We start from the raw sequence: 60,948 nt of genomic DNA on the forward strand, positions 1-60,948 counted from the left end.
AGGAATAAATAAAGTGAGGGTTTATTTAAGTGTTGGGAAGAATGAAAATACTAAATCAAACAGAACATTTTAAAAAATATTAAAATTACCTAAAGTGTATTACCTAAATCTTGTCACAAAAAGCAAAACAACCCTACTAAAGCACTTCTCTGTGTCGGTACTTCCACTGAAGTCTGTACTTTTGCAAGGCTGAAACTGAAATACAAGGATAGCTTTAAAAACAAAAACAGACAGGCATGTATACCAGAGATAAACTATCAAAGAGAGATCTCTGGCACTAAAACAGCACTGTCTATGCTATTTAATCACTAATATTTTGATAAGATTTTTCTCTTTTCTTTTTAAATATGTGCAGTAGTTTTGATGTTACAGGATATATATATCACAATAGGTTATAAATCATTAAACCCGATGATATTGTTTCACTTATCATTTATGTTTCATTTGTGTGATGGAATTTTTTGCAGTCTGTCTCTAATTATAGAGGAAGATTTTTTTTCCTGTCGTTTATTTGACTTCATTCACCACTTCTCAACATATGCCATATTTAGGATGTGATATAACTAAAATTTTGTGTGAAACCATTCTAGTTCTTCCATTTTAGGACCAACTAAGGAATGTATCCCCTTTAAGTTAGTGTTTAAATCTCCTTTGGTTAAATATCATAATTAAAATAAGCCCAAGAAGACCACCTCTGTGGAGGTAAAAGTGATGCTGCTTGTAGGATAGAGCTTGGGCAGGTTTCAAGAGACAGCTCGAGTGATGGAATTCCTTCAGGGTGGGCATCATCACTGGGCTTTGCAGAAGAAACTCAGGAATCTTGCACATCAATTATCTGTGAGTCCAAACTGATTCTGCACCCCTTGTTCTAGGTTGGCTCACTGTAGACATTATTAGTTATACATTTGGCTATTGTTAGTATTCATTTCTAACCAGTGATCAGAAAAGCACAAAAAAACCCCACTTTAGTGTTTAAAAAAAATTATGTTAGCTCTAGCAAATCCTTGGGGGGAAAATCCATATTTCATTTTGGGTGTTTCCTTCTCTCTCTCTTTCTGGCTGATAAATTTACAAAATATATAAAAATTCTGCATCCAACCTGTACTTTACAAGCACAAAAGAGATCCACCCTCCAGATGCAGACAAGCCAAACCCTATCACATCACTTCCCTACCAAAAACATATGCACTTTCTGGGAATCAGAAGTAGAGCTGAGAAAAAATCTAAACCATTCACTTGAATGATATTAATAATGAATATATGCAGAGTTTGTAACTTCTCTTGTTCTATAGAAAAGGTCAGATTACCTAGTCTGTACTCTGACACATTACAGGTCATTACATTTCATCAACTTACGCTTCTCAAGTGTTTAAATATCTAAATTTAGAACACTAAAAGAAATGCCCAAAGGCCCTGAGTTGAGCTAAGCTGCTTACCACACAAAGTCTTTTACTCTCTCCTTATCCCAAAGGTTCCTGATTCTGTAGCCAGGCAAAGGGGTAATGGTTACAGCCTTGTGCCCTGTTGCTTCACCTTTAAACAAGGAGGAGAAGGAGGTGGGAACACACAGCTGGATGTACTCTCACCTCCAATCACAGAAGCTAGATCCAAATCTGAGCTCATCTTTTCAGTGCTTGGGTCAAAATACTCTGAAGCTCCTCAGTAATCCTGTTTACAGTAGGGGAAATCAAAGTTTTACCAGTGTCGAAGGCCCTTTATATGATACAATACTGAAATTATTTTTATTGCTAAACTTGCTGTTATTCTCTGCATTTCCTGTGTATACAATAGTGACTTCAAATACAAGTTCAAATGTAAATAGCAGAGTCTTTTATCCCTGGAGTCAGGCTATTCTCCCAGAATACCACAGATGTCAGTAGAAGAATTTGCACCACGAATAGTTTTTTGTCTTTCCATTGTTTTTGACACCTCAAACACATGCAATTTTTTTCATTTGGGGCACGTGAGCCATCTTCAAGAGGAAGTGGTCATAAAATGCCACTGCAGAAAGTCCTCCACTGGTGTGTGCCTTCCCATGACTGGATTAGTGCTGTCTCTGCTGCCAGTCTTCCTTCAGCTGCCTGACCTTTGACAGGTGATGTTTGGGAGGTAGGATCTGAAAGGTGTCAAATGGGAGGTAACATACCTCAGTAGATCTGTTTTCTCTCATGATACATGGAAACTTTTCTTCAACAGGTACCGATTAAAGAATCCTGTTTTAACTTACACTGGGATCAGGCATCCTGAAATCAGTGACCTGTCAACCCCCTTCAGCACAAGAGACTGTTTGTGTAAAGCCATGAGGTACAGCACACATCAGCTTGGGTAATCTAATACTGAGTTCCCATGCATGAATCAGGGACCCAGATACCTTGAGGTTTGCCCATGGCTAGGTGTCAAATCTTCTCTTTGCCTCATCTTAGACAGGTTCTTGAAGAAAGCCCTCTATGAAAAGCCACCAAGAAGACTGTTATTCCTGTGAGAAGGCTGGGTGCTGTAACCTTCTGATGTCATGGCAGCAGGCTAGTGAAGTTTTATGCAATTTTTGCTTTATTTCAGGACACATGCTCATGCAAATGAGGATTTGCTCCCACTGATTAACACTGTCTGATTTTTGTTAAGTCGCCTCAAAATGAAGCTACTGATTTCTGCTGGCTTAGTAGAAAAATAAAAGATAAAGAAAAGTTCCCATTAAAGTCATCTAGATTAACCCTGTGAATGAGGGTGGTGCATAGAGATTACAGTAATTTAACTAAAATGTTTTGAATCTACTTAGTTGAAATCCATGAAATTTCCATATCCTTAGAGAAATGTATTTGACTGGATGTATATTAGTTTTAGGCACTGGGACAGATTGATAAATTTTTACAAGAGAGAGTGAGTCCCAGATTATCTAAATGAATTTACAAATTGAAAAACTCTATTTTCACACTGAGACTGAGACTGACAAATGTCTTTTTCTCTTATATTAACTGAAATGATTGCACGAAAATTACTGAAATGAAAGTCATGTATCTCTGATTACTGCAGAGAAAACAAACAGCTTTTGTATTCACAGTGCCAAAGAGCAGAAGTATGGTGAGGCCTTTTCTAAAAGATTTCTCATAAATTACTCCACAACTTTCTCACAAATCCAGAAATTGTTTCTTTTATCAACCCAGGATTATTTTTGCATTATGTCAGGGATTAACTCAAACATTTCAAAAGTGAAAATGGTAAAAGGAGGGAAATGTCTGTAAATAAATCTGTTTGACTCCTGTTAAGTTTCTGGAATGTCAACTATTATTACAGTTGTACTTTGTAATATGTGTCTCACAGGTGCCACTGTACTACACTCTAAATGGGAGACAGGATCTCTGACCCAATAATTTTACATCTGCTTTTCAGTTTTGGAGCACAGGGAACACATAAGAAGAGGCCAAAGCACAGAACCTAAAAATCTACAGTAACCTGTCATACCTTGGTTTGATCATAACAAAGAACATCAAAGATTAGGTTTGGATTTTTCCTAACTAAGAAAGGAAAATGTTCAAGTTTTTAACTCGTGTCAGACCAGGTGAATTAATAAGCTCAAATAACACACTTGCTCTCCTGTATCCTGTTTCAGAAGGATACATGAGCACTGCAAGACCTTGCAATCTAGAAGAACACTACTTTGTTTGGTCTGGAAGCTGTAGTGTACATTATTACCAACTTAATGGATATTGTAATGGTAAGAAAGAAAACATTCAAGAAATGCAAACCTGGAAGGTCCATCCTTTATGATTATTGATCTGCTTGTGTCCTTCCCTTTACGCTAGTGCTGCATGGACTCCTCTGGCAGAGCCTGGTTTTGATGATAGGAGATATTGCAGGTTTTGTTAAATAGCTTATTACTGTCAGTAGAGGAAAAAATGGGAGAGATAATATGAAACCAGGATAGTTTCAACCCATCACTGGGATGGTGGGCTTGTTTAAGCCAATAGGTAATACTCAACTAGGACACCCATAGGCAACAGCAGGTTCAAGTTTGTGCTTGATATTTAGACCCCCATCTTCCATATTTTTTCCTAGGTGTGAAGGTCCTCTTAATTACTTCAGTGGCATTAAGGATTTACGACTCTGAGGAGAGACCAGAAGGAATGTCTTACATACAGATTAAGTGTCTCACCACTCAGGCCACAGGATTAATCACAGATACATGGGAATGGGCACATCTGCATGTGTGAACATAGGCACACTTGCAAGTGTTCAGGGCTGTCACATCTGTGCACCATCAGGAGTCGGTGCCTAGCTTTGATACCGTTTCAGAAATCCACAGAGCCTGTCTCACGAGGGCGGCGGACAAGCTGGGACCCCAGGGAGTGTGATGTGTGGGTGTTTGTTCATCATTCTCCCACCACAGCGGCATCCTCATAGACTGTCTGCATTTATTTATTTATTTTGTTGGCATTGCTCATGGAGGTCTTAAATCATCCTAAATGAAACATTTGAATAAAAATGCCTGAGAACTGTCAGCATGTAATTCCACTCTGTATTCTTTTCTAAGCTTTGCATCCAGCCTTCACAGTACAGATGCTTGCAGTCTGGTGTGTTACATCTTGCTTTTATTTTCAAATAGTGCATCTTTTCAACATTTCAGAGCCATACAACCTCCATCAGGACATAATGACATCTGATAACAGGTTTTAAATAGCTGCCTGATATTTAGAAATACAGCTTTCTAGGTGTCCAAGATTAACTCTGTGATTCATTCAAAGCTGAAAGAAGGAAGGTAGTGACTCTTCTCTGATGCACTGTGGTTATGAAGAGGATCTATTTTTAAAAGTCTCTGACTAACCAAATTGTAAAGAAGGGGAGAACAGCTAGTGTGTTAATGAATGACCACACCGGAAGGTCAGTATCGACATACAGGAGGTGTTCTTCACCACTGCTCTCCATAAGCTGAGGCTGCACTGTCTATAAAACCTTCAAAGAGCATTGGCAACAAAACAAAGCCCAGCAAATCTCTCTTTCTTGTCCATTCTTTGACCCACAGCCCAGAGGCAAGTGGAGCTGTGCAGACTTGCAGCAGCAAGGTCTGAGGCCAGCGGAGCACCCAGGATGTGCTGGCAGTCTGTCAGGACACTCAGCACACAGCTGTTGTGTAGCTGATCCTCACAGGCAAGAGAGCACCAGCACTGTGCTGTGAAGCCCTGAAACCAGGCTACAGGCAGGGTCCGTTCAGGCTCAGAGCAGTGTTCACTGCTTCTATGGCCAAGTCAACATCTGTACCTAGTGGGGCTGAAGACAAAGCTATCACTCAGAGCTAGCTAGCTTAGGGGTCTCCTGAGAGTCCACCACTGCAAAATTTAGTCTTGCCTCAGTAGTGCCAGGTTGAAGTTCAAGAGTCAGAAATTAAATGCTGACTTTGTTATGTCTGACTTACTGCTTCAGTTACTCACTGCTCACTGGAGTCTCCCTCACTGGAGATATTCAAGAACCATCTGAACACAATCCTGTGCCGTGTGCTCTGGGATGACCCTGCTTGAGTAAGGATGTTGAACCAGATGACTTCACTGTGGTCCCTTCCAACCTTATCCATATGGTGATTCTGTATGAACACTTGATTTAGTTCCTCAGTATTTTTTACAGATGCATTTTTTAAAGCGGGGGCATAAAAGTAGATACTGAAATCAAATTTCCTAGTAAGTGTTGAAAACTGATGTAACATTACTGAAGTAAATGTGGTGCTTCTTTGTATTAAACTATTTGCAAATCATGAAATTTAATTATTTTTTATAATTGACTATTTAAGAAACGTAGTACAAAGAAACAGTCATAGCAGGCCACCTGAGACAATAAATACCAACCAAGTCTATTCTATAACTCAGCAATTCAAAATAGTTGATCTGACATATTTTAACAGAGGTATTGTAACTAATTTCAAGTGTGGTGGTAAGGAAAAATACTGCTTATGTAACTTTGCTAAACCAACTACTCTGTTTATTCTTTCTGTAAATGATATCTGATGACAAGTCCTAATGCTTCATTACACTTCAGCTTTGCATTTTTTTTATTTAGCATGGTTTGAATAACTGGCAGGATGACCCACTATCATGTTGCTCATTCAGGCTTTGGTGGCTGCCAAAAGGAAGGTTTTGGTGCCCATCGGGCAGAAGAAAATTGGCTTAAATTTTGTTTAACGAATCACTGGCAGTTTAGAGATAGGAACTTCTACTCATCATACACATCCCTGCCCTTAATGCCTAGATTTCACAGTCCTACTCTCATTTGGTACTGTATCTCTCACCCAACTTAAATATCTTTCCAATGTCCTCTGAAAGTGTCTAGAATGCCAAGAAAAACTTGTCATGCTGCTATGATCACAGATAATAAATGACAGCTGACTATAACTCAAGATAGTGCCAAAATCCTTTATTAAATTCTCCTATTTTAGCAAGCAATATTATCCATATAAAGAAAAACACCAGCATATCCTGCATTATTCCCGGAACTAAGAGGAGACCATTCATTTGTAACATTTGGCAGGATGTTTTTGGATTGTTTTTCTACCAGAGAAGGACACTAGCCATTCGATTCACTGACTCCATTTTCTTAATAGATCCCATGGAATACATGACTAGCACCATGAGCATGGTTTGGCAGGAACATAATTAAACATCACCTGCCTTGATTGCTGAAACCTCTTAGTCTTTCCAAGATGAGATTCTGTTTTGAAGGACTTCTATATATGCTAAAATGTGGACAGGTCCAAGGAAAATCCCTCTATCTGGAGATGAGAATTCATTCCAGATTCATGCAGCCCTGTGACACACCCAGCTCTGCAAGCTGGAGACCCCTTGCATGGTGCCCACCTGCCCCTGATGCCCCCAGCACTGCCTCAGCTCAGGGACAAAGCTTCTTGCATGATTTCAGAGTGTCTGTGGGATGCAGAGACAAACAGAAGCTGGGGCAACAGCCTTGGCAGTGAGATCCTGGAGGCCAAGAAACAACTGGAAGGCTCCAGAGCTGGGATAGCAGCATCATGGACAGGTCCTTCCCTTATCACATGACGCAACACAGAGGGGGGAAAGCAGAAGCACTACCATTATATGGCCCAGCCTGAGACATAGGCAGATCCCAAGTAAAGTGCTATATATACTAAAAGAGAAAGATAAAAGAAAGATTAGGTGTCTCTTCAGACATCTGCAAAGGTCACTGTTCTCATTTTTCACCTAAAGAAATGGCTCCCCACTGAGCTGTTCCTCAGGTTGGGACAGCCCACTCTCTCTGAAAACCCCCTGCATGACACAGCTCCATCTTGGCTCCAACTTCTTATTTGTCCAGTGCCACCTCCACTGGCAGCAATAGCTCTGTCTTCCAGCATTCTCAGCACCTGCCTTCATGTTCTGACCTATTGGTCTCATCCCATTCTTACGTCTGAACTCTCTTGCCTTCCTTCCATGTGCGAAGGGACTATTAGCAATAATTTAGCACCAATCTCCAATCTCACCAATCTCTGACTGAGAGAAACAACTTAGGAGTCCTCGTGACTATTGATTAACATCACCCCACTCCACACTTTGCCATGACTGCCTCTTAAACATAAAACCCTTGCCACATTGTGTTGAATCTACCTCATTATAGATCACTGGATCAAGCACACAGACCAATGTGGAAGCAGGAAGCAGAAAGAAAGTTTTCTCCTTGCTGAGGATGCACCTATAAATAGTAGCCTGCTGATTTAGACACTTTTCTGCTTTCTGTGCTCCCATCAGTTTCACATTCTGCCTGTAGAGTAGATGACCATCAACACAGTCTTGTCTGTAGACTGCCAAGGAGTGCAATAGCCTGGGAAGGACAATCTGAATCTCATCAGGATGAGAGGAATATTAAACCAGATCTCCCTGTTTTTTGATTAACATCTGTAGTCTTGCAGTACTGTTGTCTTTAGCTGGGGTTTGGAAAATACTGCTTTTTTTTCTGTGTTGAACCCAATGTTGTGTGATAGACGGGTCTAATTTGCTGCAAAATTGGCTTAGATTTAAGACAGATGCCAGAAAGCTTCACTAGCTATGGCAGCCAGTGCCTCGAGGCACAAGCCACAGGGCTTTGACCAGCCCTGCAAGTGCAGGAAGGGCGGCTGTGCAGAGCATAGCACTGCCACCTGGAGGCACCCAGGGACACCGAGCAACCGGGATGAGTTCGTGTGGGCCAGTTGGCATTGCTCAGAATTAGTCGAGACTGATGCCTGCATGAGCAGGGCTAAGCAGGTACACAGCTGACAGTGTCAGACGGATGTATCCTCTCCTGGGTGCTTCCTGCCCCCGCAGCAGGGAGGGCAAAGGAGCACAGCACACAGGGCTGAGCCACAGCAGCTTGTGTGCTGGAACAAACTCAGAAACAAGCTCAGATGTTCAAGTTCAGTGCAGTGGTCTTTGTACAGCAGTGCTTTGAACTCCTTACTGGTTCTCTGTTTGCATTCTCTCCTTAGAGGCATTCTCTCCTTAACATGGAGGGTATGAGAAAAAACATTGAATATTGTGAAGCTTGCAGACATTTGGATAATGGAGATTTACAGCTTCCTCAGATACACTGTTAGAAACCATATAGCACACTGGTGATTTCTTAGAAAATACTGGGGTTTTATTATTTTGTCTACATAGGTGCATAATTATATAGGGGCTAACACCCCTGAATTTTGCAACAGACTAAATCTTTCTGTCCCAAGGTGAAATATTTTTTTAAGACACTTCAGTAAATTGCTTCATTCATCCTCAAGTTCTGTCAAGGAAGAAATTACATTTTTTCTTCCATTTTACAAAATTAGAGGTGTAGTTTTACCATGACAATAAATCAGGAACATTTAGAGAGGAAGAGACAGACTGCCACCTACTAAACACACCACGCAAAATAAAAATACATACCCATTATATCATAGCTAGAAACATGTCTTTTTTAGTTAAAAGTTTAACTCCATATAAGCAATAACATCAGTTACTATAGACTAAATGGCATAAATTAAAATGGTAACATCAGACAATGAAGTGTTCTCAAATGAGGTAAAAACTAGTGTGAAATACTCTTTCATCTGTGTATCTGGTTGAATGAACCAATAATGAGATTTGTAAGGATCTGGCTGCACCCAGGTAAGTGGTCTGCTCTAGCAAGGCTGGGTGACTGCTTTTGTATATAAATGGGGCCCACAAGATTGTAGCAACAGATGTTCCTATTCCAGGGAAAAATCTCAACCTTCATTTTGCTATCAATCACAAATTGCCATATTTCAGAAAGAAGCTTAAGGCTCAAGGAGATCTTGCAGGTCTTTCATCCTTGCTGGATGAAATGTTGCATGAAAAGAAAACAGGTTCCAGAGAGGACTCCAGTAACATCTCCAGCTTCCAGATTGGATTCAGTAACTGATGACAGCTTATTATGTGTGAGAATACAGTGTTGTTCCATTCATCATTATATATAAACCAGTATTTTTTACTTTCCAAATTTGAAGAGCTGTGAGGCTCTTTTTTTCCTGAGCTGTTCAAGGAAGTAAAAATCTAACTCCTTCATATTTTCAAAGAATAATGAGATCCACTCTCTTCCATCTTAGTTCAAGCCTGTAACTCCTGACCAAAGTCTTCATCATTACTAAGACAGTGTGATACTAATAGCTATTAGTGCAAGCATAGTGATGGACACTTGCAGAGCTGAAGTTCTGAAGTCTGTTTTTTGGAATGGATGTTACTGAATTTTTAGGAGTAGGATTTAGCTTTGGATTAAGACAACTAGGCCGTGGTGTTGAAATTGTTTAAAGTATTCAAGGAATACTTGTAGGTTCTTGTGCTTCTTTAGATAACTTAGGTACTCCAAGCCATTTGGAGGTAGCACAGGGCTTGCATATGACACCGAATTTGCAAAATATTTGACGTTTCTTGGAACAGCAGGTGGTATGTCTCACAAGCATTTAAAATTACACAGGATCTGCATTTAGATTACTGAATCCAGATGCACATGAGTGTATTCTAGAATGAAATAAACTTGAATTTTGGCAGCTTAGATTTAAACAGCTAACTTTTTCGAGCAACTGGTGTAAGATGAACTTTGTTCCTATCATATTAGTTCATGTAATGAATATATGTTTCCTCCACATTTTCTTATCACCTCACACTCATTACGCTATGATTTTAACTATCAGTGATCTCCTGTTCCCAAGTGGCCAGGCAGAGCATGAGATCACAGCCCCTAGGTTCACGAGCATTAAATATACACACCCTGCATGTATCTTCAATATGAATAGAAGTTGCATGACTGTGTCTCCAGATAGCTTTAGTCAGATCAGCCACTACACTTAAAAAAATTCACAGCAATGTTATCTTGGCTCTGGGCTGGGCACATGCTTACCCCAGCTGCCGGCCTTCCTCCTACTCAGCAACCGCTCTGTGAGCGGGCAAGATCAGGCTGACCGGTGGCAGCTGGCATTGTACTTACAGAGCAGAAGGGAGACTGCTGGTAGGGTTTAAAATACATGTTTTACAGCATGCCAGTGCAAGGCAGGAGCCAGTTTTATGAGATTTGGCTGATATGAAATGCCTATCCTTGATGCTTTAGGGAACGAGAAAATAAACAGTGTCAAATATGCAAATTCAAATCATTCTATTCCATACACGCATTTTACTAGTATGACAGTATGCCTGGCAATTATGTCCTCAGCTAACCCTATATCTAGGTAATTTCTCACTCCCCAGGCCAGCTCTTTGTGATTATTCGTTATAAAAATTGTGTTTTGCACTGTACCTTGAAAATTGTTAAGTTAGGTGTTGCTTATACATGTCTGCAACTCAATGCAAAGTAATTTGGAGAAACATGGTAAGCAAGAGAGGCCCTGTCTTTCCACAGTGGTATGATTTGGCTACAGTATTGCTTGTAAATCGACATTTATATCTAAATAATTAACTTTGTGTTGAATTTGAACTTTCTTGAGCTCTTTCACTATAAAATATATATACAGGAGTTTTTATGTGCAATTTTTTAAAAATACTTTTTAACTTTCAACCTGCTAAAAAAACTGCTGTGAATAAGTTCTTGGACTCCTACATTTTTCACTACTACATGACTTCTGCAATACTATTAAGTGAAGCCTTTCATACTTTTATCTGAACTAATGGTAATGTTTACTGGAGCATACTTCTATGGAATTTTTCAGCAAAAACGTCTTTTGCAAAGACTCTGAAATCCACTTCACACAGAGATGCTTCAGCAGCTTGGTACTTAACTATCAGATCTAAGAGGGATGTTGTGTGACATCTGAGGTCATGAAGCAGCTTACAGGCAGCATTCAAAAGCGTGTATGAACGAATCCAAACTAACTGTATGAACACAAGCACCCTCCATTTACTTGTAAAGCCTGACTATGAAAGAGTTCATTGTATCTGTGCGTGTACGTGTGTGTGCGCAGATAGAATCACTGGCAACTGGCCCTTCATGGCAGACCAAAATCAAACAGCAAGTGAAAATGAGGACATGAAAAAAACCTGCTCTGCAGTCACCTTAGTTCTTCCTTATATTCATTTTAATTTTTTTTAAATGAAGGAGATCAATTCAACAAGCAAGAAACCAACCACGACAATTATTCACAGTTCAACATGAATATGTAACCAAGCAGCAGAGAAACACCCCAATAAAAAGGCACAAAGATAAATAAGTGAAAAAAGGGAAATGGTGCATGTTGCTTAGCGTGGATATGAGTAGGATGGGGTAGGATGTGCATAGCACAGGCTGTAAAGCACTTATTCACCTGTTCAAAGCCAGGGGTTGGAACTTTTCTACCATATCCTGGTTACTCAGAAGTTGTTTTCTAGTGTGGTTGGTGTAAGCTTAAAGCCACCATGACATCCGATGATGCCTCTGAAGCACTGTCAGGAAAGAGAAAATGACAATATCTGGGACTCCCTGGAAGTGCAAGAAGAGTATTTCCAGCTGGATTCAAGAGGCCAGGATGTGGTCTGCAGGACTGTGGAGCTTTCGTTCCCCTTCCACCTGGGGTGATTCACCTCAATAACCATCAGTACTTAAAATGCCAAGTCACCCTAGGTGACCACAGAAAGCCCCAAAAGCCCTATTTCTCACTGTGGCTTCCTGTGTTCTGGGATTTCCTTATATAAATCGGAGCTCAGGGGATTCCCTCTCCTATTGCTTTTATAGGAGCTGTTCCTAGGCTGTCCTCACTTTCCCCTTCCTGAACACACTGCTGGGTATTATGATGCTGCATTTTTGACCTGCAATCCCTGCTTTTTTTTTTTTCTTTTTTGTTAAGAAAAGGGATTTCCAGACGATTTTCTTCTATCATCTGGCTTCTGAGAAACTCCTAAAATAATCTTGCAAATGTCTCCAGTACCTTTGGTTCTCTGAATATAACTCAGATTAGAGATGCATTCAGAGAGAAAGGGAGTCCCTGCTTATTGGTCCCTTACCCCAGCTGAGAGGCTCCTACATATCAGCCAGCTCCTGACTGGGAACCTCCAACCCAGTACCACCGTAAGCTGTAAGCTCCCATAGTTATGCCAGACCCTTTGAAAGCTTCATGGTGAGACACCTCATCCATCACATAGGTCAAACTCAGCCAGAGATCAGATGAAGAAGTCTTCAGGTTGATTTTTACAAAAAAACAAATCTCCAGTATGATCTGAGAGCAGTGAGAATGCTCTTGGACCCTGGCCCTTGGCTTTGCTGCTCAGCTGAGATTTTGAGAGTAAACTCTGCTGAGGCAGTTAAATACATTAAAGCCATCAGCATGCTTCTCCATCTCACAAATGCTTGAAAAGCAAAAGAAAAAGATTACAAGTTTTAAAGCAGGATGGAAGGTTTACTCAAATTAACTTAAATCAGTGAAACATTCCTAACTGACTCCACAGATTTTTAAACTGGACTATTCCCAATGGTTTTCAAGGCATTTTTAGAGCTTTGGGAAGCTATTGAAGACAATATACCAAGAAAGTGCAGTAGAGCAAGCTGTGAGAAATTGGGAAGGTGACAAGATTTCTGGCATTTTTGGACCATGTGTCAGCAACATGGCACTCAACTCAGTCACAATAAAAAATCCCACAAAAGGGCAAGATGGTAGCATTTACCCTGAAAAGAAACAAAAAAGGTACTAGTATTGTTACTACTGTATCTCTGAGCTCAGAGCCCTTCTCTTGGCCCCAAGGGAAGCAAAGGATTTCATCCACATGGGTTTACTCTTTTAAGCTGTCATGTCTCTCTAATAAACTTACAGGACATGAAAACAACAGTGGACATGAACCAGGTGTCTCAAGTCTATCCAGAATCCAAGCTTACTTTATCCACTGTTTCTGACTAAATATCATAACTGCATGAGGGAATGCTATATTCCAAATATATCTAGATAATGCATGCATATTTTAAGCTTTCTCCTTTCCATAAAAACCGAAATAGCAATTTCTTTACCATTTAAAGAAGTATCATTGAATGGGCTCTTTATGCAGCCAAGTGGGCATATACTCGTCTCGGCATTATGGAAATGAGAGTTGGGGATATGCATGGGTTAAACTTTTGCCTGACCAGTTTTCATGTTCTTAGCGGTTTCCCTGTGAACACCACTGGAGCACTTGTAGGTATCTAGAATCAAATATCCAGAGGACTGGAGGAGGTTTTGGGACCCCCTTGCCCTCCCACTGTGAGGCCAGGAGCTGGGGCGAGGGCAGCAGCTCCTCACCAGAAACCCCGTCCCTGCTCTCCGCTGTCCAGCTGGGTGAAAGGGAAAGCTCCAAGCACAGCCTGCTCCTGCCTCTGCGGATTTACCACAGACACAGACCAGGCCTGGCAACGAAACATTAAACAAACACGTATTAGCAACAAAAAGTCCGCGCTCGTGAGCCCCAAATCCCGATGCTCTGGCACAGAGCCGCACTTCCCTCTAGCGGCTGCAGGACTCCCTGGAGACCTCACCAGCAGCTTGAAAACACCAAAGGTCGGGTCCCCACAGGGGTGTGTAACACAGTGATATGGACAGATACACTCCTGTGTGTGCTGTGCAGAAATAGGTGAAGATAGGCATGTGCAAGAAATCTTCAGTTAGGAATGGAAATGTTTTTGGCCTGAAGGATGGTTATTTTAGCATCCATCGCGCAGTGTTTAATACATTTATACACGTGCGTATACTTACATCTACATACACACTTAGTGCTGTTCACTCTGTGCTGGTTTTTAAATCAGTGCCCTACTAGATAGCTTTTCCTTTTTATTTAGGCACTTGCTGTTCATAGACAGACATGAGCCAGAAAGTTCAGAACATATAAACATTGCATTCCCAGACTTCTTTCACTTTGCAAAGCGAAGTAGAAAAGCTCCCCAATAACAGGATGTAGATTTCTCCAATGGAAAACACCCAGGGAACTCCCCGGGCCCTTCAGTAAGCCCCAGCAGTTTTCCAGTCAAAAGCTAAAAACGACCTGATGAGCAAGTGGGACCTTCAGTAAGGGAAATGGCAGCAGGAGTGCCTTGATGTGGCCCACCCAGCATATTTTAAGCATGGATTTGTGCATGATGTGAAAGCCATGACAGGGAAACTCATCAGCCTAGATTTCTAGCACCCCCCTGGATGCCACAGGTCCCAGATATGCAGCTGCTGAAACACTCAAGGATGACACGTCACAGCTTTCTGGCACAGCTCAGTAAGTGCTTTTCAGGTAAAAGCACATAAAAGAAATAACGCGTAAACATTGGCTTTTCCTCTAGTTGAAGGAAAGAAACAGAAAGAAATTTAACTGGGAAACCAAAGTAAAAAAATTAGATTTGTGGCTGTGTATTAGATTTGTGACCTTGTGTCAAAATAAGCAGTTTAGAAGGTGGACTGCACCCATCACTTAGAAAAATGCAGCATTGCCTTCTGTTTCTGTTTGCTTACAACACAAACAGGTTTTGTGGCTTGCTGTCTTGGAAGGCTGCTGCATTTCACATTATTTGGGAGTTATATACTTTTAATAGCACTTAATGAGACATCTTCTGCAGAACCCTCCTCTGTTCATAAACGTGATCCATTGCTTGCATGTGTAGTATTACACACCAAAAATAGCTCACAGCTCCTACCCATATTACGAATATATCATACAAAAGAAGCACCATAGAAGCAGCAGACAGAAATAGAAATCACGGGCAAAGTAAAAAGGATTATTGTAATTCAGACTCCTGTAAGTGCATTGGCATTGTCTTTCCTTATAAAATCTCATCCTATTTTTAGCAAGATTCATATCTTATTTAGTACTTGCAGCTTGAATGGGATAGAGACAGGTGGGAAAAAATTTTTCCAAAATGGCTGTAAGTTCCCAAAGAAAAAAATCTCTCTTGTACTTGAAATTAACCTTCACACTTTTAATTAGACTAATGTGGGGGGGTTTAATATAAAACCTAATCCCTTAAATTCATAGAGGAGAATGAGAGATTTTCATGAGCTCTGAAAGAAACAAGACCAGTTTGTACCACAAAAAGTGGTAAGTGGGGATGCATGGTGAAGGTCAGGAGAGTAGTCCTATGGTGAAGAATGTTTTTAGTGGTCACCACTTCTCACCCATTTTTGCTAGGGCTCCCTGTCCCTCTGGGCTGGCGTCAGTCTTGTCTTTTCCACATCCCTGCCTCTGAAGTTTGTTCCTATTTTACCCCAGAGCCAGTACTGCTCTCCCTTGTAGGAGGCTGGGCAGTAAGGAGTTTTGTTACCCCTGCTCTGGCCCATTCAGGAAGCCTGGCTCCACTCTCACTCACCTCCCATCATTCCTCTCCACCCACAGGTCTTGATCCAGGAGTACAGATTTCTAATTTCTTCTCGAAACTCCTCAGTCCCCTCGTCCTTGCCTAGCCCTGCTACCAAGTCCTTGTTAGCTCTGCTGTCTCTGTTCTCCCTCTGTCAAACCTCATCTTGCACTTTCATGGTCCTTGTCCACAGTTTCTTTGCTTCCTTCAGAATTCATCAGCCTCTACATTATCCATTATTCACTTTCTAACTTTACAGTCCCAGTTTCCTTATCCAACAAGTCCCAGGTAATGCAGTAAATTAATCCAGCCATCATAGCAAACTTTATCCAACTTCTTAAGTCCCAAGGAAAGCCAAGGGAAGAATGTCAAAGAACAAGCTCCTAGAGATCCAGTGGAGACCTTGTTTAGCCTCTTTAGTTTTATTAGGGGAGAGCGTTGTATGTCTCAGGGGAGCCTGCCAAAGAAACCTCTAGGAAGAGGGAGCAGTCACTTCTCTCTGCTGTCCTGGAGTAGAGTTGTGGAAGAATGAGTCATTTTGCAGATCAAAAGGTCTGGGAATTGTTCATGTTTACAAGAGACGTGGATTCCAGATCTAAGCTGAAAACACACTGATTAGACAGGAGATCAAAGTAGGAACATCAAATACATCTGACCCAGATGTAACATGGCCACAAGGGCCTTTATGGTTTTGTCATGTTATGCCAAGCCATATTTCCATTTAAAAACAAACAGTACCTTATCTGAGTAGAATGGAACATCACAGACAAATGCAGGTTTCACCATTTTGCTTAATAGATGTAGTTTCATTTCTTTATCCAGGTGCTTGAATGTATAACATCTGTTGCTTTCATCCCTAATTCCCAAATGATCCACTGCCAAAGCATTAAGGATGGAAGTTTTACAGATGCCATGTGCTCCTAGTTCAAGTATATGTCATTTTGCTGTTGTTGCTGAACTGTTTTGCCCCCCAGGGAAACCTGACCAGAACCGAAAAGAGACACCAAACAAACACACCCTGCATAGCTGTGCTGGCCATGTTCACTGTGGAGTCACCTGAATGTTACGGGAGGACTGAAGGGAAACCAGCTCTGGGGAATCAAATCACAAACTCATTCCACCCTCTAGTACAGCAGGCTCCAGTGCCATGGTTATGAAGCAGGAGGGATACCTGTGGCTTTTAAGCAGAGATGAAAAGCAGATTTTGTAACATTAATGCTTATGTAACTATGCATGCTTCAGAGTAAGTTGACAACATAAATGTCAATCAAAGAACGTCAAAAGGAAAGATCAAGAAGTGCAAATGTGTGAAATTTTTAATGACTTCTGAATTGCTAATTAAGATTTTTTTAATGATCAATTAGAAGCTACTGTACAGCAAACCCTTATATACATAATGTATGTAGCATACAGTCTTCTCAGAGGTAATTTCTCCAGCATCTGAAGGCCTCATCCTGTAAACTGATGCAATTTTGCTGAAGTTTTGCCAGTTAATGATCTGCCCAATTGCAATGAAAAGGGGTTTTATGTTTTTCTTTTACTTATTCTATTCCATTAACTAATTAAAATAGCAAAGTATAGTCTAAGTTATGAGGTCTTGATATTTGTAGACATAGTAGTTTCAAATATTAGGGTAAGAATCAGCTGCAGTTTTAGGAGCACCCTAGTAGAGACACCTAATGTATATAAGGCAAAGACTGTGATGTGAAACATCAGAACCTGGAATTTATGAAAACTGGTGTTTGAATCATCTTGCTAAGGACAGCACTAATAATGACAGCTACCTATTAAATACCTGAAAATCTTCTTTATAGGGTTTTAAAGAATGTGAGGAGAGTAAAGTTTCAAAACACCTCAGTATCAGTCAGCAAGAGAGGAGAACACAGAACGAATGCATCATCTGCTGACCAGAGGCACTAATTACCCGGTCAGCACACAAATGAGATCAACATGCACTGATGGGGCACTCACAAGGTAAAGCACCATTTAACAGTATTAAGTTTATACCTAAGCAGTAGACCACAAGAAAGTGAAGGTTTTGTCATGGTCATTAACTCCTCAGCTGGAGTGAGAATAAAATGTATTTTGAGCTCTTTAGTGACAACCCATGGCCATTTCCATCATTAGATTCCAAACTAAACACAACCCAATTAATATAAAGCCTGGAAGGAATCCTAAAACCTAACAAAATTCTACAGTGCAGATAATTTGATGCCAAGTTGCAGTAGGTGAGGCTTATCATCTAGCAGGCGGAAGTTATACAAAATATAATGAACACAAATGCTTGGATTCAAAGTGAAAAAGAGGGGGATTTGCCATTTCTTGCTAAAAATGTTCTGTGTGACTCGTTTGCTGAGAGTCATCTGCAGGAGTTGCTGCACTCACTGCTCTGTGTTTCATACAACGTGGATCTCCCTTTTCTTAGGGAGAAAGTGGAAACAGGTGGTTTCAGTTACTTTTGTGGGTTACATTTGATGAATTGCTGTATTCTGCAAAAATCTAATTGTGTTTTGGATGCTTTTCTTTCTGTCTTTTTTTTTTTTAATGAACGCTCAGCAAGTACTGGATAACAAGAATACAGCATTTTTCCAGTGTAGTTTAATTACTCTGAATTCTAAGAGAACTAAGATTCTCCTTTTCTCCTGTAATTTCAGCAACTTCTTGTCTCAATGAGCAGACATACCATACCATAGCTTTGCCAAGTTGTAAGTTCAGGAGAGAAGCATATCCTAAGAAGAATGTAATTTCCTGATCTGATCTGGTATAAGCAATGAGTCTCTAACACTTCACAGGTAGTTTTTATTGCTTAAACCATTCCTAAAGCTACCCTATGAAACAGCTCTGTAATACAGAGGTCTATTTCTGACTAAGATGCTTGTGTGGGTAGGGGCCATTTATGGGGTTTCGCTGACTCATCAGGGGCCTCATGAGGAAACGTTTGGCTTGCCATGAGTAAGGAGTGGGCAGAATTTCCACAGTGGGGAGCATATGGAGAACAGTGTTGTACTTCTCCCATCACCTTTAGCCCAACCAGAGGTCAAAGTGGCTCCTACCGGAGTTTATAACAGCAAATAGGTTACTTCCAACTTAGCAGGGTGAGACCTACCCCAAAGAGTTATGTTTCTAATTAAGGAACAAATTTCTCCTGCTGCTATGCTGCATTAATCCATTTTGGTGGTTTCTGTGCAAAGGGAATCCCTGGCTGCCCTGATGGGTAAATCAACACCAACTTATCCTGAACTAAGTGCAACCCAGACAACAGAACTGCCTAGAGCTTCTGAAACCAAAGGTTTTGGTTTTGAATGAGATCCATAAACACCCAGGTGAAGATTTCCCAAACTCAGCTGCTGTGCACAGACGAAGTTGACTTGAGGTCCCTGTGCTGCTGCTCTGAAGGGAGACCAGTGTGCAGATGGGTCAATGCCAGACATGAGTGCTGATCCAGAGTCAACACATCTCCACTGAGGAGTCCCTGAGAATATCTTGACCCTTTTAAACAGCCCTGGCAGTATGGCTAGCTCCACATGGGCAGCTTATCACACAGTGCACCCAAGATACTGTAAACTAGATATGACAACAACACTTGTAAAGTCTTTTTGGAGAGATGTGATAGGGAAACATAATTCCTAAGTAGCCCTAAAAGCCATCACTGCTGGACACCCCAAATTATGTATACACAAAGCTGGACAAAGAAAATCCATGCTTTTTTTAGAAGACTTGGAAGATATTAAGCAGGTGTTATCAAAAATACCAAAAAATTTTATTGAAACATACAGGTGTGATCCTGACAGGTACTTAAGGCATTTAATATCTTATCATAAAGTATCCTATTGCAATTACATTTTTTGTTGGTTTTGGAGAAACTAGAAAATCGGTCCAGAAAGCAGACTCTCACAGATAATTATTTCCATTGATAATTGAATAGAAAATTATTTCATTAAAAATAATGGAAAACTAATAATACAGTTTACTGAATTGGTAGACATGTTCAACCAGCATAAAAATAAAATCTTACGTTGAAAATATACTCCTTGCATGAGAAGCTTCACCCTGGAGAAATGGCATGTTATTTATTAATAACATAGAATAACACTGAAAACTACTATACAACTGATGGGATTTGGGATTAATTATCATTGCTGTGTACCATGAAACTTCTGCAAGCATAAATTTTTATCAACGTGATAAAACAGGTGTTGTAAAATGTCTCTCAGTTGCCTGAGGGGTGTTCAGAGTGTCAGAAGAACTTCTTCCAATTAAAAAAGGACACATTTTTCTGATCTTTTCCTTGGTGAAACTGCAATGCACATCTGCCTTGAAAACTGTATGCTGATTCTGAAGTCTTAGCACTTTTGCATCCACGCCTCATTTGTACCCTTATTCTGTGATAACCTGCATTCAAAGTGGTGTAGTACTTCACAGCCAGAATTGATTTCCATCATTGCATACCGATTACAATGACATTTCTGCTAATTCAAGCCAAATTAAGACTCCCTGCAGGACAAAAGACTATTAATTTCTAAACCAGGAGGGACTGGCTTTGTTTGCTGAGTGATACCGTTTTCTCGGCTTCACTGGGGATATAATAGTCTGACTTTGCATTAAGTCTCCTGACACATCCAAAACAAGAATCATCATCAAGGTAGCAGCATTTTTTTTTACTGAGGGGTAATAGCTTTTGTGTTCAAAAATATTATATGTGTTTTACTTGGGCAACTGTTTCATAAATATTTCTATTTGCAGTTTTACTCAGCAGACAACCAGGCTTTGGTAAAGGTACATAAACACATTGCCAGCCCCACTCAGTACTGCTTAACTCTTGCAGAGAAATCTGCAATCATAATAAACAACCTGTAGTATCTATGTGAAGCACCTACCGTGGACTGGCACCATGCCAAGAGATTTTCAGCCACCCCAGCCGAGTGTTTTGGGAGGAGAATTTTTAAGAGGAATTTGGCACCAGCACGCCCAGAGATGCAGCTGCCAGCGTCACCCAAATTACTGCTCCGCTCACATTCAGTCCTTATTTGCAAGAACTTCCCACGTGAGGGACTGGCTTATAAAGGTATTTTGCTTTTTCTTACATACGGGCAAACAAACCCATCTGCTATTCAATTTATCCCTCTGTTTAGCCTCTACTCTTGTGTATCTTTGGAATTTGAGATTTCTCTTTGTGAGAGAGACAGAATAAATAAAGTTTTAGCTCTTATGCTATTGTCTAATTCTCTAATTCAAGTATTCAGACAAAATCCATTTCTCTTTCTTCTCTTTTGAACTTTTGTTCCTTTCTGAAAGCTTATTCACTCCAATACAGGCGAGTCCCAGTGACTAGGGTATTCTCCTTGCAAAAGACCTCTTTAAAACATCGGCAGAAAGGTTTCTGGTTTTACCCATTCATTTTCAGTGCTGTAAGGTCTCAGATATGGTCCAGTTAAAAACTGTGGGCAAGTCTCCCACTGACTCACAGCAATGGTAACACCTGACTTACAGTGATATCCCCAAGTGGCAGGGTTGGCTGACTAGTTCCATCCCTTCAGTGGTGTTGAATCACGGTGGATCACCACAGATTTACTGGCAAGGGAAAGCATCCAATATCTCTCTTTAGACACCAACAGAAGTGAAGTAAAACAACATCAAGTGTGGGAAAAAAAGTAAGCAGCAAGCAAAGGGCTTTGGACAGCTGTGGTCTGAGGAAGGAGACTGGCTGCAGATAAAAGCAAGAAGGGAGTGGGGAGGAATGCAGCAGGTGGGGAAGGGAGGGGCAGAGAAAGCCAAGAAGTTAGCCAGAAAAAATGATCCTCAGCATCACTTAATCAGTGTCACCTGCCATCTCCAAAATCCATCTGGTGTTGGAAAGCATTCTTCAACTTCTCCCTGCCTTCGTGCACAACTTTACTAATTAGGTAAATGTTTGTCCTTAACTTTGAAGCTGATGGCCTTCTCGACCATCTAAGTATACTAACTTAAGCTGTGTTTGCAGCTGGAAAAGAATAATAATTTCATTTGTCTGGCTTCATTGATTTCCACTACAATATAAATTCTGAAAATCAGTTTCTACTTGAAACACTAGTCACTGTATCTAAGAGCTTTTATGTGGGAAAATACGTTGTGACTCCTGCTAGTAGAAACAAGTATTCTAGAAAATCACTCATCACTTGTCACCACAAGATACATCACTAGTTACGTAAGAATGAGAGGTTAAACTTTTATGAAGTTTAGCATTTCTAAACAGGTCCTCATAAGTTGGCTCTGTGAAGAAGAAAGAACATTTTGTCCTGCTGTTAATGCCATCCCCTAAACAGCTTTGTTTTTCTTAGAATTGTTACCTTTTAGGCAAAATAAAGGGAAAAATTCAGAAATTTCCATTTGGAAAGAAAGAAGAGATTGAGACAATATGCATTCATCATGTTGCATTTTATAATTTTCTCTGTCCATCTATTTTGTTCTTGCTGTGGGCATAGAGCAACACTGATTCTCTGAACAAGACACTGTGTAAATTCCTATTATGACCATACAACCAAACCTTGTTTGTCAAAAGCAACTTTTTCTCCCTGCCCGTTATTTTCCTTCAGTTCTCACCAAAATTGCAGCTGCCTATCCTTAAAAAGTTTACATTAATTCTCGGATTTGTTTGAACTGATATGTATTGTGCTCCACAGTCCAAAGCCTGGAGTTATTTCATCATTTTGGATACTTCACATTGGGGTTTGCGAGTGGTTCTCCCGCTTCTGCAGTGATATAAATTTCACAGCAGCACTAGAAAGCACAAAATCACCACGATCCCTGTGTTCACTAAAGATGTTTGGTTTGCACCAGATACCACTGAATTAATCCAAAGCCCAGGATACCACAGGCCTGTCAGGTTCTCCAGAGCAAGTCAGGTAACCATATGGATGCCTTGAATAACAATGCCTGTGTGTGGCCACTTAGCTCACTAAATTTCCTCATTAAGGACAATACTTTTCATTCCTGATTCTGGCCTTCAATGAGAGGCACTAGAGTCATTCCACTCATTGTATTAAGAGATGTTCTTTCCTACCTCACACTGCGGTAACACTGGCCAGGCCAGTTTATCAAGTACAGGCCTGCCAAAAGGATAAAACTCAATGAAGCAAACAATCCAAAAATCACACAAATAATTTACAGGAAGGCTAGATCCAGAACTCAGGAATCTCATCCCCGCCTACACTCCACCATGGATTTGTTTATGGACATGTTATCTGAATGTCCTATGCTTTAAAAAAGGTACTTCAAAGGTGGCCCTGGACTAACTCAGAGCAATCTTTGTTGGAATCTTGCAGGATACAACTGACAACCTCGGTGTGTTGCCATTACACACATCTCAATTCATCGGTCATCTGTCCTTGCTGACAGGTGTAAGTCAAAAACTTTGGAGACATGTTCCACAGCTCTTCCTGTGGAAGAACTAAAGTAAAATGTCAGTGTGCTACTGGAATGACTTTTGTGGCAAGGGCCTGCTCATTCCATTTCATTGGCATCACCTTCACCATATAATCTGGACTATTCTGGTTTTCAGAAGCTTCTATGTTTTGCTCTACATGTCATCACATCTGTTTTTCCCTGTAGTCCTATTGGGTTTTAAAAAAAGAGAATTGCCGAAGCTCACTTGGTTTGGATGCTTTGCTAAAAATCTTCTGCTTGCTGCTTATTCATAGAGAAGAGCAGGATTAAAAGAAGTGATATTAGCAATGACAAAACTCACCAGTGACAGTTTCCTACAACTTCTTATTTTAACAAACACCCATCATCTCTTCCTTCAACCTGCTACTAGGAATTTTAAGGGTTTTAAGGCTTTCCTGGAACCTTAAATACAGTTGTCACTCTTAGTTTGCAGAATTATGATGCTTTTTTTCTTCTTCGTTATATGTGTAAATACAAGGACTCAAAAAGTGTTGCCTATTCATTCTTTTACGGGCAAACTCAGAAGTCCACAATCCTGTGATAAAATCCTTGTCTGTTCCAAAGAAGAGTGAAACTTTTTGTCACAGCATGAGTATTTCCTGGAACCATTTTTAAGTTCAGAAATAAACATATTTCCCATGGAAGTTTATTCAACTGCTATTCAAACAACATTAACTCATATAGCTGCTTCTTTCCAGTACTGTGTGTCTAGCTCATGTAAACACTGTGCTCTTACTTCACATTGAGGGAAGTCCAAATATTATTACAATACAGAATGCAAGCCAATAGTGAGCGTGTACCTCCACTGGTGATGCCTTCTCTGGTAAACATCAGACTATTTTCAGAGTAATAGCAGATAACTCTTCAGAAGTACTACATATTCTTGTTTATAGAATTCTATGAAAGCTGGCAGGTTTTTAAATTGCTGTTAACGGACACATAAGTTCACAGGATTTGAAACACATGCTCTGATATAGCTAAATTCAACAACCATGGACGTTTCCCGTGAAGTGTGAGATGTAGAACAGGGGTCAGCATCTTTTCAAATGCTGTGTGCCAGACTAATTTTTTTTCCCCAACTAGAGGCTTAGTACACTTGAAGGAGCTCAGTGGCAGCTAGAAAATACTGCATCTGAAAGGATGACCTCTCCCCTACTTGTGGCACTGTATGCTGTTGACCCTTGCCTTAGATGGAAACATTTCAGCCATATGCACACCTCTCTCTCTGCAGCACTGTGAACCCTCCAGGCTGATACTGAATGCTTTCCCATTAAAATTTACTTGCATCACTTACAGAGTGAGATTATTCATAACCTTAAAATGAAACAAGTAGCAGAAGACTAACCTGACTTTTCTTCAGGTAACAAGAATGGTAACTGTCTGGTCTACAAATATTACAGCACCTAATTCCCTCCTTTCTCATCTCTCACTTTTTCCAACTATGAAACCATAAAAAATGAAATGAAAGGTGAAGTACGCTAGACTGTGACCTTCACAAAACCGTATTTTTGCTGACCCACTACATTTCCACAAGGTTTTGGGAAGAAATAGGTAGAATTTAATTGACCATAGTGTCAAGTCAAGGGTCCTGTACAAAACACTGCTATACCGCCCCTAATGAGTCACCAGCTTTCATCAACTCATCTGGCTCATGTGGTGCCAGGTTGCAAATTGGTCATAAATGTGGTTCCATTAGTCTCAGTGCTCTGACAATCCTGGGAGCTCCAGATGCATCAGCAAGAATTCTGAAAAGGTCCCAGGTGTTTCTTGCCACCTCACTGATATGCTTTTGATCTGCAAAAAACATACAGCTGTAGACAGAAGGAGCAACTGGTGATATAGCTGACTGGCAGAGGGGAAGACTGAAGAACAGTGAGGGAGCAACAGTTGTGCTTTAAATCTCTGTTTGTACACATGAGTAATGACATAAATGTATTTGGTTTTTAGAGATGGATTATGAGCCTTTAAAAGTCATAGTTACAGTAAGATTTTCATCACTCTGTCAAGTACAGTTAAATGTGCATTTGTGCCTTGTACTTTGACTATCATATCACACGAGAGATATGCAAGCTATATAAGAAAGACTATTTTTCTTCTTGAAGTATTATTTTTCAAAGAAAAGATGAAACTCTGTTCCTCTGTTATTTGCTTAACAGCCTGGAAATCCATGATCCAATTTTGTAGTTTAATTTGTAGTAACATTGTGTACAAATCTGCAATCCACAAGCCTACAACTTCTAAAATTTGTACATGATTCTAGTGAATTTATTCTATTAAAGGCAGCAGAACTCTTGATTTAAATGAAAATGGAGTGTAAGTATAAGAATTCATAGAAAAATGGGATCTAGCCAAAATGGAGGAATGGACTGACAGTGCCTTATAAAACTCAAAAAGGAGAAACCCAAACTGCTGCCCTTTGGAAGGAAGATCCCCTTGTGGTGACAGTCTGGGGACTGAGAGCTGGAGAGCAACTCCGTGTAAAAAAGCCCTGGGGGTCCAGTGGGCAGTGAGATGAATGTGAGCCAGCAGTGCCCTGGCAGGAGAGAGGGCCAGCAGCCTTCTGGGATGCATTAGAAAAAGCAGGGCCACTAGATCAAGGATCCACAGCAGTGCACGGCAAGATGCCAAGAAACAGCAGGTGTAAGTTGGAACAAGGTGGGTTCAGCCTGAATACACAGATGAACATTTTGCCTGTGAGGACAGCTGCCGAAAGAGGCCATGCAGTCTGCATCCTTATTGGTTTTCAAGAGTGGGTAAGGCAACCACTCAGCTCTCACAGCAACCCTGCATCACCACTTGGCTGGATAAAAAACAACCTGGAGTCCCTCCAAACCTGAATTTCCCCATTTTTAAGATTATACTATACTGACGAGATCTTGGTTTGTGCTTTTGGAAAATTAGCAGTGTAGGTTTACTCATAAACTATGTGGCCTATTCAACACTTTTACCTAAGTGCAATGAGGCCCATATAATCAAGAGTTCACATTTCCAGCCTCTCCCCTCAGTACAGTAACTCTGAGGCAGTAACCTCCTGAGGCATCCAATGTAACTTATTCTTGGAAGCTTAAGAGTACCCTCTGCTGGCTTAACACTGAAGTTGTGAAAATCTGCAGCACAATATACTGAAACAGCATGGCAGAGACAAACTCCTTTTCCTGAGTAGCACAGCTGTGCATCTCTGCATGGGGCAAACAGCTGTGCTGCAGCATTTATCACCTACAAAGGGAAGGCCTGAAGCAACATTGCACCACGGGCCACAGAGCTCTCTTTCCCAAACAACTGGAATTCCAGAGCTGTCCCATTAGAATGACTGTCTTGTCAAAATACCCGGTCAAACACCATCTGGGTGAAGAGCTTTAGCCTAAAACAAAACTTATTCTAGGGACACTCTGTTTGTTATGAACATGAACAGTGTGCAATGAATTGATAACAGAATTATGTCCTAAAAGACACAACAGCTTTTGTCTTAATGACTCATCTTAATGACTCATCTTAATGACTCAGCAAATGGGAAGAGTTTATCCAGCTTCTACAGCTCACACTGCAACAAAATTTCTTGTTGCAAAAGTTGACATCAGGTAGGAAAAATTTATTTTCATCACTGCATATATTATGATGCATAGTGAAAAAAAAATTAAAAAGTTATGAAGTACTTAAATTGGAAGGTGTTTTGCTATGGCACATAGGTCTATATATACCTACCTATGAAAGTGTTTCATTATAAACATAACCATTTTGATGTACAGATGAGTAAATGTAAAAATGGAGCAGAGACAATTCCTTATTTCCTAACCGAATACTAAGAAGCTGTTGCTTCAGTCCAAGCTCTTGGACAAAATTACTGAAGAGCTCCGAGAGATTGCCACTGAAGACTGCCACCACACCATCCCTTTCTGGTGGCTGCTCCATACACCTGGTGACTTTGTATTCCCTCTTTTCCACTCCCAGTGATGTGTGATCTTTCTCTCTGCCCATGCTGAGCTGCCTTGCTGTTACTTGATAAATAAATGAAAACAACTTTCTTAGAAAGTTATAAAATCACTGAGGGGATACACTCACACAGAAAAAATTCTGAATTTCCCAAGAGCAAGTTGATTTATCTTAGTAGTGAAACTGTGTTTCACTGCTGCCAAGAGCTATGGTTAATCATTTTCTTCAGGTAACTACATTTCATAGAAAAATGTCAGCTGTTGTTATGCTTTTCTAAATGGTATTTTCTGGTCTTCTTCGCTTCAGTGCTTGAAAATGTGACACTGCTTATTCCAGAAACCAAAAAATTTGGAAGCCAACTAAAAAGCTGCTTTTTCTAGCATTTTTTATGCTAAAGGTCAAAGATGAGTCTCAGTTCCCTGAACATGCTCCTCTTCCACCTTTTGCAAAGCAAAGATCTTATACAGGACTATCTTTTGTGCATTACCTCAAAGAAATGAAGCGTAATGAGCTGCACGTGAGAGAGTTCTTGTTTATTGTCCTAGTTATTAAAAAGAATTACTATCAAATGATAATATATTCTGATAGATAAAATAATGTGGAATGATGGAAAATACATTACCTCAGCAATTTTGTAATTAGATAGTGCATATCCAAATGGCACAGAGAGAATAATTCCACATTGGCAGGGAAGAATAAGATGACCCACTAGGTCTTGCTTGTTAGAATACTAATTTATTCACATATCCCTTTTTTGGGCAGCTATTTTTATCTACGAAGAGAAAACAAAAACAAAATAAAAAACCTGAATAAGAAGGACACCTTATTTCTTAAAGTGTGTATTCCTTCTTCCTCCACTTCATTAAAAAACAAAAAAACCCAGATTTTTTTTTAACTAAGAAATACTAAAGAAAATCAACGTTTGTTTTGTTTTTAATTAGAAAGAACTTCTTACAGGTACACAGAATGGGCAAGAATAACAGGATCTGGACCAAATTCCTAGAAGCCACTGAAAAAAAATCACTGTGAACCAGAACTGACCTTATTTAAGGAGCTTTTGCTTTTTTCCTCAAGGAAGATAAATTTGCTTAGTCCAAGTACAGTATCTATCAAAACCCCCTCAGAAATACAGAAAGATTTATGAATTTACTGTATACATAATCTACCAAAATTATGGACATCACAATTTGCAAAACATGAAGCACCACCACCAAAGTATCCATAAGCTTAAGAATACTGACATAGCAGCCCCAATATGTGTTTAAAGATCCAACTGTTTTTTTTTTTTTCTTCCCTCTCAGATTTACTGTGTGCTGTTAACACAGAATTCAGCAACAGAAACACGTTCTTCTAGCTGCACAGCTTTCTAGCTACTGCTCATGTAGTTTCTGCACTAGTGGATGCAGTGCTAGATGTGAATCCTACATATCAAATGCTGTGATGCAACCTGGGGGGACATGTGAGGATCTCTAACAAAAGCAGATCAAAAAGACGACCCTTAGTCCCTAAGAGCCTAAAGTTGCCCCACTGACCAAGGCCGAGTAAGAAGGGTTGGATTCAACAAAAAAGCATGATTAAGTAGAGACACAATATTTTTACCTCAGCAGCAGATCAAGAAGTGTAACCAAATACTATTTTGCCTTCAAAGCAGTAGCAGGATCATAACCCTTTATGTCACAAGAGTAGACCTGGGCAGTTCAGGGATCAGCATGGGAGCAAAGCTAAGGCAGACAGTCCTACACAGAAGGGTCCAAGGCAGTTGGCTGATTTTCAGTGATCTCCTTCTCCAACCCTGATGTGTGGGAAATCAAGCAAAGATGGCAGGAAGCTGACAAGAATGAACAACGAGCTCCTGACTAAAGTCAAAAAAAGAAACACACAAGGTGGAAACAGTGGCAAGTGACCTGGAAGGAATACAGAGCCACTGTCTTAGCACAAAGGAATGGAATCAAGAAAGCCAAAGCCCTCTTGGAGAAGAACCAGCAAGCAATGTGAAGAGTATTAAGGGCTGCTGTAGGCATAGCAGCAGCAAATAAAACCATGAAATTAGACAAGGTGTGAAGTTGCTGAAAGGGATGAGAAAAATTCCATTTTGATCAAAGGAATTTAAAAAAAAAAGCACAGGCAGTTGCTTTGAATAGCCTCAGAAGATTCCTTTCAGAACAGATAAAATATAGTTTTAGGAAACAATCCATAGCAGTCTGAGACAGAGGGAAGGCAGGGGTATCAGGAGGTCAGCTAGGACCATTATGGACAACTGTCATTTATATTTGTGCTACACATGATCCAGGACCTCTTTGGGTCTTTAAAGCTTTTATTTTGTTGCTGGGGGTTTTCTTTCGTTGTTTATTTTTCTCTCAACACATTTTTTTCAGTTAGTCACTTGTTAAGGCAAACTTGAATTATTTGTGTGCCTCACTTTGTGTGGTATTAAGAATGGTCTTAAAAAGAAACCTGAAGGGCAGGGTGCACCCTGTTGTTCAGGGAGAATTGTCTCAACCTAGGCACATAGTGTTGCATACACCGAGAGCTTTATGCTAAAAATGTGATTTGGTGATTTTCACAATTCTCGGGTGTTTTTTAAACTTACAGATATTTGACTTTTGAACTGTCAACTGCCTGACTGAAAAGTACTTCTCCCATACATATTAGGATGATGTATGATCAGTCCTCACCATCCATAAAAGGAAAAAGTCGTGTGTTTGTACAGTATATCCCAGATATTTTACAGTCACCCGTGTCCTGATCTTGTCTATAACTTATGGACTTTGGCACCTTTCCTGAGAAAGAAGATTGTGATTTGAACCCTTTCAGGTGATCGCTGACTTCCTAAATTACCTAGGTCATCAAGGTATTCTGCAAAAGTGCAAGAGAGACTTCATTTACCCTATTTAGGAATGGATGGTATTACACTTTGAAGAGAACTCAGTGTCTATTACAGACATGTTGGGAATGCACATCAAAGAAAAAATTCAGTATTATGTACCAATGTTCAGCAGAAAACAATTCAGCACATACTTTGATTTCTAAGTTTAGCCACTGCAGGAGGATTGTGGTATAGATGCTGCATACTTGATACTGCTTTCCTGGTCTTGTTTAGAGCCTTAAATGAAACATGCAGGTCTCTACATTTGCTTGCTCCTGGAAATTGCTTCTGGACCTTCTCTCGAGTCCAGCTATCACATACAAGAGAATCTTGCCCTTTTAAGTGCCTAGATACACTATTCAGTACTATTTCCCATTGTAAAAAACACTTAGGTCAAGAAACCACAAAGTAGTAGCAAAACAATCTAGGAAAAGGGATGCCACCTTCAATTTGATACCACAGTATGAAGTTTACAAAATAAATCATAGGTATGGGTCTAGAAGTTCACCTTGTTACTTATGACAGAAGTACCTAACCAACATTTCACTAAGGCACAAATCTTGTTTGTTGGATATTTCAGATCACTTCTGGAGTATTTACCAACATATTTCTATAGTTGGACATGAGATCTGTAATTCCAGACAACCCTAAGTACAAAGTATTGTACCACATAACCAGATGTCCTTACAATGCAATGAAAAATTTTATGGAAACAGCTCATTTTCCTTTAGCACTAAACTATTAACATATACAGTAGAAAGCATTTATAGCCTGGAGTGGCTTGGTTAACAAAAAGCACTTGACCTTCATTGCCAGTTCTGCTAATCAGTTTAAATCCTGCTCTTCCACCCCTCCATTCTGATTATATAAGGCAAAACCCAAGACAACTCAGAGTCCAATCCCCAATGTATTCAAGGCAGAGGGGCAAAAAAGATTAAGCTCAGTCAAAACAATTTTTAGTTTCAACTTCTAAAATGGAGTAGTAATTAGTCTGAAGTAGTAAAAGGAGAATACAGAATAAAGCAAGGGAACTAACTTTAAAAACTCAGCATCAAGAGGGCATAAGGCAGCAGCCAATATTCCTTCAATGAAAGCTCTAAATATTTGAATTCACCTTTCTGGACCCCACAATAATTTAATGCAGAGCAACAGATGCTTATGACTGGTGGTCAGGAGAATGGGAGAACTGAGGAAAATAAGAGTATTAGTGACTCCTAATACCCAAGTACCCCATCTGTATGTTTTGTAGGGAACAATACACTGATGTTTGTACTCTGATAATGGAAAGCTGAAACATTTTTTCTCCAGAACTGAAAAAAAGTCTGGTTGTACCAGACTACTCTCATTACTTCTGCAGGTCAGGTTAGGAAGAGTTTCTCCTCTCGATCACCACAGAAAAACAAATTCTTGAAGTTTTTGGTTTTTACCAGTTCATCTCAGAGCTGAGCAATTCAGTTAAGGCTTTCTGTCCAAAGCTTTGGCAGGTAGGAAGCAAATGCTTCCACCATGTAGTTAAGAACGTCATTAGGTATCCCCCAGACTCCCAAGTAAGCTGAAAGGAGTTTAGAGTAGCAAGTTCTTCACAGGGAAGCATTATTTCAGGCTTGGAACATTAATAAAAGGGTTTGTACAGGACAGACAATTCCCTTGAGTATGAGTTGATGGTAGTTTCTAAACAGAACCAACATTTCCTGTTATGATTAACGAGCACTCTTACCACAACCTGCAACACCTGGGAGTTAAATGTGAGCTAGTGAGTAACAAAGACAAGTGACACTCCTGCAGGATCCTTGGGGGCTAATACTACTGTAACCGGCTACACCTATGCTAAAAAACCCTAAAGATCCTTGGGTTGTATTCCATGCGCTTCCCAAACTGTCTGCTTTTTCCTCCTTTTAATTTAGTACTCATTAAATACAATGCCTACCCTCCAACTTGCAAGATTTTGTGGCACATAGGCCCATCTCTAACAATTACAGCTGAGAAAGCACTGAAGATTTCATTCTCCAACTGCCAAGTTAAAAAATATCTAGATGTATCAGCTAAAGAAAACTGACTTAAATACAACTGTTACAGATACCTTAATACCACTAGGATTTAAACTATCACGCACAAGATCACCTTAGGCAACTTTAAATATAAGAATCCAACAGAATCAGGTTTTGTACAACATCCACCTAGGTTTCCATTGCACATACAAACCTTACATGCACTGTTCACAAACCGAGCTGTGACTTAGTTTGAACAAAAGTCTTCAGAAGCATACAGAAAATGTCTGATTTTTATGGTTCATAGCCTTTTTATGTCCCCTTACCTCAGGGTACTGTTTATAAGTTCTCATAGTCAAGCCTAAACTGTGTTCTTCTTAGCTGTATTCTACAACCCCTCGTTATACTCCCTGTATCCACCACCACAATGTATTCTAAGCTTTACTGACTTCCACCAGAGACTGTAGCTGGACAGTCCCTGCTTTATTTACAGCTGTGACAGTCCTACAGGATATATCCATTTTAGCTCTTATACTCGCCTTTAAGCTTACAGACAACACATAGGAAGCGGTGTCTATGCTGTGCTTACAAGCTTTCCCTCTGAAATGGCACGAGAGACAAGATGAAAAACTGACTGTAGTATGCTTGCTCTGCAGTAGACAGGAGGCTACTGCACACAGCAGTAGGCTGTAGTGAAAGTCCTGTATTCATCAATTCTAGAGAGTATTCACATAATAACTATGAGCCACTGCAGGCATGTGTTAGCCAAACCTACTTTTCGTCACTTTATAAACTAGTTTACATATTTAATGCAAGTACCTGTCAGTAAGATCTGTCAACCTGCCTTTGAAAAGTTAAGTTTGACATAATTCTTCCCTTAGAGGAAAGTGTGTGTAAGAGAGGGGATATTGCTGGGGTTTTTTTTCATATGTATTCCAACACAACTGAGTGCTAGAATTCAGTGCTGAACTGAAATACAGTTTACAAGGTTCTGGGGTTTTGGATTTTTTGAGGGTTGTTTGGGTTGCTTTTGTGGTTTTGGATTTTTTTTCATTGACTTAAAAGAAAAATAGGTATGACAACACATCAAGGTATTAACATCTTAAAAATTTTAAGGCACATTCCAACAAAATAAACTTTTATTGAATGCAATATTAGGCATTCTATTTTGTTTAAGGGAACAGCCCTTCCACCCCCCAGGAGATTCCCTTTGACCATTTCCAAAAGCTGTATTTCAGTTACAGAAATATTTCTCATGATTAGAAACAACAAACTTCAGTCTAAATTTTCCTTGAATTATGAAGTACAACTAAATTCTTCCAGAAGATAATAGTTTTCAGTAGGCACTAGAATGAGAAGCCTGCAAGTTGTTTACAGCTGCTGGGTACAATGTTATGTTCATTCAAATTTTATACTAACCCATCTAGAGTGTTGTTCTTGAAGAATTATATAAAAAGTGGGATTTAAGAATAAAGAAATGCAGCTTAAACAGCAGGTTGTCACCATTAAAAAAAAAAAAAGTCTTAATGGCAACCTGCATATTTCATACGACTTCCACAGTATGTCAGCTAGCAGAAGCTTAGTCCAATAATTTAAAACTTGAGATAGGAATGTCTTTTGGTTCTGAACGCAGATCATAAGTCAACATGTTCAGTATGTGAAGGCTCAGTTGTTTCATTCTCTACTTCCTCTCCTGTGAAGTTAAACATCACAATTAGAATACAAATCTACTATGAATTATACATATATAATTAAGATTTTTGAAATTAGGATTTTTTAAAGAGAAACCCAAAACAACATATTTATCAAGACCAGAGAAGCAATTAAGCCCTATATAACATCTACTTGCACCATTCTCCTAACCTAAGCTTTTATTTATTTTTTTTACTATATGCAAACAAAATTTTTCAAATAAACTGGTATTACACTGTTAGTGGAAGGCAAAAAAAAAAATCAGCACAGGTATTCTATCCTAGGCTTTTGTTTTCAGCTATTCACAGTGAATTTCCTTCTTTTCACACAATCTATCAGTAGTAGTTCCAATATTTGAAAAAATAGGGCAAGTCTTACTTAGAATTGTTTTCTATAGTACAAACTGCTCAGTTCAGATGTTACAACAACCTTGAAAAAAGCAGAGCAATTTTATTCTATTGGGAAAAGCAGTATATAAACCAAAAAACCCAAGCCAATTTGACAACCTTTCATTTTACTTTTAGTCTCAAAATGTCAGACCACATTAAAAATCATAGTAACCTGATACCCTGCACATCAGAGAAGTACCTAACTAATTCTAAAGGAGTAATAACAGTGAGCACCGAGAGTGTAAGGTATGAACTGAGTGGTCTTGAGCAGCAAAACAACATGCATCTTTACAACTTATTAGTACAAGATGAAAAATCAGTCTTGGGGATGGAAATGGGGGGACAAAAAATCCAAACAAGCTAAGAAGTAGAAAGAAAATAAAGGTATGAAATTAAGTGTCTCTCATCTGTTGTCCTACAGCTGTTATTGCAAAATAATCCCATCTTTCTCTCTGGAATTGTAAAAGAAGACTGGATGGAGTAATGGAATCTTTAATGAATGTAGTTCTGTCTGTATGGGTCAATATACCCTAGAAAAAAATGACAGTTGCATTTTTTGACTGAAGGTATAGTTTAAGTGAAGCTACACAGTTCCCTATGACTGACAGATGGATGTCTTCACCTTAACACCAGCACTGGCACATACGTGATCACAAAATAAACAAATTCAGCTTTGTCATCCAGCAAAAAGAATTCATAATTTTCTGAGATTTCAGTGAGTTGAAGATTGCATGCAATCAGGTAAACCCTTAAGTCACTACAATTAATGATAAAGGAAAGAAGTGGGGAGGGTGAACTCCTTTTTATGACAGCAGAAATTTGCTAGCTCATTTTATGCAAAAAAGCCAAACCCTTAAGTGACTTAAAAACACAATCTTGAGTTAAGCAAAAATGTAGCAACACAAGAAGAGAATCTTTAAAAACATAAACTATCTTTAAGCAAAAAAACATGACAGCGTGGCCTACACTATGAACTATTGATACAGACCACAGCTGTACGAAGATGACAAATTATACAGAGGGGTTTACAAGCAACTAGACCCTTAGACTGAAATAAAACTCTAAGTTGTTGATACAGCATATTTTTTAAAAAATTGTCCCTGAAAAGCTACTTGCCTGGTTTTACAGTTTGAACACATGTTCCATCCTTATCTTCAAACCCTTCTGAACATACACACTTGTAACTGCCTGACGTATTAACACAGTCTTGATTCTCTTTCGTGCAGACCTTCTCAGGAAGGTTACATTCATCTATATCTAGAGATAGCACAGGGAAAGAAAGAGCCCACTGCTGTTATTTTGTTATAAACCTTATTTGCGCTCAGTCATATAAACAAAATTCTATTCAAATATGAAAAACACTGAAGAGCAGAATGCTGCTGCAACAGACTTCACTTCTGTTAAAATAATCTAATTCTTCATGATTTGGACGTTTCAAAGTTATTCAGGTAACACCCAGGACTGCTGTTTTTAATGTTTTGCAGGTCCATGTACAGAGAAATGTATTAAGCAATTATGTTTGTCACAATCAGGCAATTCATCTTAACCTACTGAACATTTCCCCCACAGTCATTTTCTATTTATACCATCAAAGTATAGCTAAAGGGAGCAGAGCTTGTAAATACTACATCAGTACAGTGAATAGCTACTTCAGATTACGCATATATCCTGCTCCTTCCCACAGAGGAAGTCTAATTTCACATTATAATTCACTAAGAATGAATACCATTTGAACTTGGACATTGATGGATTAAAAGAATTCCTGCCTTTCTGTTACAAAATGAATAGAAACACAGATCTGAAGTGGTAGGTAACTGGCGAAAGACTCATGTACCTGTTTCCTGAACCTACTAAAAAATACCTTGATCCCTCATACCAGTGATTCACTTTAAGCCTTGCCAAGCATATTAGCTCAGTAATATAAAGGAAGTTATTAAGAATGTCTTTGCAGCTAATACCAGAACGACTGGGTTCATTTTGACTGGCATGAAAGCTGAAGCACACAAATGTCAACGTACTTATGAGTTCCTCAGCATGGCTAAGCAAGAGTGAGCAAACCAGTGTTCTACCAGGTACAAGTCCACCAACCTGTACACTTCTCATCTTCCTTCACATATCCAGATGCACAGGTCTTGCATTTTTCAAAACCTTCTCCTGTGCAACCTACACAGCTGGCATCACATGCTAAAGATAAAATATTTTATGCATTAAAAAATTGTATATCTGGGGTTTAAAATACTACCCTTAAAGTCAGACAGCTTACCCACACAAGGAATCATGGAATGGCTTGGGCTGGAAGTTAACCTTAAAGATCATCTAGTTCCAACCCCCCCCGCCATGGGTTGGATACCTTTCACTAGACCAGGTAGCTCAGAGCTCCATCCAACCGGTCTTTGAACACGTCCAGGGACAGGGCATTTGTAACTTCTCAGGTCCAGTGCCTCAACACCCTCACAGTAAAGATTTTCTCCTAATATCTAATCTAAACCTATTCTTTTTCAGCTTGAAGCCATTCCTCCTTGTCTTGTCCATTACATGCCCTTGTAAAAAAGTCCCTCTCCACCTTTGTTGTAGGCCTCTTTAGGTACTGAAAGGCGGTGGAGCCTTCTCTTCTCCAGAATGGACAATCCCAGCTCTTTCAGCCTGTCCTCACAGGGAAGGTGATCTTCTTGATCAAGATCTTCACAGTTGACCCACTCAGGCAGGGCCATGCCTTCCTTACGTTGGAGGCCTCAGAGCTAGATGCAGTACTTGAGGTAGGGGGGGGTCCCACAAAAACAGAGTAGAAATAACCAGAAATTTCTTGTTTTACTCATACAATAGGTCTAAAGCTTCATCCCCCCCATGCCCACTGAGGATCAGACCACACTGTACCAAATACCTATCATGCATTTTCTAGCATTACCTCTAGCATTAGATTAGGATTCTAGATAGTAAAATACAACAGTGGATTGAAAAGAAACCTTTGCATGAGAAAGATCCATCTGTATTCAAACAATACTGGTGCTCTTTGCAAGGAGAAGCAGCACATTCATCTAAATCTGAAAGATAAAAAGTGACAAGTTACCTAAAATAGTAGTCATGATTTAACATCCAGATTAGTATTTGAATGCTATAAACTTAAACTGACTGCATTGAGAATAGTTGTTCCAATGAGTTTGGGGTCAGGTATGCAACATGTTAGATACTAGCTAGTTAGAACTAGCGTGGTAACATACACTGTTTTGTTCAGCTTAAACCTGCATTAGAAAATCAAAACTGATCCTTAGATGTTTTGTGATGGCAATAAAAGATGTACCAGAAATTCAAGAGCTCAAATTAAATAAACTTCCAGGATACCTGCAATCCTTGTCATTTTCAAGTCACGCATTTATGCAAGTATCATAACAAACAAGCAGACAGCCTACTGTTCTGGAACACTATTTTCTTCTCTACTCCTATGTTACCAAGTTACGGAACTTTTTATATGACTAAAAAACTTACATAAATGCACATACATACACCACTTAGTATTCTACACAAAGCGAATTGGAGCAAACCAGGTTATGATTAGGACCAGGCAAACTGAAAACCAATTCCACTGCACAGTTAAAACATGCAAACCTTATGATTTTGAGGAAAGGCTGCAAGAGTATTTCATTAAAAAATTCAGACAAAGAAAGGCTATTATTGCTGTCCCTCTCTTCCTGTCATTGCTGCCACTCTCATCCTGTTGCTGCACCCATCATTCCTACTGATTACTCAATTGATTTATAGTTCATTAGTGACAATAATTATTTGGAAAACCCCAGCTGTACAGAAGACAGTATCAAAGCATCTTAAAAATGCCCTTGGATTGCTCAATAGTTGCCTAAGCAGGTATTGCAAGAGCTGTAATTCAAGCCCAGTTCTCACTGGCACTTTGAAAAGGAAGCAGTTCTAAGACACTGTTTCCAGGCCTTATGTTAGAGGTCTTTAAGGGGTCAAATTCAACCAGTTAAACAGAATGTGTTAGTCTCCCCTAGTGCCTTCCTGCACTGGGAGTATTTTCAGTGTTCAAATTTTTCCTGAAGTGTTTCACACTTATCTCCTCATAAACCAAGTTAAATTATAAGATAGAAACAGGTAAGAGATTAATGGAATGACTAAGCTTGATGTCTCCCAGTATTTCTGTCCAACAACAGGAAAAGTTAGCATGCATGGCTTATAGCGAAGTGTTTGAACTCTATTAGGGCCGAGCATTTATGACAAAGTTATGCGAAGACAATTGTGCAATTAGTACAAAATATGTAGTTAAGTTTACAGGAATCTTCTAGTAGTTGACAAAATAGCTTAAATCAAGAGCAGGACATTGTTTATCATTCAAATAAACACCAAGAAAACTCATGTCTCAAAAGAAACACCCCGCTTGCTGCTATATGTATTCCACCAAACTAAAAAAACATACAGTGAACAGTATGATAACTACCATCACCAGGCAATCAGTGGGGAGAAAATACTGCTTTCCTGCAACATGAAACAAGCTAGGAAGACAGAGACTAATAAAACTGTAGAAATCTAAAGTGACAGATCGTTTCCATAAAATACAATAAAACTTGGAAGTGATGTCATCTAAGCTTACTAGCCATTGTTACTATAAAACCTGTTTGAAGTCTGCCAAGCATTACTCACCCACACAAGCTCCACCTTCATTTTTAATCCAGCCTTCTTTACAGTCTTGGCAGTCCTTGTTACTTGAACCAGTACAAGTCTTACAGGCAGCATGGCAGGCTGAGAGGAGAAAACTACAAGCTGAGTTTTGTTGAGAGATCCCAAGACAAGTCTGGGCACACAAACTCTCAAAGAAAACCTTATTTAGGATTCACTGGAAGCCATCATCTTTTAGCAGCTTGAAACTCCCATTCACAAGATGGCACCTCCATAAGGCCATAAGGTCAAGATTTAATTTAGAAACATGCAGCTATCTGTCCAAAACAACTGCAAAATCCCAAAATACCCCTGGAAACCAAACATAGCAATTACAGTTATTTGCACCACTGAGAACACTGCCATGAAATTCTAGTGACTAGAATTGGCAGGTCCAATTTCTAAAATATTTGAAAAGAGGAGATCAGGAAGGCAAATTTAGCTCAGCCCCTCAGAGCTGGGACATGAGTTTAAACATACAACTCTGCACTTCTCTACCTAATGAATCCTCACACTACTTCATTTGCAACTAGCTATGAGAGCAGTGTGTGAACTGATATTACTCTGAAGAACTTCAGAAGGAAATATACTATAAATCCAGTTGTAGATCCATATTTTATACATATATATATATAAAACGCATATATAACGCACCATATGTAACATACATATGCTATATATGATAATATAAAATGAATCATACAGAAGAATTACTACACAACCAGATTAAAAAAAAATAATATAGACTATTTAAAAACAATCTTATTAGATCTCAGGGTCAGGATGTAGCAGTTGCAGAATCTCATCAAGGGCCTACGAACAATTGAAAATCTGACCAATGCAAAATTTTATTTCTATGACCCTGACTTTGTTTCAAAATTAAACTCAGGCATACCTAACTGGAATCTAAGTAGTTTGCAGTACAGATCAACTGTTTCCATGCCTATTTATTCCATTTAAGCTTATCTGAGACATGAGGAAAACCTAGCTTTTAAAGTAGTTCAGTATGCAGTAATTTCAGCTCAAGATTTTAACAGTACTTTGGAAGCAGAGAGGCAAAGATTTTTATGAATTCTGCTTCTTAAAGCAGAAAAATCAAAAATCAAGGGCAATCTGGAAGAATGACTTAGCAAAACCTTAGAATTCCGCCAAACTAACTGACATGTCTTTTATGCTTAAAGCTGAGTGACCAAATTATGTTTTCTTCCTGCATTTGTTAGTTTAAACTGCTTCTAGTTTTGCTTACAAAAACTAAAGAAGTTACACAAAGATGTAGGCATGTGTTAAGACTTTGTTACCTGTACAAACGGAATGCGTCTCATTTCTCAAGGAACTGAAGTAACCACTGGAACAGTCCAAACAAAACTCTCCCGTGTACTCCTTCTTACAGCTACAGGAGCCATCTCCACCTCGGGTACCATCACCATCGCAGTGGCCATTTCCATGGCAAGGTCTTTCTGACCCACCATGACAAGCTAAAAAGGACCAAAAATATTTTTAAATAGGATGTTTAAGGAAATAACTTTCTACTCTCAGACACAAGCACCCGAAGTCCCTCCCTCTTCACAAAACATAAAATAAAAACTAAGTAAAAAAAAGTCACACTCAACCGGGATATAATTTACAAAGTCTTTTTTACCCTTGTGAGAAACCAAAAAGTTTGCAATAAGGCAATGCTCAATAATATATTCAAGTACAAGAGAAACTCAAAACCATCTCCAGGAAAGTTCATTTATCAATTTAATCTTGGGTAAAGACCATGGCTCAAAATTTTATTTATTTTCCTAGCTTCCTGGATAAAATTGGTATCTCTATTTTTTCTGGGTCTCTGAGAAGGCTCATATCACAGTTGTGAAAATCTACCAGATATCATTTAGATCCATATAGGGAACGACGACGTAATTTTTACCAATATATTAAGCGGCCAAAATAGATGTCTTAACAAGGTGCAAAGTTTTAGAGATTTATAAATTATACCTGCTTCAGAGGCCAAAATATCTCTCACCACTTTTGCAAAGACCTTACTTTCATCTACTACCTACTTTTACCTAATTTCTCTCACTGCCTTTTTAACTGATCCTCAGTTGCAAGTTTCTTCATTTAATCCCCCAGCAGCATTTTGGCTGTTTTACTCTTGAAACTGGCCAAGGATTCTTGTCTACACATATTCTGCAAGGCCAGATAAACAACAGCCTTCATGTCACAGAAAGTCTTTAAAGATGGATCAGGTGTGGATATGAGCATCAGATCGATGGTTTCTGCACATCTCAGTACCCTTGACAGCTCAGTACATTACTACATGCTCAGAAGACTTTTATTCAGGCAGGATATTCACAAGCCACTTAATTATGAGGCAACAGACAGGTACATACTACACAGCAGCCGGTGTCTCATGCAAAGTATCATACATCATGTATTTGTCCATGACAGAAAGACTGAAACAAACAGGTAAAAAAACGTATCTGCTACTGAATTTTTCAGAAGTTTTCAGAAGAAAAATTACCAAGGCAATCGGGTCCATATGTTCCAGCAGGGCAGCAAACTTCTACTGTTTCAATGCAAAACCACTTAAACAAATCAGGATACTTCTTCTTTCTGTATATGAAAGACATTCATTTACAAACAAAGAACAGAGATTCTTTAAAAGCATCACACAATTGAGCCAGCACAATACAGAAGAGAAATCTATTGCACATGACAGATTAGAAACCTGTTTCTTCTGAAGATTTCAGGAACCAATTTCTAGAAGTCCTCCAACTTGAAAATGTACTTTTTAAAACACAGTACTATTAGCAAGCTCTACTCAAATTTTATAGATTATATTAAAGAAAAAAGTGAAGTAAGAGCAACAAATAAAATCAATTCATCTTCACACACACACACACTCCTTTTTTAAAAGGCCTTACGTTTAGGGAAGGTTTATATATAGTTTAAACAGTCTTATTTATTTCTTTTTCTTATAGATAATTGCTGTGTCTTTTTCTCAAGTATACAGAAGATAGACATTTGCTCAAATTATTGGCAACTTGACGACAGGGTTAAAATTCCTCCTTTTTTTTAGCACTGATCGAGTATTATTTTAGAAGAAATTTTTTAAATTAAGAAGTAATTTATATGTTACTTGACCACCAGAAAATACCCCAAATTAATTGAGTCCAACTCCCAGCTCCTCGCAGGACTTCCTACACTAAACCACATGAGCAAGAGTGTCCTCTAGATGATTCCTGAAGTCTGACAAGCTTGGTGCTGTAGGGAACCTGTTCCAGTGATCGACCACCCTTTATGTAACAACTTGTAAAAAATACCTAAGGTATTAATGGACAAAAACAGTCTTTGGAAACTACCACTGAAACGGAATGACATTTGGATATTGCAGGTTAAAGAAAGGAAGGTGAACAATAAATTGCATTCAAAACGTCTATACAAAAACTTTCCAAACCCCAATGTATTTTATAAATTTTTTTTATTATTTTTGGAAGTCTACTTTGTCAAATTTTCCAGTTTAAGACCAGTTCTGCAAATTTTAGCCAAATTAAAGTAGCTGGGTTGCATAGTTTACCTTTCTGGAAGGCATGTCCTATGAGGAGCACCTAAGGACTCTGTGCTTGTCTAGAAGGAGGTGGAAGGGGTGGCCTCATGGCTCTCTGCAGCTTCCTGAGGATGGAAAGTGGAGAAGAAGGTGCCGATCTCGGTTGTATTTAATGACAGGACACAGGGGAAGGGTTCACAGCTGTACCAGGAGAGGTTTAGACTGGACATTAGGAAACATTTCTTTACCAAGAGGGCGATCAAACACTGGGACAGGTTTCCTAGAGAGGTAGTGTAGGCCCCAAGCCTGTCAGTGTTTTAGAGGTGTTTGGATAATGTCCTTGACAACGTGCTTTAACTTTTGATCAGCCCTGAAGAGGTCAGGCAGTTGGAGTACGTGATCATTGTTCCTTCCAACTGAAATATTCTATTCTCTGCTCCGCTATTCTATTCTATTCCTTTCATGAGGTGTTAACATATATACAATCCTGTATACTTACGTAAAAGGATAAAGCAGTCATTTAGAAGAAAATGGATTATCAAAAAACCTTATCCAGTTATGAAACATTATAATGGCAGTTCACCCTACTGAATTCTAGTTAATTAGGAGTGCTGACAGTCTAAATCAGTGAAAAATACTTAGAAGAAACATTATTTGGAACTAAAACATCCAAATATTAAGAAAGCTAAATGCTATACTGCCATCCTTGCACTAATTATATTTAAGACTAGTACATGAAACGCTTAGCTATAATAGAAATCACAGTCCAGCTCAAAAGGCAGGTAGGAAAATCAGCTGCTACTCTACCATCCTCATGAGATCCAATTTCTACACTGATTAGCACCAACTATTCTTTTGATTGACAGCAGGACAAAATGTAGTTTCAGGAAAAAAAAGCAAGTATACAAAAAACTCACAAGAACCAAAGAGTCCCTTGCATTTTTGTGACAAAGGAAAACAAATAAGGGAATAAACTTCACAATTTTCCAATGCTAGTTTGCCTCAACACCCCACTGGTAACTAAGTAGACAGCGTATAAGACATGAGTGTAGATGCTTTGGTGCAACACTACTGGAATTGAAAATCAAAATGAACACAGTACAGCAGCACATGATACTAGAAACCAGCTGTACCCAATGGCAACTCTTGAAGGATAATGAAGAATTACCCATACTGCTATTGTTCAGGAACAAGATTCAACATTATTAGTTCATCCTCTTAGATAACTTATTCACACAAAGATCTCTAGCAAAAAAATGATACTTACAATTTGAACCACCATTTCTCTATAAGTTCTTCATGTTCTTCTACCATGTTGTTACATTCAAAGTTGCTACTGTCGCACAGATTCTCTATGATCTCTACTAGTCGAATTTCACTACGGGCAGAGAAGGAAAACTGTAAATTTGATTTAAATGTTCGACACAAGACATGACAGAGCAGCCAGACTTCAGTGAGAATATTTCATCAGTTTATGGGGTGCCCTTAACTAGTTTCAGAACACACCAAGTATCAGAATGAAGAACTAATAAATATTACTTCGGTCAAAAAAAACCCAAACCCAAAACCAGAATAATGAGCACGAGAACCTTGTAACTTGCTTGCATTTACTATGTTTGCAGATTGAAGGTTTGATAGTTTTTAGCTTCCCAGAAAATTGGAGTGCCGTACTTTTCTCTTATGTTCAACAATAAATTTAATACATTTTTATTTGATACAAGCCTGTGAATCTCACAGTAATATCTCAGTGCTCCAACTAAGATAAACATTTGAAATGCAGGAGAAGGATACCAGGTTACTTTGCTCCATGATCAATTATATATACCGGTGCTACAGTAATCTGCATTCTCTTTGGCACTGAAATAGTGACAACTCTAGGGAGGAGATACTGCTTCAATTCTAAACCAAGTATTTCAGTACTCTGTACCTTTTATGACTAGCAATAAAGTATTGACCATTACTTAAGATCATTACTTTAAGACTTTAATGGCTAAATAGAAAAAACCTACTATGACTAATGACAGAATTAACTTCTGTTGTTTTCAGAAACCAGACGAATAAAGGCATTAATAAGGCATTTCAGTCGTTATTATAATCTTTAGATTACAATGTAATATAACATTTTAATAATTAAGAATTTAAGACTTGGACAAGAGAAACTTTAACTGCAAAGTTCAGTATTTAAGTTCCAAACAAAGAGTGGTACAGTGAAGTTACACACAGTGGACGCAAAACACAGCTGAATGAGAAGTACTTGAGACAGCTCACCTGGACTCATACTTTGACAGTGTCTTCTCTTCCCAAGCTGTGTTTCCACCACCAAAGTTTTTTTTAGCTGTATCTGCCAAACCCTACAAATAAAAAGTACCAGAAATTACACAGGGTTTGTTTCTAACAAAAATTAAGAGCAATAATAAACGCTTATATAAAATTGTGGAAAATGCCATGCAGAAACTACATTAGAGCCCTCAAGCCGCTGATCGAATTCCTGAGTGAAAGCAACTGTTAATGACCACACAAAAAGTGAGAAAGTGCAGGTTACAGCATAACACGATTGAATTTTCCTAAGGCATAAGCAAGGCTTTGTTACAGTCTTGGTTTACAAAAAAACCCCATGCACGTATGAAACTTTACACCCTTCTCCCTCAAGTTCTCAGGAAGTTTTTTATTATCATTTGAACAGAACCTCTACTTCACTCAGTTCTGATAACAGCCCAATCCGCACCACGTTGTAACTTAAGCACACAACCATACAACAGGGCGATCAGCACAGCTGTCCCCAGTCAGAGCCAATGCCACCAAACGACACCTCAAGCGACAGTTCAAGCGACCTAGCGAGCCTGCAACAGCCGAAATGCGTATGGAGAGCACTAAGCACCTGCCACCAGGCGCAGCAGCCCCTCGCTGCCGACGCTGAATCTACGGCTGCTGCAAGTGGCAACAGTGAATGCCTGGGGACGAAGCTTTCCACCAGCACTTCCCATGGAGCCGGGCACGCTCCAACGGAGCCAGCCTTTTTGCACAAAAAGCACCAAAACACCTTTGACGGCAGAGATGGAGGAGCTCTGCCACCCACCAGCCTCACCACTGCGACCGCTGCCGGAGCAGGACCCGCCGCTGCCCCGCCACTGGGCCGGGCGCCGCCAGAAACGCGGCTCGGGCGGAGGCGCCCTCGCAGCGCGGCCTCTGGGCGCAGAGCCGGCCTGACTCCTGCCGCGCCCGCCGGCGCTGCCCGGTCAGGGGCCGGCGCTGCCCCTCGGCGCCGCGGGCGCGGAGCCGCCTGCGCCGCTACTGGGCCCCGCCGAACCCCGGCCCCACCACGGGGCCGCCCCCTACGGGACCGATCCCGCGGCCCTGCCACCCACCTGGTTGAACCTGTCCACGATGCCCCGGCAGGTGGAGCACGCCAAGCGCCGCCGCTCACCGGCGCCGCGGACAGGCGGCGGCAGCAACAGGGCGGCGCAGAGCAGCACGGCCAAGGCCACACGGGCCGGTCGCGGCGCGGGGCCCGGGCGAGGAACGGGGCCGGGCCCCATGGCGAGGGCGCGGGACCCCTGGATGCGGAGCGGGGCCGCCCCAGCCGAGCCCCCTCAGCGGCGGCCACACTCGCCTCGCCCCGCCCCGGCCCCGCCGGCCCGCGAGCTCCATTCAGAATTCCGCGTCAGCCCCACGCGCGCACCGGCCCCGGGCGCTCGTTGGTCGAGGCGGCGGAGCGAAGGGACGTGGTCCAATCAGCGCCTGCCACGCTCCGGACCAATGGGAGGCCCCCGCGTGCCCAGAGAGCTGGGCGGGGGGCGGGGCAGAGCTGCAAGAGCGAGCGACGCCCACCGGGCTCGAGCGCCGCCGCCATCATGAGAAAGGGCAGGCACGGGCTCCGCAGGGGCTTCAGAGCCGCCCGCCATCCGTACCTGGCGGCCGCCCGCCATCCGTACCTGGCGGCCGCCCGCCATCCGTACCTGGCAGCCGCCCGCCATCCGTACCTGGCAGCCGCCGCGGAGACCTCTTGCTGCCGGGGGCGTGCCCTGCCCTCACCTAATATGGCCGGCGGGGGAGGAGGTCACGTGCTGGCGGGGCCGGCGCTGCCGCTCCCGCGCTGCCGGCGCCCTCTGCGGGGTGGCCACGTGGGCGCGCGCGGTGAGTGCGAGACGGGCGGCGGGCGCTGCCCGGGCCGGCGGGAGGGATGGGGCAGCGGCCGGGCGGGAGAGCCGCCAGCTGCCCGTGCCTTTACTGCAGCCGGGCCAGAGGGCGTTCCCGGGAGCCCCGCCGGGCGCTGCCAGGCGGCGGTCCCCGCTCTCCGCCTCCCGGGCGCGGGAGCTGTGGCGTGGAGGGAGGGAGCGGGGCCGGGCAGGGCAGGGCAGCCGCCTCCTGAGCGGTGCGCGCGGTCCCGGTCCCTGCCCCTGCCGCGGGGGCCTGGCGGCTCGGGCGCGATGCGGCGGGTGGCGTTTGGTCTCGGCCTGAAGCCCCCGCGGAGCCCCCTCCCAGGATGACCGGACGGGCGGGACTGCACAGCCGCCCTGGCGTGCACCTGGCGGGCTGGGCTGGGCTGGGCTGGGCGGGTGGGTGTCCCGGTGTCCCCTGCTGGGGCCGGGGCTCCCGGGGACCAGGGGGGCGCGGGGAGGGTGTTCGGCTTGAATTTAAGTAGGTTTCAGTCGAGAGCATTCTGCATGCTTCTTCCCCGGCTCCAAGAGTGACATTTCTTTCTCTATAGCTCCATCGTACCTTTGTGTCTGGTAGTGTCCCATACTTTGTTTCCTGCTTCAACTTTATCTTCTTTTTTTTCTCCTAGCTTTTTACTTTTTTTCCCAGCTAGTCCCCAAACTCATGAGGAAGTGTATATAAGAATAGTAACTGTGCGATTTTTTCCTAATGCAAGGAGAAAAAACAATCCCAGCAATTACAAGGTTTAAATCTGACCTCATTGAGGTGTTAACTCTAGAACAAAGTTGGAGGAGCTATTAAAGCGTAGGAAAAAAGCCGTGGAAATTTAAGATCGTACAAAATGGGTTTTGCCAAAGCTAGATCAAGCTAAAGAGGGAAGACCTTATGGCAGGGTGCGCTTGGTGGTTCTGCTTAGACGCCTCTGTGTGAGGGAGTGAAATGACTGTAGACGGATTTAACATGCAGTTTGGCTGCCAAACTCTGTGATATCTCTTCTGATGAGTGCCTGAAAAACGTAAGAGATAAAGATGTGGTAGGTTTTTCACGGGAAGAGTAAAAAGTCTATTTGAACTAATGATAATTCCACTGAAAAAGTATAAAATGGCAACAAACCATTTTTGATGGAAGTACCTCAGCCTTTTTTTTAACATAAAAATCCAATTTTTTTTCACTCAGTTTAATCCCGGGAAAAGATGAATTCTTTATTTTAAAAAACCCTGCTCTTCTATGATGCAACCTTGATGTACGTTCCTTGGGGGCAGTCAGTGTGGGTATGTTGTTGAGGCCTGAAGAAGATTCATCTGAAGTTGCCAGAATATGATCAATGGACAAACCTATATGTACTTGCTTATTACTCTAAGCTTCATTATTAAATTATTTTTAATAAGTGAAAATCTGTTTCTGTGGTTTTGGCATTTATAAAATAAAAAACTATAATTGCAAGTATTTTGCTTTTATATGGCAAATTTATTTTAATCATCAAATTCAGTGTCTACCTGTCTTCATAAATTCCACTTGAATTTTGATGCTTGTCAGCATTGATTTTCAACAGAGCAAGTTATCTTGGGTCTTGACAAGACCACTGAATTTATTAGGCTTTATCTCAGAAACCTGCGTGTTGTCTTCATGCTTTGGTTTTTTATCTTCTAGCATGTTTCCCTTCAGGGAATTTCAGTATTTATAATGTATATAATTATCTTCAAGATGTACAAGTATGCTGGCATGCTCACTTTCTTCAGGCATACAAAAGGATTGGAGTCAACAGGACAAAAAAAAAAAAAAAAGCTTGTGATAAACTGTGTGTGGGATATGTAGCTTCACTTTCATTCTGATTTAGGAAGTTGCGGACTGATTACTCATGTGGTTATCAGCTAAAGATATCAGGAGCAGGCTGTGTTGTAGATAGGCCAGAGGATAATGAATGCAGTATTTATAGTTGAAGGTAATAGCTCTTTATTATGCAGCTGATGTAATTAAGAAGGAAAAAATTGAGCTTCTTGGCACTTGGATTTTTATATAGGACTTATTATAAGGATTTGTTGGATCCTAAAATACCTGCAGTGTTAAGAAGCTGTGAATTTGGAGTCAGGAATACCTACCTTGCTGGTGAATACCTATATACTGTTTCACCTGATGCATGAGCTGCTCAAGTGTCCTGTAGCTGTGTGCAACAGTGGATTCACCCTTCAGTGTCCATTTTTCTCCTCATTAAAGTTTGGCCAGAAACATGAGATTCGTCTGCATTTATTAGAAGAATTCAGCAAGATTGCCTTCTGTAGACAAGAATTTGTGCAAGATAAATTGTCCTGTGCAAGGACTTAATTCTTGCCAGACACTTTTTGAGGTGCTCCTGATGTCAGTCCCCATGCCTCTTCTCCTACTCCTGTGGGAAAAGGATTCTGTTGTAGCATAAACCATCTTTATCCATTCTCACAAAGTAATACTAGGCACAGGTAGAAAAAGCTATTCCCACTCCCTGGGATGAAGGGTTTGTTTAGGTTCCTGACAATTCTTTGTCTTTGAGCCCAGGCTTAGAGGTTCGGTCACAGTCTGCAGGAGAGGCAATCATCAGAAAAAGAGATGCAGTCAGTGAGATATTTAAAATACTATGTAGATACATGCAATTTACAGGAAATACACAAATTTCAGGATTTATTGGTGCTAGTTGTGCATATAAGGAACATGAGCTTGCTCTTATTTTTACTAATGAGCAGCACAAACATCATTTCAGGAAAAGGTAGCTCTAGGAGGCAGTTGCTAGGAAATCTGCCAACTATCTTACATCTGTTTGATGGACATATTTAGACCAAAACACAGGAGAAAACATCTCTAACCAAAACCCCAGTTGTACCTTAAAAGTGCTGTTTTTGAAATACCATTTCTGTGAGAACAGAGCAAGAATAACAATGACCAAAATCTCTTGTCTTTTATTAAATCGTAAACTTACTAAAAATTGGGAAGCTTAAATTAAAAGAACATGAAACAGATTTGCTCTGACATCACCCAGATACATGATTTTATCATAATGATAAAATACAACATAAATACTACCAAAATAATGGCTCAGCAGTGTTGTGAGATGAAGCACTAGGGAGAGGGGGCCTTCATTTCTGGGTGGAAGCGTGAAGGATGGGGTACAGACTGTCTCATGCCATAGTGACATGTATGGGTGCCAGAGGGGATTTGTCCTTCTCTGGCCAAGTCCAGACCTAACTGCTGGCAAACACAGGAGATCAAAGTGCTCTGTTCTGAATAATTTCTCATCCTCGTGGATCCTCTCCCACTGTTTTTGGAGCCCTGAACAAATAAGAGAGTATGTGCTACAGATGATTTGTAAATCCAATGCTCACTTAAAGCGAGGGTAAATGACAAAGCTGTCTGTCCCACAAAGCACAGGCGTAATTGAGGTGACACTCTCAGCAGTGGGGGCAGTATGGAATGCAGAGGGATATACTTTCTTAGGTAGGGTCCATGTTGTCTTGAGATTTTTTAGGTGAAAACTAGAACAATTGCATCTACAAAGGGTTGCATAAATCCTGAAATGCTTCCTGAATATATTTTTGACTACCGTAATTCATTGAATGTAGTGAAAAATTTCCTGGATTATTTGACTTATTTGTCTTTGTTTACACTTTTCGACTGCTGTAGTACATTTTCCTTGCATCATCAATCTTTTTTTCTGGTTGTACACGTCATGCCATGTTATTAATGTAATTTCTTTTTATTTTCTTTTTAATAATAATAGAATACATGTGAATTTCAAAGCCAAGATGGGTCAGAAGAGGAGCTCAAGTGCACGGTCATTTCCATTGCTGCTGCTGTTTATTGTTGTGGCCTTTATTCATTTAACCGTCTGTCCTTTTACAAAAGTGGAAGAAAGCTTTAACCTACAAGCTATTCATGATGTGGTGTACCACCAGCTGGACTTGGATAAGGTAAATTAAAAAGAATGTCTTCAATTTTGGACAGTGTTTTGGACCGTATTGCAATTCCCTGCAATATGTGTAGGATAAATGCGGTGTGAATATGATTTATTTTCCCTTGATTCTGACTTCCCTATTTTAAGTAGATTCTCCTTTTTGCAGTATGACCATCATGAATTTCCTGGAGTTGTCCCAAGAACGTTCCTTGGACCAATTTTTATTGCTGCTCTTTCCAGCCCAGCTATCTACCTACTTTCTGTGCTAAGAATGTCCAAGTTTTACTCCCAGCTGATAGGTATGAGAACTTCAAATCCTCAGAGATGTCACCCATTAGTCCATCAGTAAAAACATTGTTGCTATAGTGTTTGGATCAATGGTTAAATCGTGGTGTTCTCCTCAGTGAGGGAAAACCCAAACTATGGTACTGGGGGCCAGCATGGCCATTCGGCTCCCTCTTTGGGGAGTAAGTAACAGCACACAGAAAGTCCGTGCTAACAAATGTCAGGCAGTGTAGAAAAAGCAAGTGTCTCAAGTGTTTTCAGAGAGTACACTCCCATGTACGCTTCAGAAAGGATCCTTAACTTCAGCATGGCAGCACTGACCTTTGTGCAGAGTTAAAAGTGGATTAGAATAAATAAACTAAATGGAGTTTTGTTTGGGTTTTTGTTTCTTTGAAGGTAGTTATATCATGGTATCTTAAGTGTTAATCCTCGGAACATCTTCCCGTTACATTGTATAACGTGGCCATTCATCAGTGATCATCTGATACTGCTTTTTAATTCCTGTTTTTATTTTCCTAATAGTCAGAGGAAGTTTGGGGCTCAGTGTGATTTACACGTTATGGAAGCTTCAGAAAGAAGTCAGAAAACAGTTTGGAGCAACTACAGCATCAATCTTCTGTCTCATCACTGTTACTCAGTTTCATTTGATGTTTTATTGTACAAGAACCCTCCCTAATGTGTTTGCGCTTCCTTTTGGTAGGTATTTAATGGGAAAAAATTTTAAAATCTAAAACTTCTTTTCAAATGTATCAGTAGTTAAAGCGCAGGAAAAGTATGGTCAGACCAAATTAACGTATCTACTTGATTAAATTGTGTGATAAGACTAGAAAGCTTAAGTTGAGGTTTCTTTATTTTTTTTAAACATATATGCTTACAATGACTGTTGAATCAAGTTTTATTGAATCTGAGTATGTGTGGGTTTTGTCAGATGGCTTTGATTAGCTAGAAGTTTGAGTACACGTATCTAATGCATAAAGCATAGAGCTATGGAAAGGCATGAGGTACGCCTGCAGTTCAAAAAAACCCTGTGAACTTAGGCTGCACAGGAAACAACTTTCTTATGAGACTGTGGAAGAAATTCCTACTGCAACATCTCTACGTTCCTCTTCTGAAGTTGTCTACAAATGCAGCAGTTTCTACACTTAAAGTAAAAAAAGAAAAAAAACAAAACCCTTCTCTACATATAGTTTTCCCCCAGAGCTGATGAGAAGGAAAGTTAATCACATGTGAGAGATATTAACTGAGTCACTAAATGCTTCAGTGCAAGTTGTTCCGCTAATAAAATTGTGAGGTTGATGTAAGAACCTGTATAGATCAGAAATGAGAAACAAAAGCAGATGAATTGTCAGATAAACTCTGTGTAGTAATAAATGCCTCAGGTAATTTCTACAGGTATTAAAAAATACAAGTTATTTCATGATCTTCTACTCTTTAATATTTCATATGTTTTCCTTAGGATCATGAGCACTTTACTATATAGAGATTCAAATTAAAGTAGGGACAGCTTCATCTGTAGATATATAGTGTGTTCCACCTAATCATGCAAATGAATTTATAGATCTTTCTCCCTAACTGCTCAGCTGATACTGAGCAATAATAATTATGAATTGTAGTTTGAGAGGCTTTCAGTACTCCTTTAGGTTTGTTTTTCCTTTTTCCCCCCCTCAACATTCAATTAAATATGCTGTCTAGAAAGAGTTCCCATGTGTTCCTTCTGTGGTTATACTTTTCCTAATTACTTAAGCATCAACAATATAAAGCTGTGTGTTGTTCTAAACTACATTTTTCTAATGCAGGAAGAATTTCTGGACTCGAAATGTTAAGACCAAGAGAGGATTGGTGGGAAGTTAGAGGAACAAAAAGACAGCATTGAGTGTTACCCTTTAGAAAATTAATAATTCAGTATGTCAGATGATGTATTTTGGGGTTTTTGTTTGTTTGTTTTTTGTAGTGCTTCTGGCATTGACATTTTGGATACAGCAAAAGCAAAGGCCATTCATTTGGTTCTCAGCTTTGGCGATCATAGTCTTCAGATCAGAGCTCTGCATATTCTTAGGCCTCATGCTCCTGGTGACATTATTAACTAAAAGAATCTCCATTTTCAAGGTGCTTTCCCATGCTGTTCCTGCTGGAATGTTTTGGTTGGGTAAGTGTCTGCTGGGAAGAAAGCAAATGACATTGAATTCAAGAGAAGTCTGGAGTTTTGACTGATTTATCTGGTGAATAGCCCTTAAGGTGCTTTTTTTGGGGGGGATGGGGGTGGGGAGAGGCGGTAAGTGGGGTGTTGTGGGTTGTTTTTGTTTTAGTTTGACTCTATTTGCTAATAATATGACAAGATCTTTTATTTCTTTGAAAATTTCTATGTGAGGAAATAGGTGTGCAAAGAGCAGAGAAAGCTACTATGGCCTCCTTAGATGTAATGTAATGCTTACAGTGTAATGTCCTGATCTTAAAGAGGCTTCGATGTGCAAGTTGACTTCATTACAATTAGTACTTGGCTGTAGCTACTTGTGCATATTATTGGTTGTAGTATCTATTGCCATGGTGATGAGCTGAGTCCCAGGATAAAATACAATGGTGTGACAGACGGAGATACCAAGCAAGAGGGTTGTGGGGAGAGTTACAGTTCAGCTCTGTTCCCTTATTAAATTAAATTTAACAGCTTCAATGATTTCCATGCTGAAGAGGTTGAAGAATTCCCTTGTCTCTGTCCATCTGTGGAAGACCTGTGTATATATGCACCTAAATACTCTTAAGCTGCTCTGCCAGCCTGCCTAGTTAAAAATGCTGTTACCAGATACGTGGTGATGACCCTCAAAGTGTGCACAATAGGAACACTTCACAATTATGCCAGGTGCATTTGGAGGCACCTCATGATGTAAGAGTTTGGATGTCCAGTGGAAATTAACCACTGGCACTCCCATTTCCTATTTGAGCAAAATCCTTAAATACCAGAGCAGTTTTCACAGAGCTGAGTGGAGGAGATGGGGCTGACAGTTTTGCTGCTTTTCTTCTTGCCTTTCATTCCTTATCCTCCTTCTCCCTCCACCTAATGAATAGTAATAGAATAGAAACTTCATGATTGCTTTTTCTGACTTAACAAAAAACAACTTTAGCTTTACAATAAAAAATTATTTAGTACTATTTGAAGTTAACATGAGCTTCTTATTGTTCACTACATTTAATGCTCTTAATACTCTTTTAAAACAAACCTCAATTAAACCACTTTTTTCACATCTTGGGTTGAAGTGGGGTGAATCCCAATTGGATTCATATCTAACATGCTTCTTTTAAGGCTTTTATTCAGAAGTATCTCCCTTTCCTGCATTTCCTCTTCAAGACAGACATATTCAGCCTTCTCTATGGTTTCTGGTGAGGCTTACAATGCATGTTTCAGTTAATGTTGGTCTCAATATGCTGTATATGTGCTATTTGGATGTGTTAGTTTGCTTTGCCCTGGTTTTTAATTCATGCAGATTTGTATCCCTTTAATTCTTCTAGGGCTAACAGTTGCTGTGGATTCTCTGTTTTGGAGGCAACTTGTGTGGCCTGAGGGGAAAGTGCTCTGGTATAACACAGTTTTAAACAAAAGTTCCAACTGGGGAGTATCCTTTGCAACATCCAGGGAAAAAGAACACTACCAGCCAAAGCAAAGTCGTGATGTGACCTATTCCTGAGACTCAGGGTGTTAGATTCTATTTTATATTATTTGAAACTTATGAGAGACAATGTCTGTCTCGTAGGTGTTTCTGCAAATTTTAAGTTTCCTCTGCTAACTTTTTTCTTGCCTCTTTGTGTTCTACCAACGTAAAGCCAGGTTTCTTCCCCTTGGTTTTTCATGTTGCCCGTCATTAGTGCCATTTGATGTGCCTCTGTTGGGTGATGTGAACACAGTTAAGCAGCTGCTTTTAGTTCTCCAAAGATAAGGCGATAAGGCAGGAAACGAAAGGCCAGAAGAATGTGTATACAAAAAGTATACTGCATATTTGGAAATATATACCCAAAAATTTGTGGGGACTAGTGTAAAGAATAATTACTTTAGTTGTTAGCAGTGAAAGCATCCTTAACTCTTTTCACCTTGAAGACCTCTCCCTTCTTGTGGTATTTCTATTCAGCCCTGCCTCGTGCTTTGGGATGCAGCATAGTATTTGTACCTTTAGGGGTAACAGAAAAGAGAACTCGGATTTTACTTTTGCCAGCACTGGGCTTTATTTTCTTGTATTCGTTTCTCCCACACAAAGAGCTGCGTTTCATCATCTATACTTTCCCTGTCTTCAACATAGTGGCTGCTAAAATGTGCTCACGAATGTAAGTTCAAAATCCTGTTTGTTTGTTGGGTTGTTTTTCCTCTAAAAATGCAAAACAAAAGCTATTATTACTATTCTTACGCACTTTTTTCCATCTTGAAGTCTGGATCATACTGAAATGTTCATATGCCATAGAAAGGAGGTCAAGGTCATTTGTACCCATTTGACTACAGAGAGAATTGGAAACAGAGAAGAGTCAAATGCTTTGACAGGACTATTTGGGAAGTCTGGAGGAGAATTGAGAATAGAGCCCTAATTTTACTGTTCTGTTGTTACAATGCAGTTTATTTTATCTACCAGAAAAAAGACATATTCCAATGTACTCTTGTGCTGTTAACACAACTTAGCTCAGGAGATAGTTCAATACACAGACAAGGCTTGTGAAACAGGGAGTTAAACAGTTGTGTTTGGGTATATTGAGTAAACAAATTGAAGTTCAGAGTTTAACTTCTTTGAAAGAGAATACATTCATAGCTGAAGTTTTTAAACAAAGAAAGACTTAGCTTTATTGATAAGTTTGTCTTAGCTTTATTAATGAGAATAATCTAAGTGTCCCTAGAAGTTAATCGTCTAGAAATTGCTAATAAATACATGCCATACAGGATTAATAAAATTTGCATTAATCTTTATTTATATAGAAGTGGAGTTAGTTATGTCACAGTAGTTAGTGACCAGTATGAAAGAAAATAATAGTTTATTCTTCCTTGTTTTTCTCTTCCTCAACAGTCTGAATAACTACCGGAGATCCTGGCTGTACAAACTTGGATCTTTCTTTATTATAATGCATCTTCTAGCTAATGCTGTTTATTCAGGAACATCTTTATATGTTTCACATTTCAATTATCCTGGAGGAGTGGCAATTCAGAAGTTGCATGAGTTGGTACCTTCAACAGCAGGTATGTAAAGCTGGCTTGAGGTATGTTCACCTGATTTTAATTCCAGTATGTCTTTACATGTATTGAATACTACTTTTTCAAACTAGGTACATGCATATTTTTTGTTACTATTTTGTTAATTTATTATTAATCAGAGTGTACTTAGAAGAATTTTGAAACTGTATTCTGTTTTCTTTATTTATGTAGATGTCTCTGTTCATATTGATGTGGCTGCAGCACAAACAGGAGTTTCTCGGTTTCTAGAAATCAATTCCGATTGGAGGTATGTTCTGAATGAGGTGTTTTGATCTGAGGACAGTAGCCTGCTTTTTCCTTTTTTGCATATGCACAGGGACAAACACTGCAAACACAATTTCTGGTACAGCGTATTTATTAAACCAGCTCAAGAACAATGTGGATCTTCAGAGAATTGTTGATGTCTGCAGTGCTGCCATTTCAGAAATAAAGCACTGCAGTATTTTTTCATTGTTTTGGTTGATTCCGATTTGCCTATAAAGCATAGAATATTTCAAAGGATGAGAGGAAGTAGCTTCAAGTTGTGCCAGGGGAGGTTTAGATGTGATACTAGGCAAAATTCCTTCATGGCAAGGGTTGTTAAGCACTGTAACACGCTGCCCAGGGAAGTGGTGGAGTCACCATCCCTGAAAATGTTAAAAAAATGTGTGAATATGGCACTTGGGGCCATGGTTTAATGGTGGACATGGTGGTGGTGCTAAGGTGACTATTGGACTTGATGCTCTTAGGTATCTTTTCCAACCTTAATGATTCTCTGATTCTAAAGATATCAGAAACAGCACAGAAATTGTTAGCTTACCAAAATTTACACCAATATATTAAATGCAGCTAGGTTTGGTACCCCACTGTTCACCTTGTGAAACAGAGATGTTCTTGGCAGAACAGCGTATAGTTACTTGTTTGTCTGAATGATGTGTGGCAATGTGAGGTTCACGTACATTTTAATATTGAAAGTCTGTTTTTATGTGGAACATCCTTCATATAGATGGCGTTGAAGCTGCAGTGTGAACATATTCATTAGCTCTGAGAGAAGGCTGTTGAGTGCTTTGTTACTATGACCAGCAGTGATAGATAAACACTTCTAAGAGTTAGAATATTGGAATGAATAGTAGGAAACATTGTGGGATGGCATTATTTGCTTTTCAGGATGCAAACCAAAACCTTTCTGATTCTTAGGCCTACCTCTTCAGCTGAAGTGTAAGTTTTTAATTTAAATGAAAATCATCTTAATGAAAATGATTCATTAGAAGGTGACACAAATCCTCCCTTTGTAGTGCACAAAACAAAAGCAACACAAGCAGATTTTTGTTTAAGAGGTGCTCTGAGCATGGAGGGATTTTTCCCGCAGTTACAGTATTGAAGACCAGATGAACAAACATAATTTAATTATTGGGATGTTTAGAGATAAAAGTACTTTGGAAGTAAAGCTGAAGAAGGGGAAAGAATGCTTCCAGGAGAATTACAAAAATCATTGATCTTGCTATGCCTTTTTTTATTTCCAAGCACTCCCATAATGGTATAGACTGTCTAAAGCCTTCCCAATTATCTACTGTTTATTTCAAATTATTTTTTGTATATTGAATCTAGAGAAAGTCTTAAGCCACAAATCAGGAGGAGACATTAAGCTGCTAGAGTACAGGGGATAGAACATGCATGATAGCTAAAATGTTTCAGTTTTGGGGGTTTTTTAATAAATACACACACTACTCTGAATACAAGTCTACTCTCTAAATAGTGCTTCATTCCAATGTGCTTTTTGAGTTGGTGAGTTTTGGATTGCTTTGGGCTTGTAAGGTTGTAGTGTAGTGGGATTGGAAGGTGAATGAATAATATCCCTGTCACTGATGGATGTTTCATAGTGTTGCAGCTACAGAGCAGGTTCTCACTTTTATCTGTACTCAGCAAAACAAAGCCTCAAGGAAGGGCTGATTCAGCATAAAGTTTCACATCAAAAGAATCAGGCAAAATCCACAACTAAGCATCATACACAAGACTACCTCTTGGTCTGACAGCACAGTAGTGCAAAGTTTAGTGACGCAAACTGTCCATTTTCTCTGTGTCCAAGAAAATGACAGCCTTTCAGATGGGTGAAAAATAATTTAGCATCTTCATAGACAGTGTATGTCAGGTAGAAACAGATTAGGGATGAGGTGGCTATGAAGGCTGATGATTCATCAGATAACTGCAATCCATAAATAAAAGTGTCTTAAAGTTAACAGCTTTCAGTAGTGTGCTCAGATTAGATCTATTTGCCTCAAGAAAAATGCAAGTGATCTATTATTTTTCTTCAAAGGGTGATGGAAAGGAGCTTGATGCAGGTTCTTACACAGAACAGGTGTTACAGTCTTGTCTTCAATTAGTGCAGTCTCTTTGAACCCTGAATAAATATGCTGTGTAAGCTTAAAATATTTAAAAATAATAAAATTCAGAAATGCTTGCAGCCAGATGAAAGGCTTTTTACTTGCTGATGAAGAAAATGTGAAATTAGTAGTTGGTAAGGTTGTTACAAAGTAATGCTGTTCTTTCTGCCAGTTTGGATGGATCTATCAACCTAAGGGGTATTGTGATATTTTTGGAAATAGCAGGTGAAATCAACATGCAATTATTTTAGAAGAAGGATACACCTGTTCAGTGTGCAAAGTCTAATTCTGCATTATATGGTGTGTTTAGTAACACACACAAATTCTGTCAGCCTGGGGACTTTTCTGAGGTGCCAGAATTTTAGTTAACAATCCACAGAAAACCTTTAGTTTTCCATAAAGTACTTCCTTCAAATGTCTTAAGTGTTAATGACTGCCCCATCAGGCGGCATTACAAAAATATCAACAGAGATTTCAGGGAATTCAGGCAGATGAGAGGCCAGGCCTGCAAAGACACACATTGCCAAAGATGCGGGCTGGATTTAATCCTAGGTGCATTTTAGGGTATGTAGGGCTGGGACTGCTCTGCTTCCCTACCTTTGTCCTTGCCTGCAAGGAAAGTCACAGCCCGAGTAAGATGCCTGTGAAATGTGTGCAAGGATTCAGGTGCCTAAGAATAGGAGCTCCAGGTGCTGGTAGAAAACAGTTCACAGAACAGGGCAACAGAAAAGGTGAAGAATGGAGCACTGCTCTTCACCCAGATTACAGAGCCTAACAGTGGTTTATGGAGTGTTTTGGAGTGAACTTACCTCTTTCTTCTCCTTTGAAGTTGCTGGATTGAGGACTCGATCAGGCTGCCATGTCCAGTATGAACATCCTAACCCTTAGGCTATAAAGTGCACCGGACTCTCCTCAGTTAATGAGTAAATAACTACTGCAAAGTAGAACCATGTCTTCATGAGACAGAGAGGGAGACCTGTCCTGATTCCTAGAAGATTAAAGGGGTTCATACAGCTCTTAAGAGATAATGAACTTCAGTTTTGGGCTTAGATCAGATGAAAAGTGGCTGAAACTAGATCTTTCATATCCCTGCCAAATGGCTAAGTCGCTTGTTTTCTCATCCTGTAAATTTCCTCTACAGCTAGATTGAACATAAGTCCTTTTAAGAAATAATTGTAAGTGTACATAATAAATAATCCTAGAACTCAGTAGTTACTTTTTTATATTTTTTTTTAAATATATGATTTATATGTATTCTGGTACTTAAGCAGTTTATAAAAGCTGACCCAAAGTGGCCTGCCCAAACATGTAGTAGATCAGGGAACTGAACTTATGAATAACAAATGCCAAATTAGTACTGTAACTACCAGGCTCTTTCTTTCCTCCAGTGTTCAAGGAGGTCTTCTCCCTGCTGCTCTCTGAGGCTCCTGCTCTAATGTATGCCTACCAGAAGAAAAAGGTTTCTGCTTAAGTACCACATAATGTACTTTTTAGAATTACTAAAAAACCCCACAAACAAACAAAAACCAGCAAAAAAACCCCAAACAAAAACAAAACAAAAAAACCACCTTTCTCCAAATGCAGTTCTTGTAGAGCAAAACTTTAAATTTGGCCCAGTTTCTTAGGCTTTGGTGTCCTTTCTCCACTGAATTCAAATAGGGAACTAGTAAATTTTCTAGGAGTTGTGGTTTATATCACAATAGCAGCAGAAAGACTTGCATGGAATGACCGAGCCCCTAAATTCTTCAAAATTACTATTTCCTCTTCTAGTACTATTTGATCAGGAGATGTAATTGAGAATGTTCCTTTTTGTGTTTCATCTTAGATGCTACATGCCTCTGCAATAATGGCCATAATAGGTAAAGCAAGGAATAAAAATGAACTTTCTTTATTCTTTACAGGTATGACAAAAGAGAAGATGTTAAACCAGGAGACCAGTTGATGTTTTCTTACACACATATACTGATGGAAACAAACCCTCTTCAAATATCACATTATAAGACAACCCACAGGCCACTGGCAAATATACCTGGCATCAGTAAAATTGGGTTGAACCTTAGCGCACTACCTCCTTTTACTTTAAACTTGAAACCAAAACTAGTACTGTTGGAAAAACTTCCTCTATCATCTTGACTGTGAATTTTAAGTAAGTCTTTTGATGTGATTTTCCTGATGACTGAACTATGTAAGACAGCAGCAAATTGTCATTCCAGCACTGCAACTCAGCTTCTTTGGAAAGGCATGGAAAATCTCTGTATTTATTGGTATTTAGCTCCGTCCTGTTTCTTACATAAGTATTACAGTGCATTCCTGGTCAGTATATACTCAGTATACTGAGTTGTATTGTTAGATGTGTTTGAGAGAGGTTGCCTGCAAGTTTAGTGGTATAAGTAAAACCTGTCTACTTGGTTTGGTAGTCCGTTTCATCATGTAGCACAGGCACGTCTTAATTGTCCCATATAAAATACAAAATCAACAGGCTTGTGCTACGGCAATAATTTGATATGTAATCTGTGTGTACAAAGATGTATTACTTAATGTATCTGCAGGATTGTAACCCCCTCAGCTGTCAGATCGCCTGTGTGAAACCTAATGATGTTATCAACATAGGAAAGCCATATTCCTTGTAGCTTCATCATCATACCTAATTGTGCCCTGTAGGCTACCAAACTAATGAAAGTGAAACATTCACTTAAAAAGCAGTTGGACCTCTTGACAAGCACTGTTTTATAACAGATTTGAGTACTGAGGATGATTATCTTCATTCCAACAGTTAATGAAAAAGCAGCAACTTGGATTTTCCAGGA

The 60,948-nt window shown here is 39.9% G+C and overlaps 2 protein-coding genes across 2 annotated transcripts; one reads left to right on the forward strand and one right to left on the reverse strand.

Moving 5' to 3' along the window:
- Positions 1-33,047: 33,047 nt before the first annotated feature.
- Positions 33,048-45,821, reverse strand: CRELD2 (cysteine rich with EGF like domains 2). The gene is made up of 10 exons (XM_082279666.1): positions 45,567-45,821; positions 44,470-44,552; positions 43,469-43,579; positions 41,176-41,267; positions 39,971-40,147; positions 38,658-38,756; positions 36,971-37,048; positions 36,096-36,191; positions 35,124-35,264; positions 33,048-33,619 (listed from the first exon to the last, which is right to left on the reverse strand). Exons 1-10 carry the CDS (start codon positions 45,735-45,737, stop codon positions 33,561-33,563), a joined length of 1,107 nt encoding a protein of 368 aa, XP_082135792.1. The 5' UTR covers positions 45,738-45,821; the 3' UTR covers positions 33,048-33,560.
- A 4,308-nt stretch (positions 45,822-50,129) lies between these two features.
- On the forward strand, positions 50,130-60,724 carry ALG12 (ALG12 alpha-1,6-mannosyltransferase; the record flags this gene model as incomplete). Its single annotated transcript, XM_082281181.1, has 9 exons — positions 50,130-50,294; positions 50,445-50,577; positions 51,086-51,259; positions 52,515-52,709; positions 54,065-54,168; positions 54,648-54,871; positions 55,597-55,766; positions 55,953-56,028; positions 60,043-60,724. 9 exons carry the CDS (start codon positions 50,130-50,132, stop codon positions 60,272-60,274), a joined length of 1,473 nt encoding a protein of 490 aa, XP_082137307.1. The 3' UTR covers positions 60,275-60,724.
- Positions 60,725-60,948: the final 224 nt, after the last annotated feature.

Source organism: Coloeus monedula, assembly GCF_965178545.1.
Source record: "Coloeus monedula genome assembly, chromosome: 4".
NCBI classification, from domain to species: Eukaryota; Metazoa; Chordata; class Aves; order Passeriformes; family Corvidae; genus Coloeus; species Coloeus monedula.

Excerpts from the sequence above, each read along its gene's own strand:
- CRELD2 (XM_082279666.1), bottom strand. The coding sequence starts at position 45,737 with ATGGGGCCCGGCCCCGTTCCTCGCCCGGGCCCCGCGCCGCGACCGGCC. Across the intron at positions 40,148-41,175 it reads ATATGGACCCGATTGCCTTG|CTTGTCATGGTGGGTCAGAA; the intron begins GTAATTTTTCTT and ends GGTCCTTTTTAG. Across the intron at positions 33,620-35,123 it reads TGTTCAAACTGTAAAACCAG|GAGAGGAAGTAGAGAATGAA; the intron begins GCAAGTAGCTTT and ends TTAACTTCACAG.